Here is a 70,805-nt window from a genome sequence, read left to right on the forward strand (position 1 = left end):
GTTTGGTCTTCTTGCAGTCCATGGGACTCTCAAGAGTCTCCTCCAGCACCAGAATTCAAAAGCATCCATTCTTCGACGAACAGCCTTCTTTATGGTCCAGCTCTCACTTCCATACATCACTACTGGGAAAACCATAGCTTTTACTATACAGACCTTTGTTGGCAAGGTGATGTCTCTGCTTTTTAAGATGCTGTCCAGGTTTGTCATTGCTTTTCTCCCAAGAAGCAGGCGTCTTTTAATTTCGTGGCTGCTGTCACCATCTGCAGTGATCATGGAGCCCAAGAAAGTAAAATCTCTCACTGCCTCTATTTCTTCCCTTTCTATTTGCCAGGAGGTGATGGGCCCAGTGGCCATGATCTTCGTTTTTTTGATGTTGAGCTTCAGACCATATTTTGCACTCTCCTCTTTCACCCTCATCAAAAGGTTCTTTAATTCCTCCTCACTTTCTGCCATCAAAGTTGTGTCATCTGCAGATCTGAGGTTCTTGATATTTCTTCCGGCAATCATAATCTTAATAATAAATAATAATCATTTAATAATAATCATTTTATTATTTATACCCTGCGTGTCCAACTGAGTTGCCCCAGCCACTGTGGGTGGCTTCCAACACACACTAAAGCATAATTTTAAAAATCAAACATTAAAAACCTCCTGGTACAGGGTTGCTTTTTTAGTTTAGAGAAGAAGCAAGTAAGAGGCATCTGCACAACATGACCGGTCCAACAAAGTTGAAGAATCCTTGCTTTGACATTGGTGATCTTTGCTTCTTCCAAGACACTGGTATTAGTTTCCCGGTCTTCCTAAGTGATGTATAAAAATTTTCTGAGACACCGTTGATGGAAGCTTCCGAGGAGTTGGAGAATGAGTTTGTAAGTGGTCCATGTTTCACTAGATGGGCTGGGCTATCCCCTTTAGGTCTTCTGATGTTCATAATGTCAGGAAGTATAAAGTAGAGTTGCCGTTTATAAGTGGTCCATGTTTCACAAGCAAACAGTCAGGTTAAACCTGCTATAGCTCAGTTGGTAGAGTAAGGTAAAAGGGGTAAAGGGGACCCCTGACCATTAGGTCCAGTCATGGATGACTCTGGGGTTGCAGCGCTCATCTTGCTTCACGGGCTGAGGGAGCCGGCGTACAGCTTCCGGGTCATGTGGCCAGAAGGACTAAGCCACTTCTGGAGAACCAGAGCAGCGCACGAAAACACCCTTTACCTTCCAGCCGGAGTGGTACCTATTTATCTACTTGCACTTTGACATGCTTTCGAACTGCTAGGTTGGCAGGAGCAGGGACCGAGCAACAGGAGCTCACCCCGTTATGGGGATTCGAACTGCCGACCTTCTGATCGTCAAGTCCTAGGCTCTGTGGTTTAGACCTAAAGGTAAAGGTAAAGGGACCCCTGACTGTTAATTCCAGTCATGGACGACTCTGGGGTTCCAGCGCTCATCTTGCTTCACGGGCCGAGGGAGCCAGCGTACAGCTTCTTGTGAATGAGAGCAACTCACGGAAACGCCATTTACCTTCCCGTCAGAGCGGTATCTATTTATCTACTTGCGCTGGTGTGCTTTCGAACTGCTAGGTTGGCAGGAGCAGGGACCGAGCAACGGGAGCTCACCCCGTCATTGCGGGGATTCAAACCGCCGACCTTCTGATCGGCAAGCCCTAGGCTCTGTGGTTTACCCCACAGTGCCACCCGCGTCCCTAGTTGGTAGAGTACGAGACTCTTAATCTCAGGGTCGTGGGTTTGAGTCCCAAAAGATTCCTGCATTGCAGGGGGTTGGACTAGATGTCCCTAATGGTCCCTTCCAACTCTGCAATGGTACGATTCCCTGATCCCCCAGCTTGGCTGGATATGAAATGAGTTCCTCATGCTGCAGCATCTCTGCTCTGGAGCGCCGGAGGAAGTGGCAATGAAACGCAGGCGCCTTTGGGTGGCAGGAGCGAGCCGAGTTTGGGAGGCTGGAAAGCCACACTTTCTCTCAAATAGAGGTCACCGGGATGTTGTCTCTCCCGGGCGTGGTCTCTGAGCATCCTCTGAGCATCATCCACCAGAGCAGGAGCGGAGGACCGTTCCGGAGGGAGAAATCGCACTCCGCCATGTGAAACTTGAACCTCGCCGAAAGGAAGGCTGCAGCCCAGGTTTGGAAAGCCGCCGACACCTCCATGCCGATATTGTGGGGTTTATTTTCCAAATATAGATGCTGTAACTGTTATAATTACTGGAGAGGAGCAAGCAAGGGCCGTATCTTTTGCTTGGGCAGCTGGCAAAACAGGGGTTCCCACGCCAACCCCAGCAGCAATCCTGGATTTAAATCTTGAAACTGAAGGCAAATACTTAATTTTATTCATGCTGTCTAATTTTAAATTGCTGCTATGGCCTAATCTGTATTGAAATTGTCCTTTGTTTTTTCCAGTGTTATGTTTCGCTGACTAGCTGTACGAGTTAATCTGGTCTGTGACCGTTTAATAAAATTTGATTTGATTTGATTTGATTTGAAACTGGAGTGGGTGGGGGAGCGTTCCTCTCCGGGTTAGACCCCCCTACCTAAAAATATTTGCAATGGCCTGGAGGGAGGGTGGTTTGGGGCAGGAGCCTGAGGAACAGGAATAACTTGACTTGTCCTACTCTGCCAGATTGGTACATTATTATTATTATTATTATTATTATTATTATTATTCCTCAAGGTGATCCCCATGATGTAGAAAAACCCGGAGACTTTATCAAGAAGCAGAAGCCACCCCATCACCTTAACTGGAGGAGGTGGCCAACCCAAGCCTGAGTGAGAGAGCGTGCAGGGGTTCTCAGGCACCCCAAAACCTCAAGGGGTATCTCTAAAGGCAAAGACTCGCTTGCCTTTTTTTTGCAGGAGGCAGCTGGGGGCCTCGTGCAAAACGAGCGTGCAACGGGCGTGCAAGGAGCGTGTGAGGCGGCCCGAGGGGCTCCATCCAGCCGGCGGAGAAGCGCAGCAGAGGCCCACCTGCCACCCTCTTGTGTGGTGCTGGAAGCGGAGGAGGGAGATTTGAGGACGTTTATTCTGATCCTCCCCGGATAATCCTGGAAATTGCTTTCCCATCTCCGCCGCTCCCTCCCTGCCTGCCCATCTGCGATGTTTTAAGAGGGCCAAGCGAAAAGCCAGCCTCCTCGCCTCCGGGAAGGACCCTCGCCTCTGCCCTAAAAATGCCCACCTCAAAGCCTCCGGAGGACGAGTACTGGATCGAGGGATCCCGCAGAGATGCAGTCCTTGAGGACTTCTACACCATGGGCGCAGAACTTGGCAGGTAAGGATGGGATCCAGAATTCCTTTTGGCTGTTTATTATTATAGTGGTACCTCAGGTTACATATGCTTCAGCTTACAGACTCCGCTAACCCTGAAATAATACCTCGGGTTAAGAACTTTGCTTGGGGATGAGAACAGGGCTGCCTTCAGATGTCTTCTAAACGTCAGATACAGTGGTACCTCGGGTTACATACGCTTCAGGTTACATACGCTTCAGGTTACCGACTCCGCTAACCCAGAAATAGTGCTTCAGGTTAAGAATTTTGCTTCAGGATGAGAACAGAAATCGTGCTCTGGCAGCAGCGGGAGGCCCCATTAGCTAAAGTGGTGCTTCAGGTTAAGAACAGTTTCAGGTTAAGAACAGACCTCCGGAACGAATTAAGTACTTAACCCGAGGTACCACTGTAATATCATCAGCATGCACGACACTTTGGAGGGACCAAAAGGGTGGGAAGCCATCTTATGCTGAAGATCACTGGTCCACCTAGCTCAGTACAGTCTACACTGGCTGGCAGCAGCTCTCCGGGATTTCGGCTTATGTGGAGATGCCGGGAATTGCACCCAGCACCTTCTGCGTCCAAATAGGTGCTGAAGTGCTAAGCTGTGTGAGTTACTTCGCTGTTTGGAAACTCCCTGTAAGATTCCGGGCCTTGTGGATTCGAATACAGGACTGGTTTTAAGTTGGAACGTAAGACGCCTTATACTGAATCAGACTATTGGTCCATCTAGCCCCATACTGTCTACACGGGTGGGCAGCAGCTCTGCAGGGTCTCAGTCAGGCCACCTTCCCCAAATTTACTTGGAAATGCTGCTGAGAATTGAACCCAGGACTTCAGCAGGCATAGCAGGTGTTCCAGCGCTGAGCTGCAGTCTTTCCTCTAAAACAGAAACAAGATTCCAGTCCTCATGTTTCCGAATAAAGGGCTGGTTTTAACAGGTGCCTTATATTGAGTCACTGCTCCACCTATTATTATTATTATTATTATTATTATTATTATTATTATTATTATTATTGATTTGCATACCGCCCTTCATCCAAAGATGGCAGAGCAGTCCAAAGCATAAAAACACAAAGTGCAGAATAAAAACAAGAACGTAAACAAAGCGAACCAATAGCCCTCCCTTCCAGAATATTAATCACCCCCAAACCTGGTAGAAGAGGAATGTTTTTGCCAGCTCCCAGTGCCAGGTTTACGTATAATCTAAGCAAGCTATAGGTTAGGGCCCCACTTTCTTGGCGGCCCCCCAAAAAATTTAAAGGGGGAAAAAACCTGGATGTACGTTTCCGAAATATGAGATAAAAAACCAATAAAATAAAACCTACATCCAGCAACAGTGTTGGATAAGCTCCTATTTGTTATCTGCAAATGGCTTTAGATACCTATTAGGTCCATAAATGACCATATAGCATATATTCAACACACAAAAACAGCAACTATTTGTTGTTGACAAAGGACAGCTGGACATAGAAAGGGCCCCATTACCTTCAGTAGCTTAGGGCCTCATCAAACCTAAGTCCAGCCCTGCCTGCTCCCTAAAGGTGTATAATGAAGGAGCCAGCCAAGCCACTCCGGGGAGAGAATTCTACAAATGGCAGAGCCACTGCAGAAAAGGCCCTGCTCTCGTGTTGCCAACATCCGGACCTCACGTGGAGGAGGCACACAAAGAATGGCGCCAGGATTGTTGACAGGTCTGGCAGCGGCTCTCCGGGGGTCTCAGGCAGGGGAAATATTTCCAGCCCCCACCCCCCGGAGATGCTTTTGGGGACTGAATTTGGGAAATCTGCCAGCAAAGCAGATTGCCCCGACCATAGGAGTTCCCTTACTGTTAGGTAAAGGCAGTGGCGTAGCGTGGGGGGTGCAGGGGGCCGGCCGCACCGGGCACAACATCTGGGGGTTAGGGTTAGGGGGCGCAAATCCATGGGTTAGGGGGCGCAAACCCATGGGTTAGGGGGCGCAAATTACTTGCCTTGCCCCGGGTGCTGACAACCCATGCTACGCCACTGGGTAAAGGTAAAGGACCCCTGGACAGTTAAGTCCAATCAAAGGCAACTCTGGGGTTGCAGCGCTCATCTCGCTTTCAGGCCAAGGAACCCGGTGTTTGTCCGCAGACAGCTTTCTGAGTCATGTGGCCAGCAGGACTAAAACGCTTCTGGCGCAACGGGACACCGTGACGGAAACCAGAGCACACGGAAACGCCGTTTACCTTCCCACCACGGTGGTACCTATTTATCTACTCGCCCAGGCGTGCTTTCGAACTGCTAGGTTGGCAGGAGCTGGGACAGAGCAACAGGAGCTCACCCCGTCGTGGGGATTTGAACCGCCGACCTTCTGATCGGCAACCCCAAGAGGCTCAGTGGTTTAGACCACAGCGCCACCCACGTCTGTTAGGTGTTACCACCCGCATACTGTTAGGTGATGTACTGTAAGATTCCAGTCTTCGTGATTCCGAATTTAAATAGGAAATTAAGAAAGTGCCATCTACTGAATCAGACCATTGCCCCATTTAGCTCAGTATTGTCTACACTTACCGACAACAGCTCTGTGGGAGGTTGGTGAGGAGTGTGGCCTGGGAGAGTTTTGTGGCCCAGACACCAAGGTCTGGAGGGCCACATGTGTCTGCAAATGTCTAATTCTTTCCAAAATATATATATTCCTTTTTCCTTTTCGTGCCCCTGTTGTGCTACTGCCCCTAAGCACGTGCTTAAATCTGCTTAGCGGGCAATCCCGTCTTTTGCCCTTCAGGGTTCAGACCCCACCCCACCTTGCACCGCCCCCCTTTGATTTTCACAACGAAAGCTGTGAAACTCTGCATGGGAGTCAATCCCATTGCGCTCAGGAGTCGAGAAGCACCGGTTCGCATTCTGCACCTCTGGGTGCGCATGCCTGCCACCAGAAACACGCCTGGGCAGATGTCTCACACCCCGGCCGAGCTGCCAAGGACTGCTTTGAACTGACAATAACAAATCATAAAACAACTCTCGCTCGCTTTTTTCATTAACCTGAAGAGCAAGCCCCCTCTTGCCATTTTTGTCCACAACCCTGCAAGGTAGGTGAGTCTGAGAGGCTGGCCACACCCAAAGCCACACCCCCGGGATATTCAGGGCCGAGTAGAGAGATTTGAACCCTGGTCTCTCTCAGGTCGTAGCCCGACAATCTAATCACTACACAACACAGATAGTGATGATGTTTTGCAGGATATTTAGCTTCCTTGGGTGGTGTTTAATCTCTTGGTGAACATTCAAGCGGCGGTGGAGCAGTGGGTTAAACCACAGAGCCTAGGACTTGCCGATCAGAAGGTCGGCGGTTCGAATCCCTGCGATGGACGGGGTGAGCTCCCGTTGCTCGGTCCCTGCTCCTGCCAACCTGGCAGTTCAGAAGGACGTCAAAGTGCAAGTAGATAAATAGGTACCGCTCTGGCAGGAAGGTAAACGGCATTTCCGTGCACTGCTCTGGTTCGCCAGAAGCGGCTTAGTCCTGCTGGCCACATGACCCAGAAGCTGTACGGCCGGCTCCCTGGGCCAGTAAAGCAAGATGAGCGCCGCAACCCCAGAGTCGGCCACGACTGGACCTAATGGTCAGGGGTCCCTTTACCTTTTACCTTTAGTTCCCTTGAGTGGTGTTTAATCACTTGGTGAACATTCAAGCGGTGGTGAGGGTAAATGTGTTGGGTCTTTAGGAAGCTCCTGGCATGCTCTTCTGGTAAATACACATTGAGATGTGTTTTTAAAACGCTTATATTTGGGGGATATTAATCCTGATCAGTGCGGTGGCTGTAAGAGAGCCGTTGGGTAAATCCTTAATTAGGGACATAGTGTCTCTCTCTCTCTCTCTCTCTCTCTCTGGCTCTCCCAGGGAGGGAGGGAGAAAATGCAGAATTCATTTCACTGTTTCATCGCCTTTCTTTCAGTCTTGCCACCGCCTCCGTGGTATCTCTCTTAAGGCATGCTCAGCCAAATTGAACAAATAGACACCTTAGCCTTTGTTAATTTTCCATCTGGCTCATGAGAGTGAGAAAAGAACAGATGCTTTCACTTAAGAGTTTATCTGCAATTCTGCAAAAGCCCTTTCTTAAGCATGCCGCTCCTCTGTAGTCGTGACTCCAGCCCCACTTTCACAATGTGCAAGGTCGCTCTGCTTGCAAAATTCAGCTTTCAAAGAATTGTGGGGATGTTCAGGGTAGCAGGAGAGGATATATTGTTTATCAATATCCTTCCTAATTGGACTAGCAGAGTTAAAGGTAAAGGTAAAGGTAAAGGGACCCCCGACCATTAGGTCCAGTCGTGGCCGACTCTAGGGTTGTGGCGCTCATCTCGCTTTATTGGCCGAGGGATCCAGCGTCCAGCTTCCGGGTCATGTGGCCAGCAGGACTAAGCCGCTTCTGGCGAACCAGAGCAGCGCACGGAAACGCCATTTATCTTCCCGCTGGAAGATACTTTTTTTGAACTGCTAGGTTGGCAGGAGCAGGGACCGAGCAACGGGAGCTCACCCTGTCGCAGGGATTCGAACCGCTGACCTTCTGATCGGCAAGTCCTAGGCTCTGTGGTTTAACCCACAGCTCCACCCGTATCCCAGAGTAGTAGCAAACAGCTGGTTGCAGGCTTGTTTGAGCCTCTCACTATTATACAATTCAACCTGTCTCAGATTGAATTGTACATTCCTGGTAAGTTCCCTTGAACCCCTCTTCAAAGAATAAAGATGCCACACAATCTTATTCAAAGTCAATAAAAGAAGTTGACACACATCGGTTCACAGTTGGATTCCTGAAGGCAGAATTTGTTACAAATATGTACATGTGGATCTACCCCATCTGGGGGAAGAATCCCAGTGCTTCTGCTAGCTGAGAGCTAGCAGAGCAGTCCTAGCTAAAAGCTGGTCAAATGAAGAAGGAAGTCAAAAAGAGAGGGAAGGGTGCTGCGTGACTCGTCCTTTCGTTACCTGGACAGGTAAGGCCACGGCCATCTTCTATCACATGCAAAAGAAAGGATGCTCCAGCCAGGAGGAACAGGAAGTTTCGACTGGCTGGACCAAACATTTCCTCGCATGTCTTCTCTAGCATTACCAGGAATGTTATACATGACTGCCTCTCATGGATCGCATCCTACAAGAATTTCAGCCTATCTATCTCTTCTTCTTTTACCCTCCTTTATAACTTTCCATGTGCATGGAGAACATGTCAGGTGAATCTCAGCGTAATGCATGGAAATGTGTCTGGATGGACAGTGTGGTGTAATGGTTAGAGTAGACAATCCTAAAGTGAGCAGTACTGCCCCCTGGAGGGCGGTGGGGTTACCTCGTAGGACACTAAAAGGCAAGGGGGCAGCAGAGGAGCGCTGGAGGTGTAAATCAGACTTTAAAAGGCTCCTCTCCTAGGTTCCTATTTAAATCAGCCCTTTATTCCGAATCATGAGGACTGGACTGTTGCTCTACAGTGGTACCTTGGTTGTCAAACGGCTTGGCTCCTGAACGCCACAAACCTGGAAGGGAGTGTTCTGTTTTGCAGATGTTTTGCGGAAGCCGGACGTCCGACGCTGCTTCTGATCAGCTGCAGGCACTTCCTGCGCTCAATCGGAAGCCACGCCTTGGTTTTCAAACGGTTCCGGGAGTCAAACGGCCTCCCGGAACAGATTACCGTATTCGTCGCTCTATAAGACGCACCAGACCAAAAGACGCACCTAGTTTTCGGAGGAGGAAAACAAGAAAAAAAATATTCTGAATCTCAGAAGCCAGAACAGCAAGAGGGGTCGCTGCACAGTGAAAGCAGCAATCCCTCTTGCTGTTCTGGCTTCTGGGATAGCTGCGCAGCCTGCATTCGCTCCGTAAGACGCACACACATTTCCCCTTACTTTTCAGGAGGGGAAAAGTGAGTCTTATAGAGCAAAAAATATGGTAAGTTCGACAACTAAGGTACCACTGTATTTGTTTTGGAAATGACCACAGCCCGCCAATCAGTTCAGGCAATGCTGAGCTAGCTGGGCCAGTATCCTGACTCCTGGCTCCTGTTGCTCCATCTCCACCAAAGATGGAGTTTCGGGCATTTTGTCAGTATCTGATGTCTCAAAGTCGGTTTTGCTTATGCTGCTGGAAATATACAGAGATGTGGGCAGGATGAAATTGCAAAGGATCTGGGGAGGGAAGGGGCAAAGTGAGCACAGCTAATTTTACTTTCCCATCCACCTGCTGCTGAGGATAATGAGGTTCGGCAGAACAGATGCCAAAACCAGGCTATTCTTAGCAAGAGGAAGTATATCTGGTGCAGATTCCGGAGACGCCGCGATTTCCACCATCCTTCTGGATGTTAAGAGCGGCTGTTTCCTATCATTTCCATTTCACTTTTAATTTGCACGGCGCCATTTTCTATATTGCTGCAAGGCGGTTTGCAGCGGCGAAATGTACAACGAAGACCACGCGCCTTATAATAATCTGATCCGATACAAAAAGTCTTAGCTTTGAAATGGAACGGCTTATATATAAAAAAAGAAATATTCAATAATCCTTTGGGATACGGTAGTGCGCATCAAAGTTAACTCTCAAGACATCAGCAAATAATGAAACGGAAACCGAAGTTCACTCCTAAGTTACAATAAATAATTACCCAGCTATGATCTTTTTAAAAACATTTTTTGATTCATTTTCACTTTTAACATTTATCATCATACATAAATCATCAGATGTCAGGGAAATAAAACAACTACAGTGGTACCTCGGGTTAAGTACTTAATTCGTTCTGGAGGTGTGTACTTAACCTGAAACTGTTCTTAACCTGAAGCACCACTTTAGCTACGGGGGCCTCCTGCTGCTGCCGCGCTGCCAGGGAACAGAGATTTCTGTTCTCATCCTGAAGCAAAGTTCTTAACCTGAGGCAATATTTCTGGGTTAGCGGAGTCTGTAACCTGAAGCGTATGTAACCTGAGGTATCTGAAGAAGTGTGCATGCACACGAAAGCTCATACCTAGAACTAACTTAGTTGGTCTTTAAGGTGCTACTGGAAGGAATTTTTTTATTTTGTTTTGACTATGGCAGACCAACACGGCTACCTGTCTTTAACTGAGGTACCGCTGTATCTGACTTTTACAAGACATCTGAAGGCAGCCCTGTTTAGGGAAGTTTTTAATGTTTGATGTTCTATTGTGCTTTTAATATTCTGTTGAGAGCTGCCCAGAGTGGCTGGGGAAATCCAGCCAGATGTGGGCAGGGTATAAATAAATTATTATTATTATTATTATTATTATTATTATTATTATTATTAATTTTGGAGGGTATGCGGGTGTCCCTGGCTGTACCTCAGGAAGCCAACTCCCAGGCTGTGCGACGCACGAGCTACTTCGCTCCCCACCAAAGCATTTCTTGTCAGCCTGTGGTAATCAGCATGTGATCTCCCCGTAAACACAAATTTGCCAATCTGCTCAGAAGGGACGGAGGCCGTCAAGTCCCCAGGCCTGGGCCAGATGGGGTCCCTTTCGGGCTCCAAAGCCGCTTAAAGCTTTAGAGCTTCTTTAGCATTGCGGTTTTTAATTAAAAACTGTTTTAGCAAAGGCAAGCCAGAAGCACGCATGAGGACTGGGGGCTGGTCTCTAAGTCCCTTCTGCACCCAGTTGTGTGAATCCACAATCCCAGAAAAGTCCAAACTTCCCCATCCTAGTGCCGCCCCCCCCCCAAAAAAAGTTTGCTGGATCGAAATTTGAATCTGGCAGTGTAGTTCTCCGAATGCACATACAGTGGTACCTTGGTTCTCAAACGCCTTGGTTCTCAAATAACTTGGAACCCAAACACTGCAAACCCGGAAGTAAGTGTTCCGGTTTGCGGACTTTTTTCGGAAGCTGAACGTGCTCCGTGTTGAGTGTTATGCTTTTGATGTGAGTGCCACGCTTCCATTTTGAGGTCTGTCTGTCTGTTTTTGCTATTTATTTTGCGTTTTTGTTTTTGCGGCTCTTTTTTTGTTTTGTTTTCGTGGCTGTGTGGAACCCAGTCCGGCTACTGATGGATTGATTGTGTGACTGCAGTACGTTGATTATTGCTTTCGTTTTATGGATCGATGGTCTCGTTAGATAGTAAAATCCATGTCGAATTGCTGTCTCAGGGGTTGTTTTTAAAAGTCTGGAGCGGATTGATCCGTTTTGCATTGCTTTCTATGGGAAAGCGCGCCTCGGTTTTGGAACGCTTTGGTTTTGGAACGGACTTCTGGAACGGATTAAGTTTGAGAACCAAAGTACCACTGTATAAGGGGGAAAGTATGCACTGAAAATGCATGTTAGTAGAATGTGCTTCGCAAAACAGTTTACACGAGTCAAAACGTGCTTGTTGGGGTAAGTGGTGACATGATATCGATGCCTGTAAAATTATGCCTGGCATGGAAGAAGTGGATGGAGGAATGTTTTCCTCCCTCTCTCTAACACTAGAACTTGCGGATGAAGCCGAATGTTGGAAGATTCAAGAGCAGAAATAAAGAAAGCCCCTCTTCATGCAACACATTGTTAACCTGCGGAACTCGCTGCCACAGGAGGTGGCGATAGCCACCAACTTAGATGGCTTCGGTTTTATCGTTAATCAGTTTGAAGGGTTTTATTCCCCTGTGTCAGGGAACTGCCATCGGATCTCAGGGGGGTGGAGAGGCTCTCGGATGCTGGGGAGGGAACCAGCAGGGAAAGAGGGAGAACTTCCACTGAGGAAGAAGGGAAGGAGTCGGAGTCGGAGGGAAGGCTCAGGGATGCTTCCAGCGAGACCAGTGGAGAGAGCTCAGGACCTCCCCTGGGGACGCCCACTCTGCGCAGAAAGCTGACGCGCAGGGAATCCAGGCGGAGACTTTCTGTCAAGGAGCTCTTATGTTGGAAAAAGTTCAGGAAACGCCCACTGACGGATTCTGCCAGTGATTAAGACAGCCACGAAGTAAGGGCTGTCCTATCTAGGGAAGGTTTTAGCCAACTACTCAACTTGGAGCGGTTTGGCGCTTATGCACAAGCAACCCCTAATCCCATTACACCCTGCAATCGAGCAATATATAAATTATGAAAGAAAAATATATTCAAACACAGTTCTGACCATCCTTTCCTGCAATGATTTCAATAAAGTTCTTTAGCTTGCCTCCTGAAAAATTATGATCCATTCATTCACAATTACAGTGCAATAGTGACATCACTGTTTTAGGTTACTTGTTTGTTTGATATCCTGTCCTTCAGTTGAACTTTGAAGGGGGAATTACAGCATATAATGATAATAAAAAAGAAAAACGCAACAGCTGCAAAAAAATTAATAAGATTCCCAATAAGGTAAAGGGACCCCTGACCGTTAGGTCCAGTCGTGGCCGACTCTGGGGTTGTGGCGCTCATCTTGCTTTACTGGCCGAGGGAGCCGGCGTACAGCTTCCGGGTCATGTGGCCAGCATGACTAAGTCGCTTCTGGCGAACCAGAGCAGCGCACGGAAATGCCGTTTACCTTCCCGCCAGAGTGGTACCTATTGATCTACTTGCACTTTGACGTGCTTTCGAACTGCTAGGTTGCCAGGAGCAGGGACCGAGCAACGGGAGCTCACCCCGTCGTTGGGATTCAAACTGCCGACCTTCAGATCGGCAAGTCCTAGGCTCTGTGGTTTAACCCACAGCGTGAATAGCCTAAAAAGAGAGTAGCATTGATTGGTACCAGAAAGACAATTAAGATGTCATTTACACGCTAAGCTTCTTTCTCTGATACTTAAAACTCAGATGAAATAGCAAATATAAATGAATATAAATAAATGATATGGCTTCTGACAATTCCCTGGTTGGTCATTTCTCCCAGTGGGAATAGGAGGTATTGTTTATTTTCTTTAAAAAAAATATATAGGAAAAAACTCTTTCTGTATATATATTCTGGGAGGGGCGAATGTGTGATCAGCTCTCTCTGTCCCCCGTTTCTCTAGGGGAGCCACTTCGGTGGTGTACAGTTGTGAGGAGAAAGGAACTAACGTCCAATATGCTGCCAAAATATTGAAGAAAACGGTAAGTGCCAATCCCATCTCACTCCTGTTAACGGAAAAATCCAAGGGCTCCCTTGGACAAAAACAAAGACACCAACCAGGATAACGTGGAGCAAAACAGCAGCCTGTAGCCTTGGCCTTTATTGATCTGTTGTAACAGGGTGCTCCCCTCACTTGCAGGAGAGAAGAAGGACCCAGAAAAATGGTGTGCAAGGCCTTATAAAGACTTTTGAAATTCCCACCCTGTAGATCAAGACCACCCCCAGAAACATCACACATACATCACAGAAAGGAGGGGTTGAGGGAGGGGTTGTGGTGGTAACCTGAGTGTCCTGTCACCTGGCTGGTTCCCCCTTTCCCCCTCCCCATGAGTACTTTCCAGGTGACAGAGGGGGGAGTTTGCAGTTTCCTGCCTCCAGAGGGAAGAGCTGATCATTGTCCTTTGTTCCAGTCTGTGCTGAATCCACTCCCATATGCAAGTTCTTTGTGATCTTGATGGTCTTCTGTCTAGGACCATCAGGGTTGGCATAGCAACTGGGCAGGGCTCCTGAGGATGTGCTGGGATGGTGAAGGGATTATGGCTGCCCTGTATCAAACCTTCCCCATTTTGTGGTCCTTCCTTCATGGAGTAAAATAAAAGTGGAATGGTGCAAATCCGATGTATGGTTGATTTTCTATGAATTTATAACAGAAGCATAGTGTATGTAGTGTGTGAGTGTGAGTGTGTGTGAAGTTTGTACAAACTGAATGATTGGGGGGGGGGTTTCCTGCGACACTCCAAATGAGGAACGATTAGATGAGGCTGCTTGTTCTTTGCAGGGATTCCCCACTCCACCTCAAGGTCAGAGTGGGACAAACAGAGTCTAAGAGAAGGGAGTGATCATCAGGTTTGGCCAGAATTCATCTATAGTTGCTCCCTGTGTCCCTGCTGACTATCAGCAGGTCTTTCCAAGTTGGCAAAAACAACGGGAAAATGGTGGGGGGTCCTTGACTTGCACTCTATTCTCTGTTTTCAGATCGACAAGAAAATCGTCAGGACCGAAATTGGTGTGTTGCTGAGGCTGTCACATCCGAATATTGTAAGTTAAGGGGAGTTGGCGAAAATAGTACGATGTTTGGAATAGAACGGGTGTGTCAGAGAGTGAATGACCTGGGGGGGGGGAGAGAGTTCCGCAGGTCAGGGGCCTGCCACACCAAAGACTTGAACCCTGTTGTTGTTGTTTAGTCATTTAGTCATGTCCGCCTCTTCATGACCCCCTGGACCAGAGCACACCAGGCACTCCTGTCTTCCACTGCCTCCCGCAGTTTGGTCAAACTCATGCTGGTAGCTTTGAGAACACTGTTCCACCATCTCGTCCTCCGTCGTCCCCTTCTCCTTGTGCCCTCCATCTTTCCCAACATCAGGGTCTTTTCCAGGGAGTCTTCTCTTCTCTTGAGGTGGCCAAAGTCTTGGAGCCTCAGCTTCAGGATCTGTCCTTCCAGTGAGCACTCAGGGCTGATTTCCTTCAGAATGGAGAGGCTGGATCTTCTTGCAGTCCATGGGACTCTCAAGAGTCTCCTCCAGCAGCTGAATTCAAAAGCATCCATTCTTCGGCCATCAGCCTTCTTGATGGTCCAGCTCTCACTTCCATTCATCACTACTGGGAAAACCAGAGCTTTAACTATACGGACCTTTGTTGGCAAGGTGATCTCTCTGCTTTTTAAGATGCTGTCTAGGTTTGTCATTGCTTTTCTCCAAGTGGACCTCAGGGGTCATGTGGGGAACCACTAGAGATGCCCCATTAGAGGATGAGCGATCGAGATGAAGCCTTAAAAGCCTTTTTCCAATAGGAGAGCCTCACCATGCCCTTTTCTGAATCTGGCAAGATGGAGGGCTGTGGCACAACAACAACAACAACAACAACAACAAAACAACAACAACAACAACAACAACTTATTTATACCCTGCCCATCTGGCTGGGTTTCCCCAGCCACTCTGGGCGGCTCCCAACAGAATATTACAAACACGATAAAACATCAAACATAAAAAAATTTCCCTAAGCATGGCTGCCTTCTAAAAGTCAGATAGTTGTTTATTTCCTTGACATCTGACAGGAGGGCATTCCACAGGGCAGGCGCCACCACTGAGAAGGCCCTCTGCCTAGTTCCCTGTAACCTCACTTCTCGCAGGGAGGGAACCGCCAGAAGGTCCTCGGAAATGGACCTCAGTGAAATGGGCTGAGCGATGGGGGTGGAGACGCTCCTTCAGCTATACTGGCCGAGTCTGTTCAAGGTCAGCACCAACACTTTGAATTGTGCCCAGAAATGTACTGGGAGCCAATGTAGGTCTTTCAGGACTGGTGTTATGTGGTCTCGGCGGCCATTCCCAGTCCCCAGTCTGGCTGCCGCATTCTGGATTAGTTGCAGTTTCTGGGTCACCTCCAAAGTAGCCCCATGTAGAGCGCAGCAGCTGAAGCTCAATTTCAGACAGCGCTTCCTGGTTGCTTGATGCTGTCTTTTGAAAGGTTGTGATCTGGGGCTCCTTGCAACCAGAGGGTCAGTGTCCTTCGTGACTGGCTGTTAAATTGCGTACACAAAGACTGTCTCTAAAATCAGCTAGACATCCCATGGGGGCACCTGGGCCCTATCACCATCAATATCCACAGAGCCTTTCAGCTGCCGGATGTGGGATAATCCCCCAGGACACTCTCCTTATAATCTCTAATAGGTTGCCTTTAAGCTGCAAAGCGTGACGATTCGAATAACATCCCCATATATTGGACTTCCGTGGCACATTATGGAAGTCTGCCGACTTGCGAGATCATATCCTTCTAGGAATTAGATGCTGCTCTGTAAAAGAGAAGTTAATTCCTTGAAAGGGGGGAAGCTGTCAACAGTTCTGGAGGTGCAGGTTTGAGGATCTGAGCCAGTGAGTGAAAGAGACGGGTGGATCAAGCCCAATCCAGCATGCTGGTCTCCTAATGGCCAGCCAGTTGCCCATTGGAAGCCAGCAAGCAGGAGCCAAGTATAGCAGCCCTCTTTGCTCCTGTGGTTTCCAGCAACTGGTATTCAGAAGCTAAGAAAAACCCTATAATCTATAAAAATGTAGTATAAACACTGACAACTGGGAAACACTGCACTGCAAGTGCTCCAATTGGAGAACAGCCTTTCCCAAAGGTGTCGTGGGCTTTGAAGACACTCAAACTCAGGACGAAAGGGAGAAATGTGCTAAGAGGAAGGCACGCTTGGCAAACCCTCACCGGGATCAACTCCCATGCGGAAACCTATGTCCCCGCTGTGGAAGGACGTGGGGATCCTGAATTGGCCTCCACAGTCACTTACGGACTCACTGTTAAGACCGTGTTTATGGAAGACGATCTTACTCGGCTACGAGGGATCACCAAAGAAGTGTTGCTGACTCAAACACTTAGGCAGCAAATAGGCAATGAGGCTAGTAAAGGTAAAGGGACCCCTGACCATTAGGTCCACTCGTGGCCGACTTTGGGGTTGCGGCGCTCATCTCGCTTTACTGGCCGAGGGAGCCGGCGTACAGCTTCCGGGTCATGTGGCCAGCAGGACTAAGCCGCTTCTGGCGAACCAGAGCAGCACACGGAAACACCATTTACCTTCCCACCGAAGCGGTACCTATTTATCTACTTGCACTTTGATGTGCTTTTGAACTGCTAGGTTGGCAGGAGCAGGGACCGAGCAACGGGAGCTAACCCCGTCGTGGGGATTCGAACCGCCGACCTTCTGAACAGCAAGTCCTAGGCTCTGTGGTTTAACCCACAGTGCCACCCGCTTCCCAGGCAATGAGGCTAGTAGCCACCAATTGCTGTCTCCTCCGTGACTTTGTCTAATCCTCTTTTTAAAACATCCTGGCTGGTAGTCATCAGGCCTCTGTGGCTGTGAGTTCCCATAGTTTAACTAAGTGCTGCATGAAAAATGACTTCTCTTTTATCTGCCTTTCATTGAATGTCCACGTCTTCTAGAGTTATGCAAGAGGGAAACTTTTCTCTGCCAGCTTCCTCCATGTCCAAAAAATTCTATAAACTTCTGTCATGTCACTCGCCTCTTCTCTAAAGTGGAAAGTTCCAAATGCTGCACACTTTTCTGACAATGGACTCGCTCCACCCAGGGGCGGACTAATCTTGCATAATGCGGCGCCCGTGCAAGGCCAGAACTTGGCGCCCCCGAATGGATCTTCTCAATCATTGATCTTCTCAATTTTGCACCCCTTTAGCCCTGTACGGGGGAACAGGCCACACCACCCTAAATTCTTCTTGATGGAACCTTTTCCAACTCTACAATACAGTCAAACCTCAGATCCCGAACGCCTCCATTTTGGAACGTTTCGGCTCTTGAACATCGAAAACCCCGAAATAAACGCTCCAGTTTTCAAACGTTTTTTGGAAGACGAATGTCCGATGTGACTTCCGCTTGAGTGCAAGAAGGTCCTGCAACCAATCAGAAGCCGGGCCTTGGTTGTCGAATGTTTTTCCGAAACCGAACGAGCTTCTGGAATGGATTACGTCCAACAACCAAGGTTTGACTGTATCCTTTTTGAGGCGAAGCAGCCAGAATTGTACACAGCATTCCAAATGCTGTTTGACACCACTTAGAAACCACAGCCCTGAGCGCTATAGAAATATTAATAAAACCGGCATTAAATCAGTCGATTGGACTGTGCACACTATAAAATGAAATTACCGTATTGGCCTGAATATAAGTCTCACTTTTTTGACTTCCGGGTTTTTTGCGGAGAGGAATGGCAGCAACCGACGCTTCGTCCTACTAAAGACGGGCGCTTTGGGGGTCGATGAGCGATGAGGGGAGGTTGCCAGGACTAGGCACCCCCCTTAAAAAAACCCTGCAGAAGACCAGGGCTTTGAAGGGGTCCAGCAGAGTCCGTTCTTTCCTCCTGCCGGAACCCAGCTCTCATAACTGCTTCAGCAGCGGGCGAGGGTCAGTTGAAGTGCGGCTTATGAATCATAGAATCATAGAATCATAGAGTTGGAAGAGACCCCAAGGGCCATCGAGTCCAACCCCCTGCCAAGCAGGAAACACCATCAGAGCACTCCTGACATATGGTTGTCAAGCCTCTGCTTAAAGACCTCCAAAGAAGGAGACTCCACCACACTCCTTGGCAGCAAATTCCACTGTCGAACAGCTCTTACTGTCAGGAAGTTCTTCCTAGTGTTTAGGTGGAATCTTTTTTCTTGTAGTTTGGAACCATTGCTCCGTGTCTGCTTCTCTGGAGCAGCAGAAAACAACCTTATGTTCACGACCTTACGGTATGTAGCCAGGAGTGCAGGGTAAACAGCGCTAGGATTGCAGCAAAGCAACGCCCACCCCCTGCATAGTCCCCCGTCCTCTCCCCCAAGGCCGGGAAGCGAGGGAGTGAGAAATGGAGTGGCTTTTATTCGGGTATTTTTTGTCGCCCCCCCCTCCAATTTTAAAGGTGTGGCTTATATTCGGGTACGGCTTATATTCGGGCCAATATGGTACATATTAAAACCTGCAGGCTTTACATATCTGCATAGGCTTGCCTTATCAAACAGGTTTTTAGCAGGGGCTGAAGGCAGCTGCACCCTAATAAAATAAACAGTCAAACAATATTTTTTTCAAAAAAACGAAACAAGCATAACAGCAACTTGAAGGACAAACAGCCATTATTCCAAGCTGTCATTGACCTAATTTTTTGCTCTAATAACCAATAGTTTCGGGGGGGGGGAGTTAGGATATCCACATGCACCCCTCACATTCGCAAGCTTCTTTGTTCACTCAGATGTTCATTCATATATACAGTGGTACTTCAGGTTAAATACGCTTCAGGTCACAGACTCTGCTAACCCAGAAATATTACCTCAGGTTAAGAACTTTGCTTGAGGATGAGAACAGAAATCGTGCTCCGGCAGCGCGGCAGCAGCAGGAGGCCCAATTAGCTAAAGTGGTGCTTCAGGTTAAGAACAGTTTCAGGTTAAGAACGGACCTCCGGAACGAATTAAGTACTTAACCCGAGGTACCAGTGTGTGTATGTATTGTAGCAGGAACCCCCCCACCCCAATCATTCTGTTTGTATAAACTTCACACTCACACACTACATACGCCACATTTCTGTTACAACGCCACATTTCTGTTATAAATCCATAGAAAATCAACCATACATCGGATTTGCACTGTTCCATTTTTACTTTGCTCCATATGACAAGAACTAACAAAGGGGGGTGGCTTAGTCCTGGTCAGCCATAATCCCTTCACTGTCTCAGCACATCCACAGGAGCCCTGCCCATGCCAACCCTGATGATCCCAGACAGAAGACAATCAAGATCACAAAGAACCTGCATATGGGAGTGGATTCAAACAAAGGACACTGATCAGATCTTCCCTCAGGGGGCAGGAAACTGCCAACTGCCCTCTGTCCTCTGGAAAGCACTCCTGGGGAGGGGGAAAGGAGGAACCAGCCAGGTGACAAGACACTCAGGTTACCACCAACTCCTCCCTCAGCCCCTCCTTTCTGTAATGTATGCCTCCCTCAACCCCTCCTTTCTATAATGTATGCATGATGTTTCTGGGGGTGGGCTAGACCTGGAGGAGGGGAATTTCAAAAGTTTTTATAAGACCTTGCACACTATTCTTGGGGGTCTTTCCTCTCTCCTGCACGTGAGGGGAATACCCTGTTGCAACAGTTCAATAAAGGCCAAGCCTACAGGCTGCTGTTTTGCTCCAAGTTATCCTGGTTGGTGTCTTTGTTTTGTCCAAGGGAGCCCTCGGATTTTTCCTGTAACAGTATGTATATATAGATAGATAGATACACACACACACACACACATATATATATATATATGGAATTCTATTTCTGTTATTTACCCTTTTGCGACTCCTATCTGCAGCCTCCCCTGCTTGCAGGCGGCTGATAGGGAGCGATAATAGGATTGTAAACTTCTGAAGTTAATAAGAGATTGCGCCGCCACGTATTAAGGGAAGGGGGGGGGGAAGCATTAAGCCTCTTCCTTCTTCTCCCAGCGTCACTTACACGGCGGGATCTTTCCAGCAGCCGCGGTTTTAATCATGAAAGTGCCATGAAATGTGCGGTGTCACCAAAAGTCTAAAGAAACCGTGACATTTTCTTGTTTTCTTCTTCTTCTTTTTTGTTTTGTTTTAAATGCAATTTCCAAGTCTTTCCTCCTCCCTGGAGGGGAGGGGGAAAACGCATTCACAACTGTCTATTTCCAGATGTGCTGCTGTTAAGAACACAAGCAGGAAATCTCCTTGGCTGAAAAGGTGTGATTGATATATATATATATATATATACACACACACACACACACACACACACACACTGTATACACACACACACACACACACACACATATATATATATATATATACACACACACACACACACACGGTGGTACCTTGGTTCTCAAACTCAATCCATTCCAGAAGTCCGTTCCAAAACCAAAGCGTTCCAATACTAAGGCGCGCTTTCCCATAGAAAGGAATGCAAAACAGATTACCGTATTTTTCCGTGTATAAGACTGGTTTTTTTCCTTTAAAATAATGTCCAAATTTTGGGGGTGTCATACACTGATAGATCTCTCCCCCCCTTTCTTAAATTGGAGCCCCCCAAAATAGGGGGCATCTTATACATGGAGGTGTCATAGACGGAAAAATATGGTAATCGGTTCCAGACTTTTAAAAACAACCCCTAAAACAGCAATTTACCATGAATTTTAGTATCTAACGAGACCCTTGATCCATAAAATGAAAGCAATAATCAATGTACTGTACTTCTTTGGCGATCCCTTGTAGCCGAGTAAGACTGACTTCCATAAACACGGTTTTAACAATGAATCCGTAAGTGACTGTGGAGGCCAATTCTGGATCCACACGTCCTTCCACAGTGGGGACATTGGTTTCTGGGCGGGGGTTGATCACAGTGTGGATTTGCCAAGCCTGCCTTCCTCTTAGCACGTTTCTCCCTTGCGTCCTGAGTTCGAATGTCTTCAAAGCCCACAACACCTTTGGTAAAGGCTGTTCTCGAACTGGAGCGCTCTCAGGCCAGTGTTTCCCAGCTGCCGGTGTTTAAACTACATTTTTTTAGATTTGCCTTGAGAGAGTCTTTAAACCTCTTTTGTTGACCGCTGGCATTATGCTTTCCATTCTTAAGTTCGGAATAGAGGAGTTGCTTTGGAAGACGATCATCAGGCATCCGCACAACATGCCCAGTGCAACAAAGCTGATGTTGAAGAATCATTGCTTCGATACTGGTCATCTTTGCTTCTTCCAGGACACTGGCTTTAATTCACCTCTCTTCCCAAGTGATGTGCAAAATTTTTCGGCGACGCCGCTGATGGAATCTTCCGAGGAGTTGGAGATGGCATTTACAAGTGGTCCATGTTTCACAAGCATACTGAGTCAGACCCCTATTCCATCTAACTGAGTGTTGTCTACAGTGACTGGCAGCAAATTTCAGGCTGGAATCTTCCCCCAGCCTACCAGGATATGGTTCTGAATATGACAGATCTAGAGAGAAACGCAGGAGGCTGTGCTTGTACCACTGGATCCATCTAGCTCAGCAGTTTCCACACCGACTGAGCTAGGTGGATTTCAGATGGGCGCATTTCCCTACGTTACATGCACAGCTCGGTGGTTGGAGCGTGGTGAAGATAACGCCAAGGTTGCAGGTTCGATCCTCAGCTGCCTATTCTTGCACTGCACGGGGTTGGGCTAGATGACCCCCTGGGGTCCCGTCCAACTCTTGTTGTTGTTTAGTCGTTAAGTCGTGTCCGCCTCTTTGTGACTCCCTGGACCAGAGCACGCCAGGCACTCCTGTCTTCCACTGCCTCCCGCAGTTTGGTCAGACTCATGCTGGTAGCTTCGAGAACACTGTCCCACCATCTCGTCCTCTGTCGTCCCCTTCTCCTTGCGCCCTCCATCTTTCCCACCATCAGGGTCTTTTCCAGGGAGTCTTCTCTTCTCCTGAGGTGGCCAAAGTCCTGGAGCCTCAGCTTCAGGATCTGTCCTTCCAGGGAGCACTCAGGGCTGATTTCCTTCAGAATGGAGAGGTTTGATCTTCTTGCAGTCCATGGGACTCTCCAGAGTCTCCTCCAGCACCACAATTCAAAAGCATCCATTCTTTGGCGATCAGCCTTCTTTATGGTCCAACTCTCACTTCCATACATCACTACTGGGAAAACCATAGCTTGAACTATACGGACCTTTGTTGGCAAGGTCCAACTCTACAATTCTATTATTCTACATGGAGAGGCTAGAGATTGAACCTGGTATCTAATGTATGCAAAGCAGGTGCTTTTCCCACGTAGTTATAATCCTTGTCCGTGTGGGTTTGTGAGTTGCTTTTTCGTATTTGGAGACCAGCTTGACTCAAAGTTAAAATGCCATTCCCCCCCTGCTCAACCTCCTTTATCTCTTTTTTTATTTTTAGATCAAACTCAAAGAGATCTTTGAGACTACCTCGCAGATCACCCTCATCCTTGAGCTGGTGACAGGCGGCGAGCTGTTTGACAGGTAACCAGCAAGAAGCCCTCCGCCGAACTGGCAGGTTCTTAATAAAAGGTGACAAATTGCACCGAGGAAGGGGAAAGGGATGGTAATTTGTGTCAGAGCGACCTGCAGAGAAGCTGTATGTGTTATTGTGTGTGTGTGTTGGGATAGAGAGAGGGGGGGTGTTGAGGACTACAGTACCCGTATTTTTCGCTCTATAAGACGCACCAGACCACGAGACGCACCTCATTTTTGGAGGAGGAAAACAAGGGGGGGAAAATTCTGAATCCCAGAAGCCAGAACAGCAAGAGGGATCGCTGCGCAGTGAAAGCAACAATCCCTCTTGCTGTTCTGGCTTCTGGGATAGCTGCGCAGCCTGCATTCGCTCCGTAAGACGCGTACACATTTCCCCTTACTTTTTAGGAGGGAAAAAGTGAGTCTTATAGAGCAAAAAATACGGTACTTTATGATGGCCATTCTCGACCATCACTGTCAATTCCCGCTGCAGATTCTCTGCGATCTCTTTTCTCTCCCTCCATCACACTCACTAAAAAAAAGTTCCGCTCACTCCAGTGCCAGAAAGCTTGTCCTTTCAAATGCCCAGTTATCTACACTTCATTGCTCCAAGTGTGCAAAGGGCTTCGTTTTGAAACATGCGCTTTGCACATGAGCAGAGACAATCTCGTCTCATATACAAAAACTGTATTTATTTTTTAAAATAAAATGTTGTTTGACAGTTAGCAAAACAAACTCTATGCAGAGGTACCGGGGCTGCGCTGGTTGAACTCTTTCAATATTACTGCTATTCCAACGAGAGCCATACTCAGAGGGGACCCATTTTACCGCTCGAGCAGGGTATAAATTTTACGAAATAAACAAAATGAATAAAATAAGTTCAACGGGCCCCCAGAAATCAATGCATCACCTTGAGGATGATGATGAGGAATATGTCCCCAAATATTCACATCTCCTTTTGCTCTTCCCACTGGTAATGTAAAGGTAAAGGGACCCCTGACCATTAGGTCCAGTCATGACCGACTCTGGGGTTGCGGCGCTCATCTCGCTTTATTGGGAGCCGGCATACAGCTTCCGGGTCATGTGGCCAGCATGACTAAGCCGCTTCTGGCAAACCAGAGCAGCGCATGGAAACGCCGTTTACCTTCCCGCTGGAGTGGTACCTATTTATCTGCTTGCACTTTGACGTGCTTTTGAACTGCTAGGTTGGCAGGAGCAGGGACCGAGCAACCGGAGCTCAGCCCGTCATCGCGGGGATTCGAACCGCCGACTTTCTGATCGGCAAGTCCTAGGCTCTGTGGTTTAACCCACAGCGCCACCTGTGTCCCTTAGACACTAGGTAGAGTAGCTAGTGGCAAAGTGAAAACATGGCAACATTCGAACCCAACGCTTTGTGCCCCCCTCTGCCCTCTTTCAGGATCGTTGAACGGGGTTTCTACAGCGAGAAAGACGCAGCTCACGTGGTGAAGCAGATCCTGGAAGCTGTTTCCGTAAGTCATCCCTCTCTCCTGTTCGGTTTTTTTTCTCTCTCCAGAAGACCCTCGGAGCTGGACCTCAATGTCCGGGCTGAACGATGGGGGTGGAGACGCTCCTTCAGGGATAAAGGGCCGTTTAGGGCTTGAAATGTCAGCACCAACACTTTGAATTGTGCTCAGAAACATCCTGGGAGCCAATGCAGGTCTTTCAGGACCAGTGTACATAATACTCTGGCTCCAGTACGCTTCCACCACTGACATTGGAAGCTGAGTACACACAATGATGTTAGCTGCAATCAATCTATACCCTGCAGATTCCTGAGAGATATTCCTGTTCAGCGTGAATGAATGAATGAACTTTATTACGGTCACAGACCAGGATAAAAAAAACAGATAAATAAAATAGCAGTTAGGATTTTTTTTTTTTAACTGATAAATGTTGGAGCACATAAGGACAAAGAAACAAGCATAGGATAAAACATCTGAATAAAATACAAGATTAAACACGGATAAGGGATGGGTAAAAACTGGTAATTAAAACAGATAAGAACTAAAAACAAATAAAAACATACAGTTAAAACAACTGTAAGAGCGTAAGAACTAAAAGACTCGCAGTTAAAACAACTATAAGAGGCTGCAGAGTAGAAGCCTCTGAAATAGAGGACACTCACAGCATTAGAAACTGATGTGCAAATATGGTTAAATATGTATTTTCCTGCAAACCAGCTTCCCTCCGAATGGGAAACGGAAACCGCAGTCGAACTGAGGTGTGTCCCTTTCAGGCAGCCACTGAGCATGCTCAGATGAGAGCACACACTCGGATGGCTGCTTCAGGGAATTGGAGTTCGGCGCGGGGAAACAAATCAGGGAATGGGCAACGGGTGGAAACACGGATGCCCTTTTTCTGGTCTGTGCGGCAATTCGAGTATCAAATCACAGAGCGGAGGAACAACCTCACTGAATTTGAAGTCACTCAAGTGCGCACACCCTGCATTTTGAGGCGGCTTCCTCCCCCAAACCAGCTTTGCTCCAGACTGAGAAAAAGAACAAACTAGCAGATAATGTGTTCACAGCCTTAGTGAGATACAAGGCCCCCATGCCACACAATCCCCGGATGCGGGGCAGACCAAAATTCGGCAACTTCCTCAAAAGTTCCATTTATGCTAATCCTTGCAAAGCTGAGCTGTTGGTTTCTCATACCTTCCTACGTGAGTGAAACGGCCACCTCCTGCCTCGCTGGTGTGTGTGTGTGTTTTATTTCATTTTTATTAACTGTCACTATCTTTTAAAGCTCTCTGTCTTTCCAATCTCTTGCAATCGGCAACCTGTGAAATTAAGATTGGCACCAGCGGCTCCCTAGGCTGGTAACACAATTTGCACGGCATCTGTTGTTTGTTTGGGTGAGAGGAGCCAGAGAAAGCGGCTGCCAAGGGACCACCAGGCGGAACAAAAGGGGGGAGAGGGGGGTATTTGCTGTATGGCAGGACAAGGTAAAACAAAAGGTAAAAGGTAAAGGTCCCCTAAAGCAGAGACATCACCTTACCAACAAAGGTCCGTATAGTTCAAGCCATGGTTTTCCCAGTAGTGATGTATGGAAGTGAGAGCTGGACCATCAAGAAGGCTGATCGCCGAAGAAAGGATGCTTTTGAATTCTGGTGCTGGAGGAGACTCTTGAGAGTCCCATGGACTGCAAGAAGATCCAACCTCTCCGTTCGGAAGGAAATCAGCCCTGAGTGCTCACTGGAAGGACAGATCCTGAAGCTGAGGCTCCAAGACTTTGGCCACCTCATGAGAAGAGAAGACTCCCTGGAAAAGACCCTGATGTTGGGAAAGATGGAGGGCACAAGGAGAAGGGGATGACAGAGGACGAGATGGTTGGACAGTGTTCTCGAAGCTACCAGCATTGAGTTTGACCAAACTGCGGGAGGCAGTGGAAGACAGGAGGGCCTGGCATGCTCTGGTCCAGGGGGTCACGAAGAGTCAGACACGACTAAACGACTAAACAACAACAAAGGTCCCCTGGACAGTTAAATCCAGTCAAAGGCGACTATGGGGTTGCGGCACTCATCTTGCTTTCAGACCAAGGGAGCCGCGTTTGTCTGCAGACAGCTTTCTGGGTCATGTGGCCAGCAGGACTAAACTGCTTCTGGCACATGACGGAAACCAGAGCGCACGGAAACACCGTTTACCTTCCCGCCACAGCAGTACCTATTTATCTACTTGCACTTTGGGACGTACTCTCGAACTGCTAGGTTGGCAGGAGCTGGGACAGAGCAACGGGAGCTCACCCCGGCGCAGGGATTCGAACCGCCGACCTTCCTATTGGCAAGCCCAAGAGGCTCTGTGGTTTAGACCACAGTACCACCTGCATCCCTGCTGGCACACAAACACACACCTGGTAAGGACCCATCTCACCTGGGCAATCAGCACTAAGCTACCTTCAGCACCAGAGATCAGCTGACCATTAGGAGAGGTCAGCTGATGCCGTAGGCTCTATAAAACCCGAGCCCAAAAGTTCAAGAGGAGTTGGTGTGCGTGTCTCTGTAAAGATACAGGGGTATCTTGGGTTACATACGCTTCAGGTTACATACGCTTCAGGTTACACACTCCGCTAACCCAGAAATAATGCTTCAGGTTAAGAACTTTGCTTCAGGATAAGAACAGAAATCATGCTCCAGCGACACAGCAGCAGCAGGAAGCCCCATTAGCTAAAGTGGTGCTTCAGGTTAAGAACAGTTTCAGGTTAAGTACAGACCTCCGGAACGAATTAAGTACTTAACCCGAGGTACCACTGTACAGATGTCTGTGTGTCTATCTTCCGGGTTGTATGTGGCTAAGTCCTACTTCGAGAAGACACCTTAGGTAGATGTTATAAGAAAAATCTGCTCCTTTTCGCTTAAGGCAGGCTTCCTCAAACTCGGCCCTCCAGATGTTTTGAGACTACAATTCCCATCATCCCTGACCACTGGTCCTGCTAGCTAGGGATCATGGGAGTTGTAGGCCAAAAACATCTGGAGGGCCGAGTTTGAGGAAGCCTGCCTTTCAGGGTATCTAAGACCCCTTATAGAGTCCTTCTGTAGGTTCTCCATCAGTAGGAGAAAATAACAGAGGCCAACCAGAGAATATTGAGAAGCAAAGCAGCTAGTAAGCCTGCTCTTTATTAAACTGTTGGAAAAGGGTCCCCCACCCCCCCACGCAGGACGGAGGAGCAACCCAGAACAATGGTGTGTAAGCCCTTATATAGACTTTTGAAATTGCCTCCCCTGTAGCTCAAGGTAAGGTAAAGGGACTCCTGACCATTAGGTCCAGTCGTGGCTGACTCTGGGGTTGCGGTGCTCATCTTGCTTTACTGGCCGAGGGAGCCAGCGTACAGCTTCCGGGTCGTGTGGCCAGCAGGACTAAGCCGCTTCTGGCGAACCAGAGCAGCGCACGGAAATGCCGTTTACCTTCCCGCCGGAGTGGTACCTATTTATCTACTTGCACTTTGAGGTGCTTTCGAAGTGCTAGGTTGGCAGGAGCAGGGACCGAGCAACGGGAGCTCACCCCGTCGCGGGGATTCGAACTGCCAACCTTCTGATCGGCAAGTCGGTTTAACCCACAGCGCCACCCGCGTCCCCAAGCTCAAGACCACCCCCAAAAACATCATATGTACATCACAGAAGGGGCAGTCTACAGCAGAATCCTGTCTGGCAGGAAACCTGTTAACCTGGGTTTACCAGGGCAGCCTGGCCATTCTTTTGTGATAAATAAATACTTAATTCCTGAGTCCAGGTCACAGGCTCACCCTATTCATATACAAATGTGCCCTTAAGGCAGGATTTGTGAGCCGAGAGACAAGGCTTTTCCCATTTCCATCCAAACTGCAGAAGAACATTTGAGGTCACTGAAAGAGTCAAAATGGCTTTAGGGCTGTTTTCCTGCACTGTTTCAGACACATGGTTTCTATATTTATGTATGTGTTTGCCTGGTACATTTATGAACATTTATTTTATATCTTAGACCTTGTAATTCTCGTAACCGTAGACATGCGCAATAATTTCAAAGTGTCTGCCCTTAGTTGGACTAACGTTGGCCACACGTATACGTATATTACATGTAGTGCTTTTTTCTTATAAAAAATGTTTAGGGGTACTCTTATTTTGACTCGAGAAAATCACCATTTTATCAGGAAAAATAAACACAGTAAATGGACAAAAGTACGAAGATTCACAAAATGTTTGGGGTGTGCGTACCCCTGCGTACCCCCCAGGGAAAAAAGCACTGATTACATGTGTGTGCGAGAATCTTATCTATATATGGGCACATCTACGTACAGAGAATATTAGCTAGGTCACCCTTTCTCTTTATTAAAGGTCAGTGTGAGACTGTTTCCATGGAAACCAAGGGTATTCTTTTTCTTCTTCCTTTCTTTTTGGTTTTTAATGAGGTGAGGAAAATCCTAAAGGACAGTATCCCACGTAAATGCTCTGCGGAGATTTCGACTCCACCATTCAGCGCAGGCAGAATGATAGCGCCCTAGCAGCGAAAGATTAAAGCAGGCTGCAAGCTGAGTGAATCGTAGAAATGGCTTGCAGATTCTAGGGGGCAAAAATAAAAGCAAAGTTCAGCTTGTAACAGTTTGGGTGGATTTTGACAACTGTCACGGATCGTCTCCCACGTTGAAACCGGTTGCGCTGACATTTCTGTGTTCTCCCTACGCTGTCGGGGGCAGTGAGGCCTCTGAACACCACTTTCTGGGAACCTCAAATGTGTAGAAAGTACAGTGGTACCTTGGTTCTCAAACTTAATCCGTTCCGGAAGTCCATTCCGAAACCAAAGCGTTCCAAAACCGAGGCTCGCTTTCCCATGATGCATGTAACCCAATAACAGGGACGCGGGTGGCGCTGTGGGTTAAACCACAGAGCCTAGGACTTGCCGATCAGAAGGTCGGTGGTTCGAATCCCCGCAATGACGGGGTGAGCTCCCGTTGCTCGGTCCCTGCTCCTGCCAACCTAGCAGTTCGAAAGCACACCAACGCAAGTAGATAAATAGGTACCGCTCCGGCGGGAAGGTAAACGGCGTTTCCATGCGCTGCTCTGGTTCGCCAGAAGCGGCTTAGTCATGCTGGCCACATGACCCGGAAGCTTTACGCCGGCTCCCTCGGCCAATAAAGCAAGATGAGCTCCGCAACCCCAGAGTCGGCCACGACTGGACCTAATGGTCAGGGGTCCCTTTACCTTTAATTAAAATAACACCACCTGGAGGGTATTTTTACCTTTCCCCTCGTTGTCTTCCGCAGTATTTGCATGCAAATGGCGTGGTCCACCGTGACCTGAAACCAGAGAATCTCCTCTACGCAGATCTCTCTCCAGATGCTCCTCTCAAAATTGGTATGTTTCCCCCACCACCACCTCCAAAATGATGTCCCAGGCAAATGTTCTGCTTTGTCTCATAATATTTCCTTCTGGCCCCATGCCAACTCTGGGCATCTAAGGGAGCCAGAGGGGTCTGGATCAGTGTTTCCCAAACTATTGGTCTCTGGCAGTTTTTGGACTACAATTCCCATCATTCCTGGCCACTGGCCCTGCTAGCTAGGGCATAGCTGTCAAGTGTCCCTTATTTGAAGGGACAGTCCCTTATTCCAGCACCATGTCCCGCTGCTGTCCCTTATTGATAGATATCCCTTAAATGTCCCTTAAATGATGTCCCTTAAATTTCAAAGGAAGCAGCTCCTCTCTCTCCCTCCCTGCCGGCCAGGGAGGAGAGAGGCTCCAACTGTGTTGCTTGGCTGTGTTGCTCACCCAATAAGAAGTCTAAGAACGACTGGGAGGTGGAGCTTGCATGCCTTGTGTGTGGCTAGTTAATGCAAGCTGAGAGGGTTTTTGAATGCTGGACGCCATTTTTTTGCACGTGCTGCTGCAAACTTTGCAGTGCAAAGCCAGGCCGGGGAGCCATCTTAAATTGAGGCTGCATAGGCCTTGTGGTGCATGTGATTCAGATTCTAGTCAGTTGAACCTCTGGTTACAAAGTTGGTTGGACAGTGTTCTCGAAGCTACCAGCATGAGTTTGACCAGACTGCAGGAGGACAGGAAGACTGGAGTGCCTGGAACAGGTGAGGCTGCAGGTCCCTTATTTTGGCTGCTGGTCCCTTATTTTCAAGGCTGCTGGTCCCTTATTTTCAAATCTGTAAGTTGACAGCTATGAGCTAGGGTTGAGGGGAGTTGTAGTCCAAAAAGAGCTGGAGACCCAAGTTCGGGAAAACACCGTTCTGGATCTTTTGAGAGGCTGTGCTTCCTTTGGCCACATCTCACCTGGGTGCAGCCATCCTAGTGGGAAAGATGGGTGGTGGGGAGGGAACAGAGCGCATCCCATTTGTTTTAACGGGGTCGCCTTTGAAATATGCCCCTCCCTCTCCATTTTGCACCAGGTGATTTTGGATTGTCCAAGATTGTGGATGAGCAAGACACGATGAAGACAGTGTGTGGCACCCCTGGATACTGTGGTGAGTGGGCGAAAGAGCAAAAGCAAAGGGGGACCCAGCTAGTTTAGGGGCTGTCGAAACTAGAACTGTGTGCCAAGAGAGAGGGCATAATACAGTGGTACCTCGGATTACATACGCTTCAGGTTACATACGCTTCAGGTTACAGACTCCGCTAACCCAGAAATAGTGCTTCAGGTTAAGAACTTTGCTTCAGGATGAGAACAGAAATCGTGCTCCAGCGGCAGCAGAAGGCCCCATTAGCTAAAGTGGTGCTTCAGGTTAAGAACAGTTTCAGGTAAAGTACGGACTTCCGGAACAAATTAAGTACTTAACCCGAGGTACCACTGTAGAGCCCCAGCACCTATCAGCCTGGGATATAAAACAAGGTAAAACAAAATAAAAACAAGGAGATACCGGTAATTAAAACAAAACAGCAAAACAATGGCATTATTATTATTAAAGCAAAGACGAAGGGCAGGATAGAAATAATAATAATAATAATAATAATAATAATAATAATAATAATGCCATTGTTTTGCTGTTTTGTTTTAATTATCTCCTTGTTTTTATCCGGCATTTTATTCCATGAACCACCCTGAGATCTTACGACGAAGGGCAGTATATAAATTTAGTAAATACATACTAAATTTGTCAGGACCCCCCCCCCAACCTAGAGTCCTGTGTCCAGTTCTGGGCACCACAGTTTTAGAAGGACATTCCCTCACTGCGAGAAGCAAAGTTACAGGGAACCAGGCAGAGGGCCTTCTCGGTGGTGGTGCCTGTCCTGCAGAACGCTCTCCTGTCAGATGCCAAGGAAATAAACAACTATCTGACGTTTAGAAGACATCTGAAGGCAGCCCTGTTTAGGGAAGTTTTTAATGACTGATGTTTTAATGTATTTTTAATCTTTTGTTGGAAACCGCCCAGAATGGCTGGGGAAACCCAGCCAGATGAGCAGGGTATAAATAAAAATTATTATTATTATTATTATTATTTTATTATTAGCAAGCTGGAACGTTCACAGATGAGGGCAACTGAGACGATAAATGGTCTGGGAACCAAGATTTACAGGGAATGGTTGAGAGGGGTTGGGGGTGTTTTACTCCTGGAGGAGAGGGGACACGGCACGAATTCACAGATCACTGCAAGGATTCAAGACGGGGAAACTGAGTTGGACAGATCCTTCCAGCCCTGAAAAGCTCTGTGCCTGACCTTGTGAGCTTTTTCCTTCCTCCTCCTCCTCCATCAGGAACTAAGTCTTTCTCACCCTTTCGAAATCTCATGCACACATGCAACTCACTGGGGAATAAGTGGTAAATTAAGAATATGCCCCGCTGCTGCTGCCACCGCCGCCGCCTCCTCCTCTGCCTCGGCAGCTTCCAAAGGACGCAAGCCTGTCAACGCCTCCCACTTGTCTCCCACAAACTAACTGCGGCAGATGTGAAAGCATGGCGGAGCGCGAAAGGAGCGGGGGGGGGGGGGAGAGAGAGAGAGAGAGAGAGAGAGAGAGAGAGAGAGGAATGGGTGGGCGAAGGATGACACATATGCTAGCTGCCTGTGCTTCCTTGCTTTTTTCAAATTTTCTTTCACTCTTCCAACGCCTCCAGCACCCGAGATTCTCCACGGTTCTCCCTACGGCCCAGAAGTGGATATGTGGTCTGTCGGTGTCATCACATATATCTTGTGAGTAACGTTAAAATGCTTTGACACATCACGATTCCTCCGTCCTCTCCCCTCCTTCCAGCTTCATCCGTGTGCAGGCCCAATGGGCGAGATGCTTTTGCCTCTACAGTGGTACCTTGGTACTCAAATGGTGTGCTGGACCTGGAGGGGGGGCGATACCGAGAGGCGTGGGCAGAGTCCGGTCCTGGGTCGAGGGTCTGGAGACTGTCCACCAAGGGCGAAGCGAGGTCCAAAGCAAGAAGCCGGGCATGGTTGGTAACTCCAGAAGAACAGGTCTGGGTGCTGGCAGAAACAGGTTTCCAATGACGTTGCTCCCACAACCTGGGACCGGGCTGACTGGCCTTTATTTTCTCTGAGGCCAGGGGCGGTCCCGGCCTCCAGGTGACCCACCTCTCCTGGCCACAAGGCGAGCACTCCTCCTGGGAGAACTTAGTTCCCTCCGCCTCTCTGCCCTGAGCCTCTGCAGCTCAGGAGAGGCTGGAGGGTTACTGGACCCAGGGGGAGACTTACCTTCCCCTGACGGGGCTGAGAGTGGAGCACCTGCAGGCAATGGGTCCTCCATCACCTCCAGAGCCAGAGTGGATTCACCTGGTGCCTGCTCCTGAGGATCCGGCACAGGTGCAGGCACTTCAGATTCAAGCCCCTGCCCCAGCTCAGCCGGCCCTGGAGGCGGGGACTCCTGTGCAGGCTGGGATTCCTCTGGTTCAGCCTCTGAATCGGATTCCCAGGCCATCACAAATGGTTTAGCTGCTGAACAAATCAGCTCCCAAATGCCGCAAACCCGGAAGCGGGTGTTCCCGTTTGCAAACGTTTTTCGGAAGCCAAACATCCGTCGTGGCTTCCGATTGAGTGCAGGAAGCTCCCGCAGCCAATCGGAAGCCACGCCTTGGTTTTCAAACGGTTCCGGGAGTATGGGACAGCTGTATATTCCTGCACTGGACTAGATGATCCTCAATGTCCCTTCCAACTCTACTTTTCTACGATTCCTTGATTCTCAAGGCAGCTCCCCACTGACTGCAGCCCCTAAGCCATTTCTAAGTCACCTCTAGCTAAGGTATGAGAATGTTTGCACGGGGATAAAGACATCCCACTGCCCCACCGATGTGTGGGAATGTTTAGGGTGGCAGGAGAGGATATATTGTTTATTAATATCCTTCCTAACTTGCGCTAGCAAGTTCCTTTACTTAGCAGAGTTACATTCCCCTTTCTACATGCCCAGCAGATAGCTGGTTGCAGGCTCGTGTGAGCCACTCACTATTATACAATTCAGTCTGTCTCCAGATTGAATTATACGTTCCTGGTAAATTCCCTTGAATCCCTCTTAAAAGAATAAAGACGCCACACAATCTTATTCAAAGTCAATAAAAGAAGTTGACACACATTGGTTCACAGTTGGATTCCTGAAGGCAGACTTAGTTACAAATATGTACATGTGGATCTACCCCATCTGGGTGAAGAATCCCAGTGCTTCTGCTAGATGAGAGCTAGCAGAGCAGTCCTAGCTAAAAGCTGGTCAAATGAAGAAGGAAGTCAAAAAGAGAGCGAAGGGTGCTGCGTGACTCGTCCTTTTGTTACCTGGACAGGTTAGGTGACGGCCACCATCTATCACATGCAAAAGAAAGGATGCTCCAGCCAGGAGGAACAGGAAGTTTCGACTGGCTGGACCAAACATTCCCTCGCATGTCTTCTCTAGCGTTACCAGGAATGCAATACAGTGGTGCCTCGCAAGACGAAAAGAATCCGTTCCACGAGTCTCTTTGTCTAGCGGTTTTTTCGTCTTGCGAAGCAAGCCCATTGACAGCTTAGCGGGTTAGCACTATTAGCGGTTTAGCGGCTTAGCGGCTTAGCGGCTTAGCGGATAAGCGGCTTAGCGGTTTAGAAAAAGGGGGGGAAAGGAAAAAAAACCCTGCAGGAACTCGCAATACATTTTCGTCTTGCGAAGCAAGCCCATAGGAAATTCGTTTTGCGAAGCGCCTCCAAAATGGAAAACCCTTTCGTCTAGCGAGTTTTCCGTCTTGCGAGGCATTCGTCTTGCGGGGCACCACTGTACTTGACTGCCTCTCATGGATCGCATCCCACACGATGCCCCTCTGGCATGTACACAAACAGAAAACGAACCTGACACGAATGAAGCTGTGCTGATGTGAACAGCTGGGGAGGGAGCTTGGAGGACATGCTGTTGTTGTTTTTTGGAGGGGGAGAGAACTTCACTAAGGCGGTACCGTAACATGAATCCCCCCCCCCCGAGAACTGCATGCATCAAAACACAGAAGGATCTTGGTGACGGATGTAGCAAGAGCAAGGTTAGCCACTTTCTGTACCATCTCTTGCAGCGACACTGACAAAGGCTTGACCTCCTTTCTCTCTCCTGCTCACTGCCGCTGTTTTCATTGACCTAAATGAAACAGATGGCGGTCACAGCCCGTCAAAATATGTTGGGTTTCCATTGGTTTGGCTTGTTGGGATTTACACACACACACACACACACACACACACACACACTATCTCTAGCCAAGTTGAAAGTAAATGCAGCCCTGAGGCTTTTTGCTTAAACATTTCTGCAGAGAGCGGATGATTATTTCCTCCCCCCAAAACTCCCCCCCCCCCGAATGAATAGACACTGGTGCTGAGGAGAGCCAAGCAGCAGATTTGTGTGTGTGTTGTTGTTGTTGTTGTTGTTTTTTAAGGGACACGGATGGTGTTGTGGTCTAAACCACTGAGCCTCTTGGGCTTGCTGATCGGAAGGTCGGCGGTTCGAATCCCCGCGATGGGCTGAGCTCCCGTTGCTCCGTCCCAGCTCCTGCCAACCTAGCAGTTTGAAAGCACACCAGTGCAAGTAGATAAATAGGTACAGCTGCGGCGGGAAGGTAAACGGCGTTTCTGCGCGCTCTGGTTTCTGTCACGGTGTCCTGTTGCGCCAGAAGCGATTTAGTCCTGCTGGCCACATGACCCGGAAAGCTGTCTGCGCACAACCGCCAGCTCCCTCGGCCTGAAAGCGAGATGAGCGCCGCAACCCCGTAGTCGCCTTTGACTGGACTTAACCGTCCAGGGGTCCTTTAGCTTACCTTATTTTAGGCCTATGTTGCAGCAAAGGAAGCATGAACTTGAAAAACATGCTACCCCCCTCGAACGTCAGATTCATTACTTCACCAGAGGAATCTTCAGAGGGTTAGGGTTCTGCAAGGACTGGTGCCCAGTTATTGAAACCTTAGTCGATTAATCACATGAGTTTTGTCAGTAGATTGATGGATCGTTCAGTTGCACTTCGATATTTTGTGGGGTGGTGGGGATGGCATAGTTCTGGAGCCATAGTTATTCGTTGTATGTGTGCCTGCTGAAATCATGTGGTTTAGCAATCAATTCCTCTTCCCAGAACAGTAACTCACAGAGGGAGGTAGCGGGCAGAATCCTCAGATATTTACAGCTTTATTAATTTGAGGGTAACTACAACACACGTCAAGGGACGCGGGTGGCGCTGTGGGTTAATCCACAGAGCCTAGGACTTGCTGATCAGAAGGTCGGCAGTTCGAATCCCCGTGACGGGGTGAGCCCGAAAAATGCAAGTAGATAAATAGGTACCGCTCCGCCAGGAAGGTAAATGGTTTTTCCGTGCGCTGCTCTGGTTCGCCAGAAGCAGCTTAGTCATGCTGGCCACATGACCTGGAAGCTGTACGCCGCCTCCCTCGGCCAGTAAAGCAAGATGAGCGCCGCAACCCCAGAGTCGGCCACGACTGGACCTAATGGTCAGGGGTCCCTTTACCTTTACAACACCCGTAGGCCTGTGTGTGTCCGTTTATCATCACCTTTCTCCTCAATATTTTATGTAAACCATTTACAGGTCTTTTATTCTTCTTCTTCTGTTCTTTTAAAAAAAATTCCCCAGGCTTTGCGGCTTCGAGCCTTTTTTTGACCCAAGAGGAGACCAATATATGTACAGCAGGATCCTAAACTGTGACTACGAGTTTGTCTCTCCGTGGTGGGATGAAGTGTCTCTCAACGCCAAGGATTTGGTGAGTTGCTTTGAGCCCTACCCAGACAGGGGAGCCAGCTTGTGGGAATGTTCAGGGTGGCAGGAGAGGATGTTGTTGTTGTTGTTGTTTAGTCGTTTAGTCGTGTCCGCCTCTTCGTGACCCCCTGGACCAGAGTACGCCAGGCCCTCCTGTCTTCCACTGCCTCCCGCTGTTTGGTCAAACTCATGCTGGTAGCTTCGAGAACACTGTCCCACCATCTCGTCCTCCATCGTCCCCTTCTCCTTGTACCCTCCATCTTTCCCAACATCAGGGTCTTTTCCAGGGAGTCTTCTCTTCTCATGAGGTGGCCAAAGTCTTGGAGCCTCAGCTTCAGGATCTGTCCTTCCAGTGAGCACTCAGGGCTGATTTCCTTCAGAATGGAGAGGTTTGCTCTTCTTGCAGTCCATGGGACTCTCCAGAGTCTCCTCCAGCACCAGAATTCAAAAGCATGCATTCTTCGGCGATCAGCCTTCTTTATGGTCCAGCTCTCACTTCCATACATCACTACTGGGAAAACCATAGCTTTAACTATATTGTTTATTAATATCCTTCCTCACTTGCATTAGCAAGGTCCTTTACTTAGCAGAGCGCATTCCCCTTTACACAGCAGAAAACTGGTTGCAAACTCATGCGAGTTTCTTAAGACAATACGCAATTCAATCTGGCTTGTCCAGGTTGAAATGTGTTCTAATATTCTAAGACTCATTAATATTACATTATTTCTATAAATAGTCTTTAAACTTTTTCCAATCTTCTTCCACCGTCTCTTCTCCCTGGTCTTGGATTCTGCCAGTCCTTTCCGCCAATTCCATATAGTCCATCAACCTGGAGATCTTCTGTCCGAGGCTCTTAACTCTTTTCCAAGTCCCATCTGGAAGTCTTCTTCGTGCTTATACAAGAACTTTGCTTTATCTTCTACTGATCTTATTTTTATTTTCCTTCCTTTGAGGCTGAAAAGTGGATCTCGGGGAAACTCCCTCCTAAAGATGATTTTATTCCTTCTCGACAGGGCAGCCAAATCTCCATAGTTAGACCTAAGATCCAAAAGGTATTTCAAGACGTCATTAAAAGTTTCCTCTCTTGACTGTTGCTCTTCTAAGTTCTTCTGGTAATTCCAACAGTCTCTTATATTGTTCTTCTTTTTTTCCCCTCCTCCTCCAAGTCCAAAGGCCCTCACAATTTTAGTCTCTTCTTGACCCAAGTCCAGGTCCCAAGGAACAGCAAATTCCTATGTGAGGAAGTCCATCAGACCTTCCCTCTCCAGTTCAGGCAGGGCTCTGATCCTCAAAATCTGTTTTTCTTTAGATTCAATCATGACAGGCATCAGCTTATGATCATCAAGCTGCATCTGTGAGGCTGGGACTCTTTCTCTCTCCAATTGTGTTACTTTAGATTCAACGGCAACAGCTTTCTCCCTGGCCTTCTCCGCAGTTTGCCATGTCGAAGTAGATTCCTGTGTCAATTTCTGGATAGTTTCTGTATTGATGTTCACCTTTTGTCCCAAATTATTTATACTTTTTATATTTAAATCCAGCTTCTTGTGAAGCTGCTCCAGTGAGTCATTTATCTTACAAAATGCAGCCACTAAGGTCTCTTCTGTCAACATTCTTATCCAATTCAAGGTCAGTCCCAGAATCTCACAACTTTTTATCTTACAACTGGAAGTTCCCCCAGCTCAGCTCATATAACAGTTTCAAAAGCTTCCTCTAGAGGGAAACAGTTTCTATTTGTATTAGTCCTTTTAGACACAGTTCAAACAATAAAGTTAGTTTCAATTCCAGTAGCACCTTAAAGACCAACTGAGTTAGTTCTAGGTATGAGCTTTCGTGTGCATGCACACTTCTTCAGATACACTGAAGAATGTATACACTGTGTATCTGAAGAAGTGTGCATGCACACGAAAGCTCATACCTAGAACTAACTCAGTTGGTCTTTAAGGTGCTACTGGAAGGAATTTTTTTATTTTGTTTTGACCATGGCAGACCAACACGGCTACCTATCTGTAACTTAGTTTCAATTGTTAGTTACTTTTACTCCTTCTTAAGAACAGATGGAGAGAATGGAAACAATGTATCTCTCTTATTTAGCTAGCTGTCAGCGGATGTTCTATTCACTATCAATGAACCATCCAAAAACGTCAGTCTTACTAGCAGCCCGTTTCCAGGTTCGGAGCAGTGGTATTTTAACTTTCTTCGCTCTCTCCTGCAGGCACACACAATCCAAAATTTCCCCCTCTTCTCCTGCTTCCAAGGGGGGTTTAATGTGTCTACCGATGGAAATTTAGTCCTTTACAATAGGCTTTCCACGACTTTAGCTTACAGCCTCTTTGCTTCAGTCTATTTACAAAAGGGGAAGGCGGACTTCCTGTTTTGAACCTCCCCGTTTCGGTGCCAAATTAAAACGTTTGAAAATCCAATTCTCCGCTCTACTCACGGGTTGTTGCTTTAAGATCAAATTGTCCACAGGAAAAAGTCAGCGCTCTCCAGCAACGGCTATGCGGCTTCGCTCCGTGGAAGAAGCAGTCAATTCGAAGCACCGCGCCACTCACCCCACGTCGCTCCAGAACCCCGAAACCGGGTTTCCCCGCGAGTGGGGGAGGCGCAAAAGGTGCCAGCCAAATCCCACGTTCACAGGCTTCACCCGCCTGTGATTTTTAGACAGTCTCCGCCTTCGCCCTGGCGGCCAGACCCGAATTTCCACAAGGCAAATTCCTCCCGATCAGAGGAATTCCTCCATTACCGGAGGCGCTAACCCGTAAGTTCTTTAAAGGTCAAAAGCAGCACCTTAAATCTGACCCTGTACTTGACCACTCTCAGTGGATTACATCCCGCACAGCATGCATCAACAATACTTGAGTTTGTGCACACAAACAAAAACACACGCACGTTCCCCATTAGTGCCAGGTACCCAGGATGGACATCTTGGACATTTAAGGTGCTGCTTTTGAGCTTTAAAGCCCTTCCCGGCCTAGGACCCTTGTACCTACGGGACCACCTCTCCCGGTATGCCCCACGGAGAGCCTTAAGGTCCATAAATAGCAACACCCTAGTGGTCCCGGGCCCTAAGGAAGTTAGATTGGCTTCAACCAGAGCCAGGGCCTTTTCAACACTGGCTCCGGCCTGGTGGAACGCTCTGCCTCATGAGACCAGGGCCCTGCAGGATCTGATTTCTTTCTGCAGGGCCTGTAAGACAGAGTTGCTCCGCCTGGCCTTTGGCTTGGAGCCAATTTGATTCCCTCCCCCTCTTTCTTTTTTCTTTTTCCTTTCTCCTCCTGCGATGAGGCTGCATTTTAATATTTTAATGTTTCAATATTTTAATGTTGTATTTTAATGTTTGTTTTTAAGTTGTAATCATTCAACTTGTTTTTATTATTGCTTGTTAGACACCCTGAGCCCGGCCTTGGCTGGGGAGGGCGGGGTATAAATAAAAAATATTATTATTATTATTATTATTATTATTATTATTATTATCTTCAGAGGAGCGAGATAAATACTTAGTAAATAAAACAAAACCCTAATACTTTCCCCTAAGAGCTTGGGGACGGTTTACCTGCAGAATTGCCGCACTCCATATATGTGCACTTTTGCACTTCTATCTGCATAATTGTTACAGATGCGACATAAAGCCTATCCTACATTTGTAAGGAATACCGTAAATCTTTTTGTTATGTACTGAAGTTCTCACCCTGGGCCAGCAGGGGGATACTGTAGATAGTTATGCAAATGAAGGATTGAAATTGACATTCAGTGATTGGATGGATACTGTAGATAGTTATGCAAATGAAGGATCGAAAGTGACGTTCAGTGATTGGATAGTTTTAGAAAGTTGTTACAGTAACGTGGTACTGGAGCTCTATATAAGACTGAGCCCTTCAGTTCAGTTCTGTCCTGGCCTGTGAATAAACAAGAGCTGTTTGAAGAATCGGTGTGTTGTCTGAAATGTTCACCCACAACTTAACACTTTTCATGTGCCAGCACATAAACTTTGCAACTCCCTGTACTCTTTCCAGTGTCTGGTCAATTTTGGTTAGGCAAACCTATCCAGACATAATAATGTCAAGCATCTAAGCCTCTGGGCAGAATCAAGGCATCCAGGCCTCATCACCCACCTTGTCATCGCTGGTCTTTTCCAGGTTCAGAAACTGATCGTTCTGGACCCCCAGAAGAGGCTCACAGTGCAACAGGCTCTAGAGCACCCCTGGGTGATGGGCAAAGCCGCCAAGTTTGCCCACATGGACAGCACACAGAAGAAGCTGCAGGAGTTCAATGCGAGGCGCAAGCTGAAGGTAATGGCGCAAAGAGCGCGGCGGGGCTGGTGTAGGGATGGAGGCAATAAGCTGAAGCTGAGAAGCAGCAGTCTCTAAAACACAGCCACTATGTACACACATGCGCTGCAGTCTTACCAGTCTTACTCCTCTTCTTTCGTTTGTTGTTGTTGTTGTTGTTTAGTCGTTTAGTCATGTCCGCCTCTTCGTGACCCCTGGGCCAGAGCACGCCAGGCCCTCCTGTCTTCCACTGCCTCCCGTAGTTTAGTCAAACTCATGCTGGTCGCTTTGAGAACACTGTCCCACCATCTCGTCCTCTGTCGTCCCCTTCTCCTTGCGCCCTCCATCTTTCCCAACATCAGGGTCTTTTCCAGGGAGTCTTCTCTTCTCATGAGGTGGCCAAAGTCTTGGAGCCTCAGCTTCAGGATCTGTCCTTCCAGTGAGCACTCAGGGCTGATTTCCTTCCGAATGGAGAGGTTTGATCTTCTTGCAGTCCATGGGACTCTCAAGAGTCTCCTCCAGCACCAGAATTCAAAAGCATCAATTCTTCGGCAATCAGCCTTCTTGATGGTCCAGCTCTCACTTCCATACATCACTACTGGCTTCTTTCATTACAAATGCATAAACAACAACAGAAACTTGCCACAGAATATGGTGGCTGGTAGCTTTTTTAACTTGGTAGGCGTTGCAGTTTTTAACCTCGCTGCTAACGTCCCTGTGGAGATGGCAGTCCCGAATTTGTGGCGCATGCCCTTCTGGCTTGCACTCATTATAAAGGCTTGAGGAATGAGATTATCACCCCTCTTTTATTGTCCATTCTGGGTCGCCCAGCCACTGCCACAGTGTCCTTTCTCTTGGCAGATCAAGATGAACAGGTGACAGCAAAGGTGGCAAGGTTTTTAGATGGGGCAATCAGAATAAGGTCCACCATTTGACTGCTGATTCAGGACCCTAAAATGTATTTTATATACTTGATTTTTTACTTCTATTCTTTGTATATCCTATTGTTGTTTTATTCATTGTTCTTAGGTAAATATACTAGCGTTGATACTACGTCAAATGCCATGTGACTCCAACGTTTTGGCTCCCAAAGCCGCAAACCCGGAAGTGAGTGTTCTGGTTTGCGAACTTTTTTTTGGAAGCCAAACGTCCAAGGTGGCTTCCGCTTGAGTGCAGGAAGCTCCCGCAGCCAACTGGAAGTCACGCCTTGGTTTTGGGAGTTGAACCAAAGTATGACTGTACTAATATTAAGTTATGGCAATAATTGGTGAGAATACAGTGGTGCCCCGCAAGACGAAGGCCTCGCAAGACGGAAAACCCGCTAGACGAAAGGGTTTTCCCTTTTGGAGGTGCTTCGCAATACGAATTTCCTATGGGCTTGCTTTGCAAGACGAAAATGTCTTGTGAGTTCCTGCGGGGGTTTTTTCCTCCCCCCCCCTTTTTCTAAGCCGCTTATCAGCTGATCCGCTAAGCCGCTAATAGCGCTAAGCCACTCATTGGCTTGCTTCGCAAGACGAAAAAACCGCAAGACGAAGAGACTCGCGGAACGGATTCTTTTTGTCTTGCGAGGCACCACTGTATTTTTTTAAAAAAATTGATTCCCCTCTTCTCAACGTGTCTCACGCAGGCTGCGATGAAAGCTGTGGTAGCATCCAGCCGGCTTGGCAATCACAGCCACCATGACAGCTCCAGGAACGGTCGGCACCAAGACACCCCCAAGGAACCGGGACTGGCTGAAGGAGCAAAGGGCGCCCTCCTCCTTGAGGACCACGCTTACAAGAAGACGCCCTCCAGGACCGGCGGGGTGGCGGATCCTACTCCAGCTGCCTCAGAGAAGTTCGATGAGAGCCATGGTGCCACGGCCACAGCACTCAACGGCTCCAGCGGCGAAAGTTAGCCCCGCGCAAGCTTGGTTGCCTTGCTCCTGACAGACGTCGAAAGGGAGGGGAGGGAAGTCTGACCTCATCACCGCAGCAGATAGACCAAAACAAGAAGACAAAAAAGATGAAGAAGAAAGGGTGGAAATAAATAAACAAAGCCACTTGGCGCATTTTAAGACGGCGTTCTCGGACGACGAAGGAGCAACCTATCTTGAAAGCTAACAGGTGTTAGGAGGCAGCGATGTTGTAGTGTGTAGCTTTGCTTACAAAGGGTGCTGTGTTGAAGCGCGGTTTGTCATCTATGGCAGTTATTCCGGACCCCCGCCCGCCCCACAATTTTCCGACAATGTCCTCTTTCCAGAACGTATTTTTCAAATCCCTCTCCCAACCAATGGCCCTTTAGAGGAAAAAGGCTATCAAAGGAAGAAAACCTGAGCCGGGCTTTTAAACTAAGACCATCAGAAGAGCCTTGCAGCTGGATCAAGCCAGAGTGGGGACATCTAGTCCAGCGTCCTGTTTTCATGGTGGTCCACATGCGCCGATGGAAAGCCTGCAAACAAGGATTGCAGCAGAACACTTTGCCATTTGTGATTCCCAGCGACTTAGTCTTCAGAAGCACCTTTCCCCCAACAGGGCAGGTAGAACAAAGCCAGCGTGGCTCAAAGCCCCTGATACACCTATCTCAGTCTCAGTCAGTTTTATTGCACATAGCCAAAGGCTGCCGCAATGTACACAGAATTATTTGACAATTAAAAGAAAATATACTGAATTGATAAAAAAGACTTAAAACATTTATATTATTAAAACATTACGTACTCTAAACAGAGCTATAAAAGTACCCCAACGTACAAATAAAAACATTAAACAATAAAATTCATAAGCTAAAATAATCACATGGTCACTAATGTTAAAAACAATATCAATTAATACAGTGTGCAATTTATACTCAGAGTTTGGTGACAAAGATAGAGCATAGCCTGAGGTAGATAGATAGGATCAAATAAATTCATCTCCTTTACAGTTAATGGCTACCTTGGCTATATAATTTGCTCTAATTCAGCGGCGTAGCGTGGGTTGTCAGCACCCGGGGCAAGGCAAGTAATTTGCGCCCCCTAACCCGGGGCAAGGCAAGTAATTTGCTCCCCCTAACCCGGGGCAAGGCAAGTAATTTGCGCCCCTAACCCCTAACCTGCCGCCGCTGCCAGCTTCTTCTTGCTGCTGCCTGGGCTGGTCGGGTGTGGTTCTCTCCCACGCTCAGCGCTGTGCTGGGCGGCCACTGCACTGTCCCTCCCCCAGATAGTCCCTCCCTCGCTCGCTCTCCGCTCCGCACCGCACCGCAACGCACGCCTGGCACCCTCCCCCTCCACAGTGGGCGGCGACCCGGCAGCTCGGATCGATTCGCACAGCCAGCACTGCAGTGAGAGAGAGTGAGTGAGCCAGGTAGGGGCAGAGAGCTGCGAGTGCGAGCGCGCCCCCTCCAAAATGTTGCGCCCGGTGCGGCTGGCCCCCCCTGCACCCCCCACGCTACGCCACTGCTCTAATTTTCCTAGCAGCAGTTGCAAAAAGTGCTACACGCCAGGTCACGTACTTATCTGTGTCTGGATACACCTATCTTCTGTGAATTGCTTAACCCCCTTTTAAAGCTGGTGGTCACCACTAGATCTGGTAGGAGCAAATTCCATAGTTTCATGGTCTTCAGTGTGAAGAGGAGGTCCTGCCTTTTCTCTGCCCTTCAGTGTCAGGATTTATGATGTCTCTCTCAAACCAAGACACGTCAAGCTGGCAGGTTTGTTACCCTGAGATTTATTTAGTATTTACACAGTAGTTTCAGTCCGAGCCCTCAAGGCTCAATTTTCTCTGGATGAGACTTGGGGACAGCCTGCCCCTCCTCTTCCTCTTGAGCCGAATCTAACAGCGGCAGCTCCTCTGAAGCAGGCTCTGTCTGCCTTGTACTGTTTTGGGAATTCCAGGATGCGAGAGGCTTCCATCACTCTCAGTGTGGGCAGGAATCAAGCATCTCCTCCCCTCAGCCTGTCCCCCTTCTTCCCCGGCGTCTTCGTTGCCGCTCTGGGAAGGGACGTCCCTGACATCCAGCTTCAATGGGTGACCAAAATTGGATTCTAGTATTATGAGAAGCAGATGGTGACTTCCTGTCCACTTTCTTCATGCCGTTAAAGAAAACCAGTGACTGGTATTCAGAGACGTACTGTCTCCAACGGTGGACATAGGAATTCATGGCTCCCTACCCTCCATGATGTATAAACTCCTTGCAGTGTGTCCTCATCCCCCAGGAATATCTTAAGCTGCCTTATCGCAGGTCACAAAACTTAGCCCATTGAGTCCCACATTGCAGGGGTCTCATATGACCCTCTTATAAATGCTGGGGATTGTTCCAGAAACAAATCTGGTGCTCTCTTAACACTTGAGGTTACGGGCTTTCCCCAGAACTGTATCCTCAACTTTAGATTTCCACATATCCCAAGTTCAGTTCATTAAACAAATTCATAGTAAAGGTAAAGGGACCCCTGACCGTTAGGTCCAGTTGTGGCTGACTCTGGAGTTGCGGCGCTCATCTCGCTTTACTGGCCGAGGGAGCCGGCGTACAGCTTCCGGGTCATGTGGCCAGCAGGACTAAGCCGCTTCTGGCGAACCAGAGCAGCGCATGGAAACGCCGTTTACCTTCCCACCAGAGCGGTACCTATTTATCCACTTGCACATTGACGTGCTTTTGAACTGCTAGGTTGGCAGGAGCAGGGACCGAGCAACGGGAGCTCACCCCGTCACGGGGATTCGAACCACTGACCTTCTGATCGGCAAGCCCTAGGCTCTGTGGTTTAACCTACAGCGCCACCCGCATCCCTTAACCAAATTCGTACGTCTAATTAATTAAATAACACTCCAGGGAGCCTCAAAGTTTCCCTGGTAAAACTCAGAGAGTGAGGGGGCAGGTTGCCTGTCTATCTCAGTGGCTCCCTGCTAGGGCCATGCCTTGTCTCCTTCCAATGGCATGTGAATCTGTTCTCTCTCCTTCTGCTGCATTGGTGTGTGACCACAGTATTCAGTCACTCCTACTACAGAGACACAGCAGAATTATTTGCTCTCAGAAGAGGCTTCCAACTCTAGAATTCTACAACTCTAAGCTAAACATAACTAGTCCTCTTAATCTATCGCCACAGGGCTTTTTCACAACCTCTGATCTCCCCTCTCCTGAAAGTGCAGCCCTCTGAACCTTTGAAACAGCCTTTTTAAAATTAAATAGTTGAGATGAAGTCTGCAGCGCCATCAGAATGCGTGTTTGGCGGAGTATCGCAAGGAGGCAGGAGCTTCAAGAAGCTTTCCGATTTTAATGTTGGAGGCAGAAGTAAATGAAGATCACTATCATTTGTCAATCCGGCTTGAAGTAACAGCAAAATGAATCTCCCCATTAAAAAACAAACACCTTTACAGAAGACGTTTCATTGGACGGCAGTTCAACACACGGAAACATGGGTTCCTAGCTTCTTCACAGGAGGAATTTCCTCCTTCTGTTTGTTGGGATTCTACAGTTTTGTATAAATGGAACCACAAACAGCCTAGCTGCTGGATCCAGGCCAAAGTCCTGCAAAGCAAGTCCATAGGCGAGGACCAGAGCGCAAAAGCAACTCTTCTCCACTTGTTCAGAGTCGTACTGCCTCCAACATAGCAATTCTAGCTAGCAGCCAGTCGTTTGACTTGGGAGAAAGAACGCCACCGTTCCTCTGAACACCCTCCACAATTGCCGGACTCGGTTCTGTGCGATAATTTCCATACCTCGAGGCATTCGTGAGAAACGGGAGTTTCGCTGCCTCGTAAAAAAATCCCCACAATGTTTCACAACTGTAAAAGCATGAGAAGAGCCTGTCGGATCAGGCCAAAGCATCAGACCCATCTAGTCCTGCATACTGTCTTCAAGGCGGCCAACCTGATGACACACACACCCCCCCAAGTAAAGCAGGACCTGAATGCATCAACAGCAGCACCAACAGCAAATCTCCCAACTTCTGACTTCCAGCAGCTGCTGTTCAGAGACCTACTGCCTCCAACAGTGGAAGAGGAACAAAAGCCATTGTGGCTGCTAGCCATCAGAAAGCATGCCATGTGTGTGTTTGTGTGTGACAAGGCCACTGGGTCATTACCACCTCATCAAAACCCACACCTGAACAGTTGGCCTTGCCGAGAGGACGATCTTGTGGCTGGTTTCACTGCTAGAGTGAACATGATTACAGTGGTACCTTGGTTCTCAAATTTAATCCGTTCCAGAAGTCCGTTCCAAAACCAAGGCGCGTTTTCCCATAGAAAGCCATGCAAAATGGATTAATCTGTTCCAGACTTTTAAAAACAACCCCTGAGACAGCGATTTGACATGAATTTTACTATCTAACAAGACCATCGACCCATAAAATGAAAGCAATAATCAACGTACTGCAGTCACACAATCAATCCATCAGTAGCTGGACTGGGTTCCACACAGTCACAAAAACAAAACAAAAAAAAGAGCCGCAAAAAGAAAAACGCAAAATAAATAGCAAAAACAGACAGGCCTTAGCGTAACACTCAAAACGGAAGCGTGGCACTCAAAACGGAGCACGTTCGACTTCCGAAAAAGGTTCACAAACCAGAACACTTACTTCCGGGTTTGCAGTGTTTGGGTTCCAAGTTGTTTGAGTACCAAGGCTTTTGAGAACCAAGGTACCACTATATTTGAAAATGCCCTCTGCCCTCTCCGGAAAGCGACTAAAACACCCCTTTAACCGCCACTTAACCTTCCCAGAAGCGTTTGCAAATACATGGCAATATTCTTCCACAAGTGTCTGAATGAAAGAACGCACATATTAAAGACTTCTGAGCGGAACAGACTACCAACACAGTATTTTGGTTGAAACCCAAAACTTAGGTCTATTGATGCAACCTTTTGCTATGAAACATCGCCTGGAATCCAAGGGCTAACGCTCATGTCCATTGCTTATAATGACCTTGGTTTAACATGGAGAACAGCCATCCCTAACCTGTACAAAAATATTGGTAAAAGTGGCTGCTGTGTTGGGTGAGAATGATGTTTTCCCTACATTTGTCTTTTAGGTGCTCTGGGACACTGAAAAAAAGCCATTTAAATTCGAGGGGCGGGGGCAGTGAGCGTGTTTGCTTACACTGTTAAAGCAATTTGGATTTCTGGCAGCTTTTACAGTACTTAGATTGTTAACAAGTTTGTGAATAAGAAATCGGCAAGAAGCTAGCAGTGGAGGGAAGGAAACCGACAAGGGTGTTGAATGCAAATGAACTGGAGGGACCTATGGGATGTAACACTGCAACTAAACTACCCCACAAGGGTACTGTGAAGATAAAATCAAGAGGACAGAACCATGCATGTCGACTTGAGCTCGTTGGGAGAAAGGTGGTGGTGGGGAATACAAGAAAATGTTTAAACCTGCAAAAAACAGCAACATCACCCCATTGTCTTTAGCTACATGTACAAAAAGATGTAAGGAAGAGCCTTCTTCTGGTTAATATATGCACCCCATCAGGAAATACTTACCAAAGGGCTTGTGAAGACAAACGATGTTTTCCACTTTAACCGTGTGCATTTTGGAGGCGCAGATTTTAAGAAAACTAATTGCGCACAAAGTTTTCAAAAGCTGCGCAACCGATGTAAGGGGGGCGAGGGTTGGAAATTGCTGCGTGTGTCTGTGTGGCAGAGGCAGTCCGCCTGTTGCCCTCCAGGTGTTGTCAGACTGCAGCTCCCAACTTACCTGACCATTGGCCATGCTGGCTGCTGAGAGTCGGAGCCCAACACCTGGCTGCTCCTGGCGCAGGGTTACCTTTACCTCTTGTTTTCCTGGTTTTTTTAGGAACAGGCACCTTAAAGGCTGTGGTTCTATGCATAGTTACTCAGTTGTTAAGCTCCATGCTTTCACCTGGGAAAGTATGTATCTCATCGCAGCCTATACATTGCTCAGAAGCAAGTTCCGTTTAATTCAATGGGGCTTGTTCAGCCCATGGTAAGTTTCTAAAGCCTGGGAACTGCAATTCATAGCTGTCAACTTACAGATTTGAAAATAAGGGACCAGCAGCCTCAAAAATAAGGGATCAGCAGCCAAAATAAGGGATTTTAGTCGGCCAGCAGCCAAACGAAGCCTCAAGCGGTGGTTCCCACAGCGCAGAAACCCGGCAAAGGGGATGCAGCAAGGAAAACCACTGTCCCCTCTCCGCTGGGAAGCGCTGAGCAAAGGCGAGTCCCCAGGCAACGCGGCCGATTTTATCGGCACAAGGCATGCAAGCTCCACCCCCCAGTCGTTCTTAGACTCCTTATTGGGTGAGCAACGCAGCCAAGCAACACAGTTGGAGCCTCCCTCCTCCCTGGCCGGCAGAGAGGGAGGGAGGGAGAGGAGCTGCGTCCTTTGAAACCCGGGAAATTTAAGGGACATCATCAATAAGGGATAGCAGCGGGACACGGCGCTGGGATAAGGGACTGTCCCGCCAAATAAGGGACGGTTGACAGCTATGCTGCAATTTCCCATTCAGGGAGCTACAGTTCTCAGCACTCTTAAACCATGATTCTGGGGTTCTTTGGGGGAAAGCTGTGTGCTTTAAATTTATGGTGTGGCTCTGCTGACAGGCTGCAGTCAGCGAGACTTGCTTCTGAGCAAACATACACAGGATTGCACTGTAAATATATTTCCTTAGGACCACTCGCTTGCTCTTAGATCCTCACATGGAGACATTTGGGGGAAATTTATTCCGGTTGGAAATTCAGGTGACTGTGTTCACATACCACCACCGATGGGAATAGGGTAGTATAATCAGTAATACTCAAGATATGGGTCACTGAAATTAACTCTCATGACTCACAGAGGTTGGTCAGTTTGAATGGGTCTACTCAACCCATAGACGTTAAGACCTCCCCCCAAAACAATACAAATGTGCATTCCCCCCTTTGCAAATTTTAGATATAAACCTTCCAAGAAAAGTTTTATTAATGCAAAAATGGGGGGGGGGGGGACTGACATTCTAGATCTTTGAGTTCAGTCTTTTCTTTTGGCTGAAATTTAGGATTCCAGAAGAAAAGGGCTAAAGGAAATTTTACAAAAACCGAAGAAGAAAAGACATTTACAAAGTCTTGGAGATCTTCATCTCTTGAAAGGGCTGACAGTGGAGCCATCTGTCACTAAAGACTTCATATGTTTTAAAATGTATAGAGAGAAAATAAGACTTTTTTTTTATTTGGAAGTCAGAGAGCAGCTGCTGTCATCGCGCTTGTATTGTTCAACTCTCTGGTGATTTGTTTCATTAGTGCAATTTCGGAGCCCTCCAGACGGGTGTGCGTTATTTATTTATTGCAGGTGTACTTCCGTAACATGCAATTGACATAATGGCACACTATTAGTGCATTGATACCAGACCATCCACACATCATTCCACCGCTGTTCCGTGATGTTTCCCCAGTGTTACTGCATCAATGCCATCTGGAGGGGCAGGTTTTGTGGTACGAAAAGTTACAGGGTTACGGGACATACCCCAATTGGAAGTGAATCCATTCCAAAAACTTTTTGTGGTATTGGAAGACGGATGGTGTAGAAACCGTCACAATACTATCACAAGCACAAATCATCATGAATATAAAAAAGGCCTAAAAAAACCCCACAGGACCCTGTCAATCTGGCTGGGGTCAACCTGGCATGCAAATGCTATTCAGCATGCGCTAAACTAGAAGCGGAGAAAATGAACCCCATTTTCCCGGTTGACAAATTGTACATCCGTGTACAGGACTAGGAAAGAAAGATGTCAAGTTTGCTTGCAACTTGTCCCGGAAACCGCGGCACAAATGACAGCAAGCTGTTTCCTGAGAGCAAACCTGCAACTGAGTGTAGAATCCTCCTGCTGACTTTCTCAGCCAGCCATGACCTCCTTCCGGACACTCCATTCCAATTCCTCTCCTACCTGATTTTATTTCTTTTTCATTTCCCCCTAGCAGTGAGCATTCTTTGGACACTGAGAATGATCAGCGTTCACTCATCCTCATTAGAATGCTTTTGAGTTTTTCCCCACCCCAAGGTTTTCAGGGCTTTTTACCATATTTTTGTACTTCTGTAATGTAAACCCCTGGGGCTCAGTGAAGCTGTCATTACCTCCCTCTTGCACACTGGCTGTGTCGTTTTGGTTACATAAGCATCAGCACTGACACACCAGAGCATCAGAAATAGAAGGAATGAGTGACTCTGTATTCATGGGGACTGGGAATGATAATATGTACATAAAAATATATAGAGTGTTGTAGATGTTCCTGATTTACCTTCAGAACTTCTTGACTCATGGAGACATGTAGTTCTGCATTATGCTGTTGAAATCACAGTGGTTCGGTGGGAGACAAAACAGCTCTGAAAAAAACAGTTGTGAGTTTTAGAAATGTGGGTGTTTCAGACTAGCCTCTTATAATAATAATTTAGCAATTCAACACATTTGTGACCCTTTTGGTGTTATAGGTACATACGGAAGCGTACAGCTGTCAATAAAATATATCTGTAATTATTGGGTATGAATCTTTGAGACTGGTTCTTTTCGAAAAGGCACCGCGTTGCTGATATTCTTGCACGTAAACATTGCATTAGAGCATTAACAAACAGTATATAGGTCAGTCTAGAACTTTAGGGCCTTTCAGGTCTTTTGGACAGCAGCTTGCATTAGCCCCAGCCAGCGTGACTATAAATCAAGCTCCAGTTTCAGAAATCATTCTATAACTGTCTCCAGTGAAACCAGGAGCCAAAGGTTTGAGGCACAGAACAGAAATAATTCAGGAAAGGACAAAGGGAAACCCTCTCAGTCCCTACCTCGGATGCCCCCTCTTCCCAAGAGCTCAATAAATGGGAAAACCATATTGGGTTGACTTGAGGTCAGGCTCGAGCGCCAGACCTTCTGTCCTAAAACAAATAGCTGTAAGCTTGAACAGGCAGGATTTTTTCTCTCTCCAAAGCTGCCTATCTGCTTTTGAATGTATTATGGAACACACACAACCCAATGCCTCCGCATCCTATGTGTCGGTTTTGTGATTGTGTTGCTTGTTGTTTGAAAGTAGCAGGTTTCCAAATGATTGTCTGCACTCAGGATTATCTGGGATGGGAGTGGTGTGTACATAATCAATATATGCCAACCTTCTCTAGATATTTTGGACTGCAATTTCTGTCAGCCCCAGCTGGCATGTTAGGGATGTTAGAGAGAAATTCAGTTCAGTCCTCATTTAAAAGTGAATCTGTTGGTTCAAGGGAAAAGCAAGTATAGAAAGGAGAATTCCCGGGATGCCAAGATCCAAATTTGGGGTAAGTACTCTTTGGTGACAGAGGGACGTGGGTGGCGCTGTGGGTTAAACCACAGAGCCTAGGATTTGCCGATCAGAAGGTCGGCAGTTCGAATCTCCGCGATGACAGGGTGAGCTCCCGTTGCTTGGTCCCTGCTCCTGCCAACCTAGCAGTTCGAAAGCAGTTCGAAATAGGTACCGCTCTGGCGGGAAGGTAAACGGCATTTCCATGCGCTGCTCTGGTTCGCCAGAAGCGGCTTAGTCCTGCTGGCCACATGACCCGGAAGCTGTACACCGGCTCTCTTGGCCAATAAAGCGAGATGAGCGCCACAACCCCAGGGTCGGTCACGACTGGACCTAATGGTCAGGGGTCCCTTTACCTTTAAAGCCTGGAAATATAGGCTGTTAAGACCTTTAAAGCATGTCCTTCTGAGTTCCCAAACTTCTCCCTTCTTCCAGCATAGGAAAGGACTGCATGTTTGGTTAAAACTTACAAACAGTTTATAAGAAGTAAATAAGGAAGCCGTGTACAGGATAAAGGAAGTCTTTCATTTCTCTTTATGTTTTTTCTTTGTTGTAAGTGCACTGTTGTTAAGTTTGTTTCATTTTAAATGTTATGGCGGTGGATTTGTTTGTTTTAGTTGTTGTAGTAGATTTGTTGTAATTAAAAATTTAAAAAGCAAAACAAAAAACTTGCAAACCCTTCACAGGTCAGGTTCGTGTGCTTTTCCATACATCAATTAGAAAAGTTGTACTGGAAGGAAAAACATGGCTGAGTTACAAAGTGGCAAAAGCTGCTCAGTTTTTGGTACAGTATAGCAGTGTTTCCCAACCGGTGTTCCGCGGCACACTAGTGTGCCGCGAGACGTTGCCTGGTGTGCCGTGGGAGGGCACACTCATTGAAAGCAAACAAGCATTATGGCGGCGGCGGCAGCAGCGGCAGCAACGACGGCAGAGGCAGCGCTTAGGCCCGGCCCACATCGCCTCGGCTCACAGGCTCCGGGCGCCGACGCCGCCCCCTCCTCCCGCCGCCAGGACGCGCGATTGGGTGGCGGGCGCTGGGCAGGCGGTGCTCCGCTGGCCCGGCTGAGGAGCGAGCGCAGGCAGAGAGGGGCGGTCGGGGCGCCGCTGCGCCTTCCCGGGGCACCCAGTCCGCGCGCGGCGGGAGGCAGCTCCACTGGAGCCACTTATCTCGGAGGAAACGGGCACGGGGAGCAGGGCAGTTGGAGGAGGGCTAGGCCTCGACCCTGCGGCGGGGCAGGGTTAGGCGCGCCTCAGGCCGGCATCCGTCGGAGTTTCGCCCGCCCAGCTTGGGCCTGGGACCCGGCTGCAAGAAGTGCACCGCCAGCATTTAAAAATCGCCCCGGGACAGCGGAGGACTTCTCCGCTGTCCCGGGGCGATTTAAAAGCCCCCGGGAAGGCAGGCAGGGGGGACAAAGACTTTTGCCCCCCGCCCACCTTCAGAAGAGGTCCAGGACCTCTTCTGAAGGCGGGCGGGGGGTGAAAGTCTTTGCTCCCCCCTGCCTGCCTTCCCGGGAGAGCGGAGAAACGCAGCGTGTTTCTCCGCTGTCCCGGACAGCTTTTGAAGGCAGGCAGAGGGGAGCAAAGACTTTCGCCCCCCGCCCGCCTTCAGAAGAGGTCCAGGGCCTCTTCTGAAGGCGGGCGGGGGGCAAAGGTCTTTGCTCCCCCGTGCCTGCCTTCCGGGGAGAGCGGAAAGTCTTTGCTCCCCCCCTTCAAAAGCCGTCCGGGACAGAGGAGAAACGTGCTGCGTTTCTACGCTCTCCCGGGAAGGCAGGCAGGGGGGAGCAAAGACTTTTGCCCCCCGCCAGCCTTCAGAAGAGGTCCTGGACCTCTTCTGAAGGCGGGTGGGGGGCGAAAGTCTTTGCTCCCCCTGCCTGCCTTCAAAAGCCGTCCAGGATAGCGGGAAGCGCTTCCCTGCTATCCCGGACTGCTTTTAAAATGCTGGCGGTGGGGAGCAAAGCCTTTCGGCCCCCGCCGGCCTTCCTGGACCTCTTCTGAAGGCCGGAGGGGGGGGAAGGCTTTGCTCCCCACCGCCAGCATTTAAAAGAGGTCCCCGGAGATTTCCCTATAGGCTTTCTTCTTGCGAAGCAAGCCCATAGGGAAATTCATCTTGCGAAGTGCCTCAAAAAACGGAAAACCCTTTCGTCTTGCGGGTTTTCAGTCTTGCGAGGCATTCGTCTTGCGGGGCACCACTGTATATATAGTCAATATAGGCACAGAGTTAATTTTTTAAACATTTTCTAATGGTGGTGTGCCTCGAGATTTTTTTCATGAAACAAGTGTGCCTTTGCCCAAAAAAGGTTGGGAAACACTGCAGTATAGGATCTCAGGCTGGCTGAGAGCCGTGCGGCTCAAACCAGCTCAAACCTCTTCATACGCTGAGCTCAGATAGACTGCGAGTAGGAACAAACGGGCATGATAACTTATTTCTGGATTTTGCAATGCGGTTCTCCAGCCAAGGAATGTGTACTTAAAAAATGCATACCCTGGGGGAAAGTGTGGCTATAAATGCATATATTAATGGGAATGACGTGCAAAAAACCCCCACATTCTATGAAAGCAAAATTGCTCTGCAAAAATGTGTACATTGGGCAACACATCATACAGAAGGGTGTCTCTTAGGAGAAACCCGCACCAAAATGATGATTAATCTTCAAGAGGACTTTGTGTTTGGGGGGAGAACACAAACTGATAGAACTTAAAACAAAAAATTCCTTCCAGTAGCACCTTAAAGACCAACTAAGTTAGTTCTAGGTATGAGCTTTCGTGTGCATGCACACTTCACACGAAAGCTCATACCTAGAACTAATTTAGTTGGTCTTTAAGGTGCTACTGGAAGGAATTTTTTGTTTTGACTACGGCAGACCAACACGGCTACCTATCTGTAACTGATAGAACTTAAGATTGGCAAAAATAAGAAACTCAAGAAAAACTTTAAACTGACAGGTTTGCCCATCCTATGCTGGCACTGATGGGAATTGTAGTCAAAAACATCTGGAGGGCACTAGGTTGGCCCAGGCTGCTCAACACTGTTTTGGTACCTTCCCCCTTTTGTTTTATTTCATGTTTCCTACTGGATTGCTATTTTAACTTCATTAGGTAAGAGGCAGGGGTCAGCAAACTTTTTCAGCAGGGGGCCGGTCCACTGTCCCTCAGACCTTGTGGGGGGCCGGACTATATTTTGCGGGGGGGGTGAACGAATTCCTATGCCCCACAAATAACCCAGAGGTGCATTTTAAATAAAAGGACACATTCTACTCATGTAAAAACACCAGTCAGGCCCCACAAATAACCCAGAGATGCATTGTAAATAAAAGGACACACTCTACTCATGTAAAAACACACCAATTTCCAGACCGTCTGCGGGCCGGATTTAGAAGGCGATTGGGCCAGATCCGGCCCCCGGGCCTTAGTTTGCCTACCCATGGGTAAGAGTCTTCATTTAAATTTTAAGAACCCTGCAGTGATGCACACGGATGCCCTTTTTTAAGGCTTGGTGGCGGCTCTCATTTAGGTAGGGTTTCGTTAGGCAAGTGATTCCTCCTGGTGTTCCTTCCATGGGTTAATTCATAAGACATTACACAGAGGAGAATTCTGCCCCACTATTTCACACCTTGGAAAGTGTGCCTATTTTCTCTGGGGGAAACGCCAGAGAACTTCAGAAGCCTGGTTTTCTTTCTTTCTTTTTTTAACTTGCGAGCGTGCACGGCCAGAGGGGGGAATATTTCCAGCTGAGCCGGCCACTCACGCATGAGTTGCCTGCCTGCCTGCACACCAGAATGCCCACATTTAGGAGGTGGGGGCAGGTGCATTGGGAGCTCAACGCCTGTGGCCAAGCCCTCCGTAAGATCTGGACGGGATAAAATCTTTTCTGTTTCGTAAGGGTATTCCGTGCGACTGCGTGCCCAGGATAGGGTGGCGAATATTGAACACACACACCCCATTCCAATCCTATATAATTCAAAGTTCTGGAAAGCCCTACACAGGCTATATGAAAAGCTGAATTCCCTCATACGAACCTGCCCAGGTTCTGAGATCTTCAGGAGAGGTCCTTTTCTCAGTCCCATCGCCTTCACAATGTATGCTTGTTGGAGACACTGGGCAGGGCCTTCTTGATGGTGACTCCTCCCCCCGGGCAGCTTTGGAACTCCCTGCCTGGAGAAGACAGACTACCTCCCTCCTTCTGCCTCCCTCCTGACCTTCTTTTTGCAACAGGCTTTGGGGACCTGAAAGGGTCTGAAAGGGCTGATGCCACACTGTTTTAAATTGTAATTCTTTGTATCCATTCTTTGTATCCACTGTGTGTGTGTGTGTGTGTGTGTGTGTGTGTGTGTGTATACACACACACACAGTGGTGCCCCGCAAGACGAATGCCTCGCAAGACGGAAAACCCGCTAGACGAAAGGGTTTTCCGTTTTGGAGCTGCTTCGCAAAACGAATTTCCCTATGGGCTTGCTTCGCAAGACGAAAATGTCTTGCGAGTTCCTGCGGGGTTTTTTTCCTCCCCCCCCCCTTTTTCTAAGCTGCTAAGCCGCTTATCTGCTTATCCGCTAAGCCGATAAGCCGCTAAAAGCCGCTAATAGCGCTAATCCGATAAGCTGTCAATGGGCTTGCTTTGCAAGACGATAAAGCCGCTAGACGAAGAGACTCGCAGAACAGATTCTTTTCATCTTGCGAGGCACCACTGTATATATATATATATATATGGGGTGAGTCTTTTAAAAGAGGCCCAGTGGAACATGTGTACTCTGTATCCACAGGGCCTTTTTTAAATGACACACCCTGTGTGTGTGTGTGTACATATATGCATACGTGTGTGTGTGTGTGTGTGTGTGTATAATTTTTTATTCTATCAACGTTTAGTTGTTTTTTTAATGATTCCGTTTTCAACTGTTCTTATGTTTATCTGTAAGCTACCCTGAGTCCCTGTTAGGGAAATGACAGAGTATACTACTATTACTACTACTACTACTACTATTATTATTATTATTATTCAAGAGTGTCAACTCCCATCAGCCCCAAGGGTCAGATGATGTGGGGGCATTGCCAACAGCATATTGAAGCCAGAGGTCACCCCCATTTTTTACTTGGTCCTTTCAGCCCTCTCGACTACATAAACTAGAACTTCTGTTATAATAGTTAATAGTGATAATAATGTTTTTTTATTATTATTATTTCTACTCCACCTACTGGTCTGATTGGGTTGCCCCAGCCACTCTGGGTGGTTTCTAACAAAATACAAAGTGAGACACCAACCACTGAAAACCTCCCACCTTCAGATATCTGTGGAAGGTCAGATCATTGTTTATTATCTTGACATCTGATGTGAGGGAGGGTGCCACCACCGAGAAGGCCCTCTGACTGGTTCCCTGTAACCTCACTTCTCACAGGGAGGGAACTGCCAGAAGGCCCTCGGAGCTCAAGTGTCCGGGCTGAATGATGGGGGTGGAGACGCTCCTTCAGGTATACTGGGCCGTTTAGGGCTTTCAAGGTCAGCACCAACACTTTGAATTGTGCTTGGAAACATCCTGGGAGCCAATGTAGGTCTTTCAAGACCGGTGTTATATGGTCTCAGTGGCCATTCCCAGTCCCGTCTAGCTGCCGCATTCCGAATTAGCTGTAGTTACTGGGTCACCTTCTTTTTTAAAAAATATGCTTTTTATTAAGTTTTCATTTCAAATACATCAACACCAACAAACAAATATTTCAAGTCTTTTTACATCTGTCTTACTTTATGCTCCGTAGAGCCGTTGACTTTCTTCCTTCCCTTCCACAGCTTTTCTTATTCCAATCCTTCATTCACAGTTCCTTAATTAAAAAACTAAACCATGACATAATATTTATTTCAGTCCTGCTAACGTCTTCAAATTTCTATTGTTGATTCTGCTTAGCTGAATAAAGCACTACTGGGTCACTGCCACCAGAGCCCTACGTGGAATCCCCGTCTTCAAATTTCTACAGTCCTCACTTATATAGACAATAAATTGACTCCATTCTTTTTTGGTACTTTGTTTCCTCCTGACTGTGAATCCTATGTGTCGGTTTTACTAATTCCGTGTGTTCGAACAACTTTGTCTGCCACTCCTTTACAGTTGGTTGTTGTTGTTGAGTTGTTTAGTCGTGTCCGACTCTTCGTGACCCCATGGACCAGAGCACGCCAGGCCCTCCTGTCTTCCACTGCCTCCCGCAGTTTGGTCAAACTCATGCTGGTCCCTTCGAGAACACTGTCCCACCATCTCGTCCTCCGTCGTCCCCTTCTCCTTGTGCCCTCCATCTTTCCCAACATCAGGGTCTTTTCCAGGGAGTCTTCTCTTCTCCTGAGGTGGCCAAAGCCTTGGAGCCTCAGCTTCAGGATCTGTCCTTCCAGTGAGCACTCAGGGCTGATTTCCTTCAGAATGGAGAGGTTGGATCTTCTTGCAGTCCATGGGACTCTCCAGAGTCTCCTCCAGCCCCAGAATTCAAAAGCATCCATTCTTCGGCGATCAGCCTTCTTGATGGTCCAGCTCTCACTTCCATACATCACTACTGGGGAAACCAGAGCTTTTACTATACAGACCTTTGTTTGCAAGGTGATGTCTCTACTTTTTAAGATGCTGTCTAGGTTTGTCCTTAGGAATCCGCAAACAGAGATCCTTGCTTACTCAAACAAACACTTCTGCAGGGCCTGTAAGACAGAGTTGTTCCGCCTGGCCTTTGGCTTGGAGCCAATATGATTCCCTCCCCCTCTTTCTTTTTCATTTCTCCTCCTGTGATGAGGTTGCATTTTAATATTTTAATTGTTGTATTTTAATCTTGTTTTTAAATTGTATTCATTCAACTTGTTTTTATTATTGCTTGCTAGCCGCCCTGAGCCTGGGCTTGGCTGGGGAGGGCAGGGTATAAATAATAATAATAATAATAATAATAATAATAATAATAATAATAATAATAATTACAATGATGATGGGAAGTTTTGCTTCTGCACATGACTCTGGCAAACCGCTCTAAGCTGAAGCATTCCTTCCTCACCCACCCTAGAATGTTTACTTCACATTGAGTTCATGAAACATCGTACCCTGACCTGTTCTTAATGCATGGTTGACCACATCTACGGAGTTATGTTCTTTTAAGTTTTGCTATATCAATCACTAGTAATAGTTTAATAAGTTTTCATACCTGTCCAATTCTGTGTTCCCTTTCCCAACCTTTAATCTATTGATGATTAATGCCTATATGCAACATTTGCATTGTATTTGTGTTAACCAATCAGCAACAAGCACATATGTGGCCATGCTGTAATACTCAATAAAAGGGACTCCCCAGGACATGCTCGAGAGATGCCTCCCATATGACACTTGTCATTCGTCCGTCGTTTATTTCAACCCAACATCTGGTGACCCCGACTACTGGGGAAACCAGAGCTTGAACTATACGGACCTTTGTTGGCAAGACGATGTCTCTGCTTTTTAAGACGCTGTCTAGGTTTGTCATTGCTTTTCTCCCAAGAAGCAGGCGTCTTTTACTGTGTTTTCCACTTTGGGGCTATCAGTTTCTGGGTCACCTTCAAAGGCAGCATGGTAGTAGAGTGGTACCTCAGGTTACATACGCTTCAGGTTACAGACGGGTCAGGTTACAGAGTCCACTAACCCAGAAATAGTACCTCGGGTTAAGAACTTTGCTTCAGGATGAGAACAGAAATTGTGTGGCGGCAGCGGGAGGCCCCCTTAGCTAAAGTGGTGCTTCAGGTTAAGAACAGTTTCAGGTTAAGAACGGACCTCCGGAACGAATTGTAAACGAACAATGTAAAGTATTGCACTTGGGCAAAAAAAAATGAGCGGCACAAATACAAGATGGGTGACACCTGGCTTGAGAGCAGTACATGTGAAAAGGATCTAGGAGTCTTGGATGACCGCAAACTTGACATGAGCCAACAGTGTGACGTGGCAGCTAAAAAAGCCAATGCAATTCTGGGCTGCATCAAGAGGAGTATAGCATCTAGATCAAGGGAAGTCATAGTGCCACTGTATTCTGCTCTGGTCAGACCCCACCTGGAGTACTGTGCAGCGATCCCTCTTGCTGTTCAGGCTTCTAAGATTCAGAATATATTTTTTCTTGTTTTCCTCCTCCAAAAACTAGATGCGTCTTGTGGTCTGGTGCGTCTTATAGAGCGAAAAATACGGGGTGTGTGTGTGTGTGTGTATATATATATATATATGAACATCTGAGTGAACAAAGAAGCTTGCGAATGTGAGGGGTGCATGTGGAAATCCTACCCCCCCCCCGAAACTATTGGTTATTAGAGCAAAAAATTAGGTGAACAACAGCTTGGAATAATGGCTGTTTGTCCTTCAAGTTGCTGTTATGCTTGTTTTGGTTTTTGTTTTAAGAAAATATTGTTTGACTGTTTATTTTATTAGGGTGCAGCGGCCTTCAGCCCCTGCTCAAAACCTGTTCGGTAAGGCAAGCCTACGCAGATATGTAAAGCCGGCAGGTTTTAATATGTAGCGTATTCTTGACATCTTAAGGCAGCCCTGTTCAGGGATGTTTTTAATATGTAATGCTGTATTGTTTTTAATACTGATTGGGAGCCGCCCAGAGTGGCTGGGGAGGCTCAGCCAGATGGGCGGGATATAAATAATAAATGATTATTATTATTATAGTATTGACCCGAATATACTGTGTCCAGTTCTGGGCACCCCAGTTCAAGAAGGACACTGGCAAACTGGAACGGGTCCAGAGGAGGGCAACCAAAATGGTCCAAGGCCTGGAAACGATGCCTTATGAGGAACGGCTAAGGGAGCTGGACATGTTTAGCCTGGAGAAGAGGAGGTTAAGGGGTGATATGATAGCCATGTTCAAATATATAAAAGGATGTCACCTAGAGGAGGGAGAAAGGTTGTTTTCTGCTGCTCCAGAGAAGCGGACACGGAGCAATGGTTCCAAACTACAAGAAAGAAGATTCCACCTAAACATTAGGAAGAACTTCCTGACAGTAAGAGCTGTTCGACAGTGGAATTTGCTGCCCAGGAGTGTGGTGGAGTCTCCTTTGGAGGTCTTTAAGCAGAGGCTTGACAACCATATGTCAGGAGTGCTCTGATGGTGTTTCCTGCTTGGCAGGGGGTTGGACTCGATGGCCCTTGTGGTCTCTTCCAACTCTAGGATTCTATGATTCAGTAACATTAACACACGCAGGGCCCGGGAGAAGAGGGGAGAGAATCCTCAAGCAGCCGGAGCAGCCATCACAGGCCCAGCTACCAGGGCAAAGAAAGAGCACTTCCAGTTTCTAGACAGGCAGGCACAAAACAGAGGCAGTGGCTGGAGCACAGAATGCAGAAAGACATGGTGTAATCTCCCTTGGGAGCACCCTAGGGCAGTGTTTCCCAACCTTGGGCCCCCAGCTGTTTTTGAACTACAACTCCCATCATCCCTGACTAGCAAGACCAGTGGCAAGGGATGATGGGAATTGTAGTCCAAAAACAGCTGGAGGCCCAAGGTTGGGAAACACTGCCCTAGGGATTACCCTGTTAGCTGGGGTTGTGTCACGGATTGGCTGGATGCCGAGAAGTGGGGGGGGGGGGGACGGACACACCAGCTGGGGAGGCCCCAAGGGAAGAAGGCTCCGAGTCCTGGTCAGATGTTGGAAGACTGGGAAAGGCTATGGAAGAAAGGGGTTAAGTTTACTGCATGTACACTATTAAAAGAAAATATAATGAAAATGAAAATATAATAGATAGATAGATTCTTTATTAGATAGATTCTTTATTGTCATTACACAAGTGCAACATTGCACGAGTGCAACGAAATTGGATGCCATCCCTTAAAAACAACAAAAGCAAAACAACAACAACAACCAAACAAACCACATTCCAGCCACACCCACACCCACACCCATCAAACTCCCAGGTCACACTATCGAGTTACAGCATTTAAGAAGGCCACAGCTCTTGGGTAGAAACTATTTTTCAGTCTGTTTGTCCTTGACTTGATGTTTCTGTATCTCCTGCCAGAAGGCAGTAGTACAAACAGACTGTATCCCGGGTGAGATGCATCCTGCAGGATGTTGTTTGCTTTCCTAAGACAACGGGAACCGTACAGTTCTTCCAAAGATGGGAGGGGATGACCAATAATCCTTTGGGCTGTGGTTATGACCTTCTGGAGCACCTTCCTCTTCCTAGCTGTACAACTGGAGAACCAGGCACAAATACAGTATGTAAGAACGCTCTCTATGGAGCCTCGGTAGAAGGACACCAGCAGTCTCTCACTCAGATTGTTCTTCTTTAAAAGTCTGAGGAAATAAATGAAATGAAAATGATGTATAGATGGTACTTAAGGTAAAGGGACCCCTGACCATTAGGTCCAGTCGCGGCCGACTCTGGGGTTGCGGCGCTCATCTCACTTTATTGGCCGAGGGAGCCGGCGTCCAGCTTCCGGGTCATGTGGCCAGCAGGACTGAGCCGCTTCTGACGAACCAGAGCAGCTCACGGAAACACAGTCTACCTTCCCGCCAGAGTGGTACCTATTTATCTACTTGTACTTTTGACATGCCACCCTATACGCGGAGGTCTCAGGGTACATAAAAAGATCACAGTATAGAATATAAAAAATAAAGCAATAACCCAATCATAACCATTCCCCAAAAAGAGCCACATTTGAAAAGGGCATAGGGATGTAAATCGGATTAACCAAAGGCCTGGTTAAAAAGGAACATTTTTGCCTAGTGCCTAGTTCTGGGCACCACAGTTCCAAGAAGGACACTGACAAACTGGAACGTGTCCAGAGGAGGGCAACCCAAATGGTCAAAGGCCTGGAAACGATGCCTTATGAGGAACGGCTAAGGGAGCTGGGCATGTTTAGCCTGGAGAAGAGGAGGTTAAGGGGTGATATGATAGCCATGTTCAAATATATAAAAGGAGGTCACCTAGAGGAGGGAGAAAGGTTGTTTTCTGCTGCTCCAGAGAAGCGGACGCGGAGCAATGGTTCCAAACTACAAGAAAGAAGATTCCACCTAAACATTAGGAAGAACTTCCTGACAGTAAGAGCTGTTTGACAGTGGAATTTGCTGCCCAGGAGTGTGGTGGAGTCTCCTTCTTTGGAGGTCTTTAAGCAGAGGCTTGACCACCATGAATGAAGTACTAAACCCGAGGTACCACTGCAGTCCAGGCGGGAGATAACCAGAGCATGTATTACTGGTGAGACAGTCTGTGGGCAGGGAGGGTCTCATCCTGCGTACCCCATGGCTTCAAGCCGCCATGACAGCGTTAAAAAAAGGTAAAAGCTTTTCCCTCAGTTTCCCTCAGAGGGCGAAAAAGGCGGGAAAGTATAATGATGACGGGGCGTAGCGGAGCGGCGGGGGCCAATCAGAAGCTTGCGGCGCAGCCCAACGGCGCTCCGATTGGCTGGTGTTCCTCCACCCAATTTCAAAAGCGCGCAGGGACGACCGTTGGTCCAAAATCGCCTCCTCGCGCGAGGAAGGGGAAAGCGCAAGCGCGAAACGCCACAGACTTCGAGGGGCGGAGCTGGAAAAGGGGAACGCGCGCGCCGGCGAGTGACGTCACATTCTCCATCCCTGATTGGCCAGAGAGGGCTCAAAGAAACCGTTCCGCATTTGCACGCGACTCTTCCGAAGAGGCGGGTAGGCAAACAAGCCGCCGCCAGGACGACCCCCTAAACTCCTCCTACCCCGTTCTGATTGGTCGCTCGCGCCTCTCGCGGGAGTCGAGGCGGTTTGGTGCGGTAAATTGGGAGTCCGTGGGAAGTGGGAGGGGGGCGGGTGAATCCCCCGCGCGGATTGGCTGGGCGGAGAGAGGGGAGGCGGGGCGAGGCAACGAAGTCTCCCATCAGCGGCGACGAACGGAGTAAGTAGGAGGGGCGAGGGGCGTGGCCTGCGACCCTCGCGTCAACGACCAAAAGGGAAGAGGGAAGACGAAACCCCCTGCAAATCCAGAGGCGTGGCAGGTTCGAATCCCGCCTCCCCCGTTGTGAGGGGCCTGAGGTAATTAACGAATTAATAACAATAATTTAAAGGGAATTTGCCAGGAGGGAGCAAACTGGGGAGGAAAACCTATGACTGTATTATCATTACCATTCCAGGAAGTGAGGGTTCCCTATCCCATAATACGCCCCTTTCCCTCCCCCAGCCTGCCAATCTCACCCCCATTAAGGGGGGGGGGCTGAGGTACCTGTGTCAAGAAAACGGGGTGGGGGGGCTCAAAGAAAATGGGGTGAGGGGAACTCAAATCCCCTCCCTAATAATAATAATAATAATAATAATAATAATGTCATACATTAAAAACTCCCCTAAACAGGGCTGCCTTCAGATGTCTTCTGAATGTCAGGTAGTTGTTTATTGCCTTGACATCTGGTGGGAGGGCGTTCCATAGGGAGGGCGCCACCACCAAGAAGGCCCTGTGCCTGGTTCCCTGTAACTTAGCTTCTCGCAATGAGGGAACCGCCAGAAGGCCCTCAGGAGATGGACCCCGGTGTCCGGGCTGGACGATGGGGGTGGAGACGCTCCTTCAGGGATACTGGGCCATTTTGGGCTTTCAAGGTCAGCCCCAACACTTTGAATTGTGCTCGGAAACGTCCTGGGAGCCAATGTAGGTCTTTCAGGACCGGTGTTATATGGTCCCGGCGGCCGCTCCCAGTCCCCAGTCTGGCTGCCGCATTCTGGATTAATTGCAGTTTCCGGGTCACCTTCAAAGGTAGCCCCACGTAGAGCGCATTGCAGTAGTCCAAGCGGGAGATAACCAGAGCATGCACCACTCTGGCCAGACAGTCTGCAGGCAGGGAGGGTCTCATCCTGCGTCCCAGATGGAGCTGCCCTGGACACAGAAATGACCTGCCCCTCAATGGACAGCTGTGAGTCCAGAATGACCCCCAGGCTGCGCACCTGGTCCTTCGGAGGCACAGTCACCCCATTCAGGACCAGGGAGTCCCCCACACCTGCCCGCCCTGAAAGAGCACTTCTGTCTTAGGAATCAACCGCAATCCTGGCATGCTGAGGCGTGGACGATGGGGGTGAAGATGCTCCTTCAGGTATACTGGACCGAGGCCGTTATTATTATTATTATTATTATTATTATTATTATTATTATTATTTAGATTTAGTGTTGTTGTTGTTGTTGCTGTTGTTGTAGTTGAGTCATTTAGTGGTGTCCGCCTCTTCGTGACCCCCTGGACCAGAGCACGCCAGGCCCTCCTGTCTTCCACTGCCTCCCGCAGTTTGGTCAAACTCATGCTGGCAGCTTCGAGAACACTGTCCCACCATCTCTTCCTCCGTCGTCCCCTTCTCCTTGTGCCCTCCATCTTTCCCAACATCAGGGTCTTTTCCAGGGAGTCTTCTCTTCTCATGAGGTGATCAAAGTCTTGGAGCCTCAGCTTCAGGATCTGTCCTTCCAGTGAGCACTCAGGGCTGATTTCCTTCCGAATGGAGAGGTTTGATCTTCTTGCAGTCCATGGGACTCTCCAGAGTCTCCTCCAGCACCAGAATTCAAAAGCATCCATTCTTCGGCGATCAGCCTTCTTGATGGTCCAGCTCTCACTTCCATACATCACTGCTGGGAAAACCAGAGCTTTGACTATACGGACCATTGTCAGCAAGCATTGTCCTAATACATATACTTTTGTTGTTGTTTAGACGTTTCGTTGTGTCCGACTCTTCGTGCCCCCCTGGACCAGAGCCCGACAGGCCCTCCTGTCTTCCACTGCCTCCTATAGTTTGGTCAAACTCGTATTAGTAGCCTTGAGAACACTGTCCCACCATCTCGTTATTTACACTCTTGGATTTGCTGTTGCTGCCAGCGTTTTCAGATTGTTATTTATTATTCGTATACCACCCTTAATCGGTTCATGGAATAAAAAAACAGTCGAAGGTGCTTTATTGCTTTATTATGAGCTTTGATGAGAGTCTTGATGCGAGTAGAGGACACTGGGCTGGCCTGATCCAGCTACTCTCTTCTTAGGTTCTCCATTGGATAAGGCTGCTTTTCACAGAATCAGAAAGTCGGAAGGCACTCCAAGCGTCGCCTCACCCCTGGAATGCAGGAATCGCCGTTTTACGAGCGAAGGTGCAGTAATGGGATATTTTGTCTTTTCAGATCCTTGAACCCTGGCGGTCACCAACCCTCACCTCAAATCCTCTCTTGCCCGCTATCCTCCATGAACGGCAACCATGAAGAAGGCAAAGTACATCCTTTGCACGTGGAAGAAGCGGTGGTGGCCTGCAAAGGTGATACTCATTTGAACATCTCTGGACCTTTTTATCTCCTTTCTGTTTGCTTTGCTCCCCATCTCTACCAGTAGCTGCTATGGGAAGGCGATCAGTATATCTGAAGGAGTGTCTCCACCCCCATCGTTCTACCCGGACGCTGAGGACCAGCACCGAGGGCCTTCTGGCGGTTCCCTCACTTCGAGATGCCAAGTTACAGGGAACCAGGCAGAGGGCCTTCTCGGTGGTGGCGCCCTCCCTGTGGAACACCCTCCCACCAGATGTCAAAGAGAATAACAACAACCAGACTTTTAGAAGACACCTGAAGGCAGCCCTGTTTAGGGAAGCTTTTAATGCTTGATGTATTACAGTATTTTAATTTTTTTTTGGAAGCCCCCCAGAGTGGCTGGGGAAGGCCAGCCAGATGGGCGGGGTATAAATAATAAATTATTGTTGTTGTTGTTACTATGCCATATCAGGATGTTGGAGGAAGTTTAGGATACCCGTGGTATTTCCCCCCGAGGTATAGCAGGGGTTCTCTGGAAGCAGTGATGGGTTGTCCCACCAGTGGGCCTCCCTCCCCACTTGGATCGGGACCCAAGCAGCTTCCTGCGGCCCCTCAGCCAATTTATTTATTTAAAGGTGTTTATTTATTTAAAGGTGAACCTGCTTTTGCCAACTGGGGCTCCTTCAGGAGGAAGGGCAGGTTATAATTCAATAAATAAAAAAAATCAGATATGTCTCTTCTTCTTATCTATTATTTATTGAATTTATATATCACCCTATACCCAGAAGTCTCAGGGCGGTTCACAGAAAAGGAAAGGAGTAAGAGAAAAATATTAAGACTGAAATCCTAAGCACGTTTATTTGGAAGTAAGTTCCACACAAATAAATGTGGAATATCAGCATTAAGTTAACTGTATCCTACAGTTCCCTGCAGTGGATTCGAAATTAGCTTGGGCGCAAATGGTAATGGCGATAGCAATAGCGCAAAGAAAAAGAACACAACTTATGTTTTCGCTTGCACATTAGGCCTGGGTACCAACAACACTTCCAGGATCACTTATTTTAAAAAAAATCCACAATTTTCAAACAGACACATAGGCACAATTCTGTGACCCCCCATCGCTATTCCAGAATTAAACGTTCACTCTACTATTTCAAGTGATAAGATTACTTAAAGTAAAGGTAATTATTTACTTTTATTATTATTATTATTATTATTATTATTATTATTATTATTAGTGCGACCCACATCTTTTTCTTGTCTTTACACCGTTCTGTTTTGTTGAGACCTGCCCTGTAGGACCTTAACATTAAGAAATCTCACAAGTGTATGTTGCGTTCCTGCATCCTTCAGGTTTTGTCCGCCGGCCGGACTTCCAGAAGGCGACAAGATCCGAAGAGCACGCCGAGAACCCTTCTGGTTGAAATTCTCTGCCTGAATAAACAGTTAAGTTGCACGTCCAGCATCTCAAGCTCCCTTGTTGACGCTGCTGGATGGGACCACGGTATGGTGGGGGTACGGACGCGGGTGGCACTGTGGTCTAAACCACTGAGCTTCTTGGGCTTGCCGATCGGAAGGTCGGCAATTCAAATCCCTGCGCTGGGGTGAGCTCCTGTTGCTCTGTCCCAGCTCCTGCCAACCTAGCAGTTTGAAAGCACACCAGTGGAAGTAGATAAATAGGCATCGCTGCGGCGGGAAGGTAAACGGCGTTTCCATGCGCTCTGGTTTCTGTCATGGTTTCCCATTGGTTTAGTCCTGCTGCCCACATGACGTGGAAAGCTGTCTGCGGACAAACGCCGCCTCCCTCGGCCTGAAAGCGAGATGAGCGCCACAATCCCATAGTCGCCTTTGACTGGACTTAAACGTCCAGGGGTCCTTTACCTTTACTTTATGGTGGGGGTGTTTAACTGCTTTCTCTCACTTCTTAAAAGGATTGTTGTGCGCCACGCAGACGTCAAACCTTTGGAGGAGGAGGACATCAACAGCATCGCCTCTCAGTTAGGTGGCCAACCCGACGCCTCAGAAGGTAACTCCCAGGGCACGACCTGAGCACAAGAGCCTTCTCTCCTCCCATCTCTACCAGCGACTGGGATCCAGAATTATTTTATAACGATGATGATGATTTATTAGATTTATGTACAGTGGCACCTTGGTTCTCAAACATGCTACATTCTGGAAGTTCCAAAACCAAAGCGTGGCTTCCGATTTGCGCAGGTGCCCCGGGAACAATAGTCAACAGCCGCATCGGGTGTTCGGCTTCCCAAAAAAGTTCACAAACCAAAGCATTTACTTCCGAGTTTGTGGCGTTCAGGTTCCAATTTGATCATCAGCTAAGCCGTTTGAGAACCAAGGTTCCACTGTACCACAAAAAGATCTCGGGGCAGTTAACAACACAAGTGAGCAACACAAATAAATAGTTAAAGCAGAAAAAACAATAACGCTTCCTTCCCAAAAACACATTTAAAAGCCTGTATAATAGTAATCAGGGACGCGGGTGGCACTGTGGGTTAAACCACAGAGCCTAGGACTTGCTGATCAGAAGGTCGGTGGTTCGAATCCCCGCAACGGGGTGAGCTCCCGTTGCTCGATCCCAGCTCCTGCCAACCTAGCAGTTCGAAAGCACGTCAAAGTGCAAGTAGATAAATAGGCACCGCTCTGGCGGGAAGGTAAACGGCGTTCCGTGCGCTGGTCTTGTTCGCCAGAAGCGGCTTAGTCATGCTGGCCACATGACCTGGAAGCTGTACGCCGGCTCACTCTGCCAGTAAAGCGAGATGAGCGCCACAACCCCAGAGTCGGCCGCGACTGGACTTAATGGTCAGGGGTCCCTTTACCTTTTTCCTTTATAATAGTAATCAGCCCAAGGCCTGGTTGAAGAGAAACTTTTCCGCCTGCTGTCTAAAAATATACAAGGGCGTGGGCTTCAGAAGCCTGTATACAGTGGTACCTCGGTTGTCGAATGTAATCTGTTCTGGAAGACCGCTCGACTTCCGAAACGTGTGGCAACTGAGGCCCAAAGGGGGGGTCGGCAAAGTCAGTGGAGAAATTTGAAAAAAACCGCAGCAGCAGCCGTTCGACTTCCGAGACACTTTTGAAAACGGAAGCATTTACTTCTGGGTTTTCGGCGTTCGGAAACTGAAATGTCCCGTTGCGCCAGAAGCGGTTTAGTCCTGCTGGCCACATGACCCGGAAAGCTGTCTGTGGACAAACGCCGGCTCCCTCGGCCTGAAAAGCGAGATGAACGCCGCGACCCCATAGTCGCCTTTGACTGGACTTAACCGTCCAGGGGTCCTTTACCTTTACCTTCTACCAAGCGTGGGGGCTATTGGCCCTATGGGCATAGCCAAGCTGCAGGTCCAATCTTCGTAGCCATCCAGCAAGGAGGGGAGCAAAATACAGTGGTACCTCCGGTTAAGCACTTAATTTGTTCCGGAGGTCCGTTCTTAACCTGAAACTATTCTTAACCTGAAGCACCACTTTAGCTAATGGGGCCTCCCACTGCTGCCACGCCGCCGGAGCACGATTTCTGTTCTCATCCTGAAGCAAAGTTCTTAACCCGAGGTACTATTTCTGAGTTAGTGGAGTCTGTAACCTGAAGCGTATGTGTCAGAGTCACCCGTGGTCCCAGCTCACAAGAGACCAAAGTCCACTCCAGCTTATGTACAAAAGCTTTTATTGGAGAACATTAGTAGCTTTACATCCGAGGTCCGTGACCCTACGTCTGTTACCCTTAGACCGCTGAAGTCCCCTCTGAGTCACTCCCGCCTCGACACCAGTTTAAGAGGCTTGTACTGGTCCACCTCTTTCTCTCTTTCCTTTCCCGCAGGGTCTTTCTGCCCCCCTGTGTTCTCTCCCTTCGGGACTCTCCAGAGGCTGAATCCTCTGCCGCCTCCTCCCCCCTCCTTCGGGCTTTGGGACCAGGCTCCTCCCCAGGACTCTCTTCATTTCCGCGCGCCTCCCATTTTGAACTTGGCGCGCTTACGTTGCTCCTGACCTTCCTTTCGACAGTTACACTGCCCTCAATACTACTTTCCTCCCCTTCCGGCAGGACGTTTTGCCCTGATCTCCTTCCCCTCTCTGCTTCCTGTTCTGCTCCTTCTGACACACTGGTCACTCCTCCCCCCTCACTCCGTTCCAGCGGAGCAGCCGGTCTCGCTCTCCAACTCCCACTGGGGGTTCCCCCTTCGTTTCCCTGCTCCTGACTGCTTCCCCCTCTAGCTCCCCTTGGCTTGACCAGAGGGGCTCCCTTTTGGGAGTCCTCCGATTCACTGGACGGACTCATGGACAATCTTGGGTCATTGTCATCCTCTTCCTCGTCAGTCTGGAATCCTTCCCCCTCACTCTGCGTCTCTCTCCCTGAACCCCTGACAGTATGTAACCTGAAGTGCATGTAACCCGAGGTACCACTGTAGCTGCAACTCTCTCCCCTAGTGTTTCCATCTGGTTACAATGGTCTCGTTGGTATGCCACCCTCTCCCTCTGCAAGCAGCTCAGAGAGGAATGACAGGGCTGGCCGGGGTGGGGGTAGTGGAGGGCAAACTCAGCTCCTGAGTCATTTCGACGCATCTTTCGACTGGATTATTGTAACTTGCTCTACATGGGGCTGCCCATGAGACTGACCCAGAAACTCAAGCGGGTGCAGAATGCCATGGCGAGACTCCTTACAGGGTCCTCACTGCGGGATCACATTCACCCAGTGCTATACCAGCTGCACTGGCTCCCGGTGGAGTACAGGATCAGGTTTCAGGTGCTGGTTTTAACCTTTAAAGCCTCTCCTGGTATGTCCCATGG

The 70,805-nt window shown here is 48.1% G+C and overlaps 2 protein-coding genes and 1 long non-coding RNA gene across 3 annotated transcripts in view; all 3 read left to right on the top strand.

Annotated features, from left to right (window-relative positions):
* The first annotated feature begins 1,916 nt into the window (after positions 1-1,916).
* Positions 1,917-46,396, top strand: LOC309332956 (calcium/calmodulin-dependent protein kinase type IV-like). Its single transcript, XM_081846344.1, has 13 exons — positions 1,917-2,133; positions 2,680-3,273; positions 13,168-13,246; positions 14,241-14,303; positions 22,655-22,737; positions 24,146-24,218; positions 29,482-29,572; positions 30,610-30,684; positions 32,271-32,346; positions 36,230-36,356; positions 40,489-40,641; positions 42,248-43,564; positions 44,051-46,396. The coding sequence occupies exons 2-12, from the start codon at positions 3,173-3,175 to the stop codon at positions 42,515-42,517; spliced, it is 1,191 nt and encodes a 396-aa protein (XP_081702470.1). The 5' UTR covers positions 1,917-2,133; positions 2,680-3,172; the 3' UTR covers positions 42,518-43,564; positions 44,051-46,396.
* A 74-nt stretch (positions 46,397-46,470) lies between these two features.
* Positions 46,471-51,041, top strand: LOC309333095. Its single transcript, XR_014152375.1, has 2 exons — positions 46,471-49,705; positions 50,812-51,041. It is a non-coding gene; the product is annotated as an uncharacterized lncRNA (long non-coding RNA).
* Positions 51,042-63,708: 12,667 nt separating this feature from the next.
* The window catches only part of PWWP3A (PWWP domain containing 3A, DNA repair factor), a 23,299-nt gene continuing 16,202 nt past the window's right edge, over positions 63,709-70,805 (top strand). The window contains exons 1-4 of the mRNA XM_081846159.1: positions 63,709-63,796; positions 65,901-66,031; positions 67,371-67,462; positions 67,949-68,043. Of these exons, the coding sequence (XP_081702285.1) occupies positions 65,975-66,031; positions 67,371-67,462; positions 67,949-68,043 (244 nt within the window). The 5' untranslated portion in view covers positions 63,709-63,796; positions 65,901-65,974. The remainder of the gene's footprint in view (positions 63,797-65,900; positions 66,032-67,370; positions 67,463-67,948; positions 68,044-70,805) is intronic.

Source organism: Podarcis erhardii, assembly GCF_964252035.2.
Source record: "Podarcis erhardii genome assembly, chromosome: 18".
Taxonomy (NCBI): Eukaryota; Metazoa; Chordata; class Lepidosauria; order Squamata; family Lacertidae; genus Podarcis; species Podarcis erhardii.

Bases quoted from the DNA above. Each gene is read 5' to 3' on its own strand.
- LOC309332956 (XM_081846344.1), top strand. From the start codon at position 3,173: ATGCCCACCTCAAAGCCTCCGGAGGACGAGTACTGGATCGAGGGATCC. The intron at 3,274-13,167 runs GTAAGGATGGGA...CCGTTTCTCTAG, and splicing joins ATGGGCGCAGAACTTGGCAG to GGGAGCCACTTCGGTGGTGT. The intron at 32,347-36,229 runs GTGAGTAACGTT...AAAATTCCCCAG, and splicing joins GGTGTCATCACATATATCTT to GCTTTGCGGCTTCGAGCCTT.